Consider the following 72,089-nt stretch of genomic DNA (forward strand, 5'->3'; position numbering starts at 1 on the left):
CCCTTTAGAGCCCCCTAGTGGTTAACCCCTTCACTGCCAGTGTCATTTTCACAGTAAGCAGTGCATTTTTATAGCACGCTGTGAAAATGACAATGGTCCCAAAAATGTGTGAAAAGTGTCCGATGTGTCCGCCATTATGTCGCAGTCACGAAAAAAATATTAATATTAATAAAAATGCCATAAAAATATCCCCTATTTTGTAAACGCTATAAATTTTGGGCAAACCAATCGATAAACGCTTTTTGCGTTTTTTTTTTTTACCAAAAATAGGTAGAAGAATACGTATCGGCCTAAACTGAGGAAAAAAATTATATATATTTTTTGGAGATATTTATTATAGCAAAAAAGTAAAAAATATTGCATTTTTTTTTTTTTTTTAATTGTTGCTCTATTTTTGTTTATAGCGCAAAAAAAAAAAAACCGCAGAGGTGATCAAATACCACCAAAAGGAAGCTCTATTTGTGGGAAAAAAAGGACGCCAATTTTGTTTGGGAGCCACGTCGCACGACCGCGCAATTGTCAGTTAAAGCGACGCAGTGCCGAATCGGGCCAGGTCCTTTACCTGCATAATGGTCCGGGGGATTAAGCGGCTAAACAAATCCTCCTACATAAGATGTACCTGTTTATAGTGCCTTGAAAAAGTATTCATACCCCCGGTCCCACGTGCATTAGTTTCCCCAGCCACGCCCTCTTGCGGCTTTTAAAGGGGAAGGCACTGGCGTTTTGCTCAGCCGCGCCCGCCATTCTGCCGCAGTATATCTGCGTGAGGCGGCGGGCAAAAGTTGTTAAAGAAAAATACATTTTAGGTTTAGAATCACTTTAGGATTCTTTGACACTCAACATCATTGGGTGTGTCGGATATCAGTGTATTCCGCAGTGCTCTGTGGTTCCTCCATCCCCTATGTCTCTTCTAGTTTTCAAGAAACAATTCATTTCTCAGAAATCAGAGCATATAAATTATAATAAGCAACCTATAGTTCTGTCTTGGAAAATGTATTGCAATGTCATCCCCACTTCTCCTTTCTCGGTATACATAGTGAAACGATAAAATTTCAGGAAATCCCACATCAGTAAACCTAGACCCAAAGGAAGCTTAGAAACTATCACGGCAAATAATAAAAATACAAGTACTAAAAAAAAATAACGTTACCGATTGTTGTACCGGGGTGATGCCAGTTACTCGTTAGACTGAGCAGCCCGGGGGGAAGGGAGGGGCAGTGTCAGTTAATGATGGGATGTGGGGGTTCCAGCACCATGTACCTCTGGACCCTTTTACATTACACAGCACCCTGCACCTCTGGGCCCCTCTACATTACACAGCACCCTGCACCTCTGGACCCTTTTACATTACACAGCCCCCTGCACCTCTGGACCCATTTACATTACACAGCACCCTGCATCTCTGGGCCCCTCTACATTACACAGCACCCTGCACCTCTGGACCCTTTTACATTACACAGCACCCTGCACCTCTGGGCCCCTCTACATTACACAGCACCCTGCACCTCTGGACCCTTTTACATTACACAGCACCCTGCACCTCTGGGCCCCTCTACATTACACAGCACCCTGCACCTCTGGACCCCTTTACATTACACAGCACCCTGCACCTCTGGACCCATTTACATTACACAGCACCCTGCATCTCTGGGCCCCTCTACATTACACAGCACCCGGCACCTCTGGACCCATTTTACATTACACAGCATCCTGCACCTCTGGACCCCTTTACATTACACAGCACCCTGGACCTCTGGACCCCTTTTACATTACACAGCACCCGGCACCTCTGGGCCCCTTTTACATTACACAGCACCCTGCACCTCTGTACCCCTTTAAATTACACAGCACCCTGCACCTCTGGACCCCTTTACATTACACAGCACCCTGGACCTCTGGACCCCTTTACATTACACAGCACCCTGCACCCCTCTACATTACATAGCACCGCACCTCTGGGCCCCTTTTACATTACACAGCACCCTGGACCTCTGGACCCCTCTACATTACACAGCACCCTGCACCTCTGGGCCCCTTTACATTACACAGCACCCTGCACCTCTGGACCCCTTAACATTACACAGCACCCTGCACCTCTGTACCCCTTTAAATTACACAGCACCCTGCACCTCTGGACCCCTTTACATTACACAGCACCCTGGACCCCTCTACATTACATAGCACCGCACCTCTGGGCCCCTCTACATTACACAGCACCCTCATCACTGGACCGGAGAGGAGATCATCCGTCGCTGGATACAGACAACGTTGGAGCAGGAAGCCTGGACGAGTGGATTACCACCGCTGGATTTTTTTAATTTATTTTTTATTAATAAAGGACTTTTTTCTATGGGGTGTGTGTTTGTTTTTTCAAACTATTTACACTTCCTTCGTGAAATGGTAGGGGTACAATGTACCCCATTACCAATTCACATGGGGGGGCAGGATCTGGGGGTCCCCTTTGTTAAAGGGGTCTTCCAGATTCTGATAAGCCCCCCACCCGCAGACCCCCACAACCACCGGGGTAAGGGTTGTGGGGATGAGGCCCTTGTCCCCATCAACATGGGGACATCCTCCCCATGTTGAGGGCATGTGGCCTGGTGCGGTTCAGGAGAGGGGGGGCCGCACTCTGTCCCCCCTCTTTTCTGCAGACGGCCAGGTTAACGTGCTCGGATAAGGGGTCTGGTGTGGATTTTTGGGGGAACTCCACGCCATTTTTTTTTAAATTTGGGGTGGAGTTCCCCTTAAAATCCACACCAGACCTGAAGGGTCTGGAATGGATATTTGGGGGGAACCCCACTTCATTTTTTTTTTAAATTGACGGCGGGGGTTCCCCCTTAATATCCATTCCAGACCTGAAGGGCCTGGTAATTGAATTTGGGGGGACCCCCACGCTATTTTTTTTTTTTTTTTATGAATGGATTCGCTCTGAATTGCCAAAGCCGACAATTCATTATAGCCGCGAGTCCGGTTTTAAAATACTTTTTTTACCAGAAATGACACTTAGTGCAGGGACAGTTCTATGTACGGGAAACATGCGATATTTCCCGTTTACATGCGAATTTTCACTTTTAGCATTAATAAATTCACTGCTCCCGAAAAAACGGCCGTTTTTAAAACTTTTTTTTGCATTGATACATGTTTCCTGGGGCAGGACCCAAACACTTTTTAGGACAATAACTTGCATATTAGCCTTTAAAATTAGCACTTTAGATTTCTCCCATAGACTGTTGGGGTGTTCGAATTTGCCGCGAACACCCCAAATTGTTCGTTGTTCGCCGAACAGTCGAACAGGCAATGTTCGAGTCGAACATGAGTTCGACTCGAACTCGAAGCTCATCCCTAGTGTCATCCAGTGACCTATGCTTAATCTACTGGGAGGATTCGCTCAATCTCAATCCGTCCATTTAGCTCATTCAAGTAATTGGTCTGTGGCAGAGGCCTGTTCCTCCCAGAAATCTAAAGTAAGGTGACCAGATTTTTTAAATGAAATCCGGGGACATATTTGTTCTTTACTAGTAATGGCAACAATCAGCGCCTCTCCCGGCCGTCGCCGCCCACATCACAGCCTCTCAAGTCTTACTCTTCAGGCCCCGGCTACTACTGGATGGGGAGCGGAGGAAGATCACTCCGCCAGGAAAGGCAAGGAGATAGGCTGGCCAGGATTTGAGCCAAAGCAGAAGAACATGCCAGTGGAGCTGAATGGGCATGCACCCGAAACTGAATAAATATTCCCTCCGCTCCGACCAGCACATGATCCTCAGAAAGGGGCACAGATAATGGGAAAAATACAACCCCCTATGCTAGTAGGCACGGCGGAGCGGGGGGTGTGTAATTTAATTTTTTTTATTTTAATTCTGCACTGACTGTCTTTGAAATTGCCCCTGCCCCCTTTTAAATCCAATCTGGGGACAAAACCAGGGACAGACTTGGTCCAGGGACAGTGTCCTCAATCAGGGGACTGTCCCCTGAAACTGGGGATGTCTGGTCACCAGGGCTCAAGTCCTGCGGGAACGCGTGGGAACGGAGTCCCTGCACTTTTTTCACAGCAGGAACGCAGTTCCCTTTGCAGGACTAGAGCAGCCGAGCCAATCCTTCACTAAGCGGCGATGCCCAGCTCGAGTCACTGTCAGGGGCAGGCGAACCTTAGTAATCCTTTATGTTACTGGCCGCTTCCTGTATACGGATTCATCGGGTAGTGTGCGGGTATTCCGTCACTTCCTCGATGCCGCAATGTCTCCTGGGAGCTTATGTCATTGTTCCCAGGAGACATTGCGGAGGTCTGCCACGAGTTATCGCGGGATTTAGAAAGAACTTACTAAGGTACAGTGGATCGAAAAAAATAAAACATGCGGTTTAGTAATACTACATATGAGCGTATCATTTATTTTTTTGGGTGGGGGAGTGGATCTTGAGTGGGAGTTCCCACACTTTTTTCCCCAGGACTTGACCCCTGGGAGGAGCTGAATTCGCTCTCTAGGGATCGGCGCTCTTCCCTCTGCGGAACGAGGGAGAGCACTACAGCCAAGCAGCTAGGCCTGAAGCCTGAAGCGGGATCCAACGGAAGACCAGCCATCCGGATAGATACAAGATCGAGTGCCTCCAGTTCGTGTTTGCAAGATACCGGAGAAACTCACCAGCTGACGATTGTAACAGTGGAGAGCAGGATACCGGAGACTGTGTGCTGCAGAGTGGCCACTGATCAGCGTATCTTTCGTGAGGAACTCAGGCGGACTGGGCCTGTTTGGGTGAGAGGGCACTTGCCCAAGTTTTCAATCCTACCTCAGCCTTGTGACTTGTAGTGCTTCACATACCAGAGAAGCGTACTGTCCACTGATCTAACCCAGAGACCTAACATCTGAAAGTCATGCTAGCCAAGTTGACCGATGCTGACTTGAAGATCGGTCCACAAGCACCTGTATTGATCATACCCTTAACCGAGCCTGAATGCCCTTTGGATTACAAACAAGTTAACGTGCACCAACGAAATTTACAATACACTTCACCACTGAGGAACATTCTGGAGTCATTTATAGAGGGGATTCACCCTATAAATTTTTTTTGTTCTAGCATTAAATTAAGCATAGTAGCGCGAGCTACAGTATGCCTTTATTTATTTTTTTAGTCCCGTACTCACTGTTTAATCCTATAGTGAAGATTCCGACTCCCCGCGGGGAATGGGCATTCTTATCCAGAGGGAAGATGATTGACGGCCGGCTCTGGCGCGTCACCCTTCTCCGGAAATAGCCGAAATAGGACTTGGCTCTTCACGGCGCCTGCGCATAGTCTGTGCACAGGCGCCGTATAGCGCCGTGAAGAGCCGAGACCTGTTCCGGCTATCTTCGGGGAGCGTGACGTGCCATAGCCGGCCGTCAATCATCCTCCCTCTGGATAGGAACGCCCATTCCCCGCGGGGAGTCGGAATCTTCACTATAGGATTAAACAGTGAGTACGGGGCTAAAAAAATAAATAAAGGCATACTGTAGCTCGCGCTACTATGCTTAATTTAATGCTAGAATGTTGGTAATGAGGGTGAACCACCGCTTTAAGCCAGGCCTAACCAAATTTGCTAGCGATTGCACTTAAAGGGATTGCCCACTAGGGGGAGCTCACGAGCACAGACTAGTTATAGTCACTTGCAAATTTTATAGCGTTTACATTTTTAGTTTTGCTTTTATTGACTCTTGCATAGTCAGCCATATATATGTTTATGCGTGTTTAATCTGTTGTTTGATCCTTTATATCTTTATTACATGCCAAGTAAAGTTACCCTTGGTTTACTACATTGATTGTGTGAGGTGTGTTTGCTCCTGAGGACTGCATTCAGAAGAAGGTAACAACATTACTGCATGTCATTGTATATTTCACATGCGTTATTGTGGTCTCAGCCAAGCAGGGACTCGCAATACATTTGCATTTGTCTGGTGTGCCAAGGGAGGGTTTCGAGCCTATTAGAGGGGTGGATAGGTCAGAGAGTAGACCCAAAACTAATCAGCAGCTCCTTCGGGGGTACCGCTACAACTCTATCATACAACACGACGACGATGCCTTGTTAGCCTTAAACTGGGCCCTGAGCCAATGGGAGGATTTGCCCTATGGCCAGAAGCAGGCCCGGACTGGGACAAAAAATAGGCCCGGGCATTTTGGAATGAGCAGCCCATGACACCTTAACTGACCCATCCCCACTCTCCATTCTAAAGGATCCCTCGGGAGAGGGGAGGGGGAAACCCTGCAAAGGTGCAGGGGGCAAGGGGACAGGGAAAGAGCAGGGGGGGCAGAGAGCACAGGGAAGAACCTTGAGAACATTGGGTGGGGTGAGAGCACGGGGGGAGGTGGAGAGAATGAGGGGGCAGAGAGCACAGGGGAGAGGCAGAGGTCACAGGGAGGAAGAGGAGAGCACAAGGGGGCCAGAGAGCATGGGGGTCTGGAGAGCACAGGGAGTGGGGGGTTGAAGAGCACAGGGGGAAGCAAAAACACAGGGTGGGGCAGGGAGGGCAGGAGAGCACGGGGGTGAAGAGCACATGGGGGAGGCGGAGATCACTGGGGGGAGGCGAAGGGCACAGGGGGGCAGCAGAGAGCATGGGAGGAGGTGGAGAGCACAGGGGGTAGGTGAAGATCAATGGGGGGCTGGAGAGTACTGGGGAAGAGGCAGAGGGTACAGGGGGCAGCGTAGAGCATGGGGGAGGGGGAGAGCAAAGGGGGGCTAGAGAACACTGGGGGGGCTAGAAAGCACTGGGGGAGAGGCAGAGGGCACAGGGGGCAGCGTAGAGTATGGGGGGGAGGTGGAGAGCACAGGGGGAGGCGTAGAGCATTGGGAAGGTGGAGAGCATAGGGGGAGAGACGGAGGGCACAGGGGGGCAGCGTAGAGCATGGGGTGAGGTGGAGAGAACTGGGCTGGTGTGTTAAAGAGCACGGGGGGTTGGAGAGCACAGGGTGAGGTAGAGAGCACTGGGGAGGCTATAGAGCACTGGGGGGCTAGAGAGCACTGGGGGAGAGGCAGAGGGCACAGGGGGGCAGCATGGGGGAAGTGGAGAGCACAGGGGGAGAGATGGAGGGCATAGGGGGCAGCGTAGAGCATGGGGGGAGGCGTAGAGCATTGGGAAGGTGGAGGGCACAGGGGGGCAGCGTAGAGCATGGGGGAGGTGGAGAGCACTGGGCTGGGGTGTTAAAGAGCACTGGGGGTGTTAAAGAGCACTGGGGGGCTGGAGAGCACAGGGTGAGGTAGAGAGCACTGGGGAGGCTAGAGAGCACTGGGGGGCTAGAGAGCACTGGGGGAGAGGCAGAGGACACAGGGGGCAGCATAGAACATGGGGGTGGTGGAGAGCACAGGGGAAGAGATGGAGGGCATAGGGGGCAGCGTAGAGCATGGGGGGAGGTGGAGAGCACAGGAGGGAGGTGGAGAGAAGAGGGGGGCTGGAAAGCACTGGGGGGGATAGAGAGCACTGGGGGGGGGGCTGGAGAGAATTAGGGGGAATTGAAAAGAGCACAGGGGGAGGTGGAGAGCACAGGGGGAGAGGCGGAGGGCACAGGGGGCATCGTAGAGCATGGGGGGAGGTAGAGAGCACAGGGGGAGAGACGGAGGACACAGGGGGGCAGCGTAGAGCATGGGGGAGGTGGAGAGCACAGGAGGGAGGTGGAGAGAAGAGGGGGGCTGGAGAGCACTGGGGGGGGCTGGAGAGAATTAGGGGGAATTGAAAAGAGCACAGGGGGAGGTGGAGAGCACAGGGGGAGAGGCGGAGGGCACAGGGGGCAGCGTTGAGCATGGGGGGAGGTGTAGAGCACAGGGGGAGAGACGGAGGGCACAGGGGGGCAGCGTAGAGCATGGGGGGAGGTGTAGAGCACAGGGGGAGAGACGGAGGGCACAGGGGGGCAGCGTTGAGCATGGGGGGAGGTGTAGAGCACAGGGGGAGAGACGGAGGGCACAGGGGGGCAGCGTAGAGCATGGGGGGAGGTGGAGAGCACTGGGGGGGCTGGAGAGCACTGGGGGAGGTGAAGAGCACAGCGGGAGAGGCGGAGGGCACAGGGGGCAGCGTTGAGCATGGGGGGAGGTGTAGAGCACAGGGGGAGAGACGGAGGGCACAGGGGGGCAGCGTAGAGCATGGGGGGAGGTGGAGAGCACTGGGGGGGCTGGAGAGCACTGGGGGAGGTGAAGAGCACAGCGGGAGAGGCGGAGGGCACAGGGGGCAGCCTAGAGCATGGGGGGAGGTGGAGAGTACAGGAGGGAGGAGGAGAGCACAGGGGGGGTGGGCTGGATAGCACTGAGGGAGAAGTGGAGGGCACAGGGAGAGGTGGATATCACAGGGGGGAGGTGCAGAGCACAGGAAGAGAGGCAGGGGGCAGCAGAGAGCATGGGTGAGGTGGAGAGCACTGGGGGGGGGGCTTGAGAGTCCTGTGGGGGGGGGGGGCTAGAGAGCACTGTGGGGGGGGGGGAGAGCACTGTGGGGGCAGCAGAGATGAGCAGGATAGGTGGAGCGGTGGGTTGGCTGCAAAGAATCATTCTCTCCATCTCCTTCCCGCAGTACCTGAATGCCTGCGAGAGGGAGAGGAGCAGGCATTCAGAGACCGCGGAAAGAAGATGGAGAGAATGATTCTTTTAGATGCAGCCACCCCACCGCTCCTCCTATTCAGGTTACAGGGGCCGGCACTTACGTTTTCTCGGAGAGATCCCATCTGCAGAACATGCTGTAGCAGGCTCCTCTCCCTTCCTGGTCACGTCCCCCGGCACCAACGGCTGCAGTTCATTGGCGGCCGTGGAGCGGTGTCTCCTCTAGTCCCTCCCCCTTCTTGTTTAAGTCCTCCTGCTGGATATGCCGATGCCGAAGGCTGAACTGGCAGCCGGGCGGCCGCGGAAAGGTCGGAGGACCGGCGCGGGCTTACAGAGCAGCCTGCCTTGGCCCCGGAAGCAAGAACAGCGGCCCGGCGGCCGCGGCCCACCGGGCATATGCCCGGTTTGCCCTATGGCCAATCCGGGCCTGGCCAGAAGGTTTTTTATTGGCCATGCCTTAGACTTCTGTCTCTCACATAACTATTTCTGGTATGGTAACCAATTTTTACGCACAACGAAGAGGGGTTGCAATGGGAGCAAAGTTTGCTCCCAGTATTGCAAACCTCTTTATGGCCGAGTGGGAGGACAAAACGATTTTTAAAGAAAGAAAGTCTGAACTAATTTTTTATAAACGGTTCATTGACGATCTATTCTTCATCTGGGCAGGCTCAAAGGAGTCATTACAGGAATTTTTTAAGGATTTAAATAGGAACACCAATAACATTAGGCTAACATCAGAACAGTGGCGGCTGGTGCTCAAAATTTGTGGGGGGAAAAAAGAAAAAATCCCCCCCCCCCCCAACTTTAGGTAGGAGAGAGAAGAAATTACACTTTCGTTGTAACCCACCCCCCCTCCCCCGCCCCGGTTATCATCTCGCGGCAGGAGAGAAGAGAAAAGATGACACTTTCGTTACCACACCCCCCCCCACCTTTAGAAACTCGCAGCAGGGGCCCCCCATTTTTTTTATGATTTATTATTATTTTTTTATTGTTAAAAAAAATTTCATCAGACCCCCCCCCCACCTTTAGAAGACACTTTCGTTACCACCCCCCCGCCCCGGTTATCATTTCGCGGAAGGAGAGAGAAGAGAAGAGATGACACTTTGGTTACCACACCGTCCCCCCCCCCCACCTTTAGAAACTTGCGGCAGGGCCCCCCCATTTGTTTTTATTATTTATTATAATTTTTTTATTGTTTTTACTTTTTTCATCTGACCCCCCACCTTTAGAAACTTGCGGCAGGGCCCCCCCCCCATTTTTTCTATTATTTGTTATTATTTTTTTTATTGTTATAATTTTTTTCATCTGACCCCCCCACCTTTAGAAACTCGCGGCAGGGCCCCACCATTTTTTTTTTATTTATTATTATTTTTTATTGTTCTAATTTTTTCCATCTGACCCCCCCACCTTTAGAAACTCGCGGCAGGCCCCCCCCCCCCCATTTTTTCTATTATTTGTTATTATTTTTTTTATTGTTATAATTTTTTTCATCTGACCCCCCCACCTTTAGAAACTCGCGGCAGGGCCCCACCATTTTTTTTTATTTATTATTATTTTTTATTGTTATAATTTTTTCCATCTGACCCCCCCACCTTTAGAAACTCGCATCAGGCCCCCCCCATTTTTTCTATTATTATTTATTATTATTTTTTTTATTGTTATAATTTTTTTCATCTGACCCCCCCTCACCTTTAGAAACTCGCGGCAGGCCCCCCCCCTCCATTTTTTTTTATTATTTAGTATTATTTTTTTATTGTTATAACTTTTTTCATCTGACCCCCCCCCCCACCTTTAGAAACTTGCGGCAGGCCCCCCCCCCCATTTTTTTTAAATATTTATTATTATTTTTTTTATTGTTATAACTTTTTTCATCTGACCGCCCCCCCCCCCACCTTTAGAAACTCACGGCAGGCCCCCCATTTTTTTTTAATTATTATCTTTTTATATTTATTATTATTTTTTTATTGTTATCTTTTTTTTCATCTGACCCCCCCCCCACCTTTAGCAACTCGCGGTAGGAGAGAGAAGAAATGACACTTTCGTTACCACAACCCCCCCCCCCCCCCCCGCCCCGGTTATCATCTCACGGCAGGAGAGAGAAGAGAAGAAATTACACTTTCGTTAACAAACCCCCCCCCCCCCCCCCCCCGCCCCAGTTATCATCTCGCGGCAGGAGAGAGAAGAGATGACACTTTCATTACCACACCCCCCCCCCCCCACCTTCAGAAACTCGCAGCAGGGCGCCTTCCATTTTTTTTATTATTTATTATTATTTTTTTATTGTTATAATTTTTTTCATCTGACCCCCCACCTTTAGAAACTCGCGGCAGGGCCCCCCCCCCCATTTTTTTATGATTTATTATTATTTTTTTATTGTTATAATTTTTTTCATCTGACCCCCCCACCTTTAGTAACTCGCAGCAGGAGAGAGAAGGGTTCTCTGCTCCAGGGGGGGCCCTGCCTAAAGTTGTGTAAGGGGCCCCAAAATTTGCGATGGCCGCCCTGCCAATGTGTCACTGCTGCCCGCTGCTGTTTCCTCTCTTTCCACATATAAGAATGTCGATGTGACACCAAACTCTTCCACAATCTAACCTCCAGAAAGCAGAACTAAAGTATCTTATATTTAAATGCATAAAAAAAAAAAACGTGGGACAAAAATTGTGCATGTTTGCAAACCTGTGTTTAACCACTTCAGCTCTGGAAGATTTACCCCCCCCCACACCCCCCCCCATTATCACCAGGCCATTTTCTTGCGATACGGCACTGCATCATTTTAACTGACAATTGCGCTGTTGTGCGACGCTGTAACCAAATAAAATTATTGGATTATTTTTTTCCCCACAAATAGAACTTTCTTTTGGTGGTATTTGATCACCTCTGCAGTTTTTATTTCTTGCGCTTCAAAAAAAGAGCGACAATTTATATATATTTTTTTTTTTTACTTCCTGCTATAAAATACATCCAATACAAAAAACTGTATAAAAATCAACATTCTTCATCAATTTAGGCCAATATGTATTCTGCTACATATATTTGGTAAAAAAAAAATCCTAATATGTGTATATTGTTTGGTTTGCGCAAAAGTTATTGCGTCTACAAACTATGGTATTCTTTTATTTATTTATTACTAAGCAATGGCGGCGATTAGAGACTTATAGCCAGATTCTCAGAGACTTACGTCGGCGTATCAGTAGATACGCCATCGTAAGTCCGAATCTGCGCCGTCGTAAATTTAAGCGTATTCTGGAAACCAGATACGCTTAAATTAGGCTAAGATACGAGCGGCGTAAGTCTCCTACGCCGTCGTATCTTAGGGTGCATATTTACGCTGGCCGCTAGGTGGCGCTTCCGTTGAGTTCGGCGTAGAATATGTAAATGACTAGATACGCCGATTCACGAACGTACGTGCGCCCGTCGCAATTAGTTACGCCGTTTACGTTAGAGATACGCCGGCGTAAAGATAAAGCTGGTCTCTAGGTGGCGCATCCCATGCAAAGTATGGACGTCGGAACAGGCCTATCTTTTTACGTTGTTTGCGTAAATCGTACCCGAATAGGGCACGTCACAGGCATTGAGCCAACGTATCTTTGGGCGTAAATACGACGTGATACTGAGCATGCGCGCGCATGCGCCGTTCGTTCTGCCATGCATCTACATGGGGTCAAGCCTCATTTAAATACAACACGCCCCCTACAGCCTACTTTGAATTACGCGCGCTTACGCCGGCCCATTTACGCTACGCCGCCGTAACTTAGGAGGCAAGTGCTTTGTGAATACAGCATTTGCCTCTCTGAGTTGCGGCGGCGTAGCGTAAATCTAGATCGGCCGTACCTGAATCTAGGCCACATACCGGGACTGGCCCCCCCCCAGCCTTACCACCGGCATACCCCAGGGACCGCACAGTGGCCATCCCACCAAATCCGCCCACTAGCCATCCCACCAAGTCCTTCACACGAGCCGCTGCGTCTCTATATTCTTCTCCTTAGTTCCTGTATCGCTCGTAACACCACTGTCTCGATAGGTCTGGCGTGATGACGTCACCGCCGCCCTACGCGTTTCGTCGCAAATGGACTTCAACTGGGGATTGGCCCTTCTCACATTCCTGCCAGTGAGCCGCGCCCCTCCAGACACTTTGGCCCCTTACAAATATATGTGCTGTACCCCCCCCCCCCCTGATGGCGGCCCTGATAACTGTAGTCCACTGTTGGCTACACAAAATTTTGTAACAGAAAAAAATATTTTTTTTACAATTTTCAGGCTTTTTTGATTTGTTTAGAAACAAAATAAAAACTCAGTAGTGATTAAATACCACCAAAAGAAAGCTCTATCTGTCTCGAAAAAAGTATAAAAATGTCATCTGGGTACAGCATTGCACGACCGTGCAATTGTCATTCAAAGTGTGACCGCGCTGAAAATTGGCCTGGGCAGAATAAGAGTGACCGGTATTGAGGTGGTTAACGACTTGAGACCCGGGCCATTGTAATTTGACGGCTACAGGTCCGGGAGGCCGTCTATTGACGTCCTCGGCTTCTCCCAGCCACTGGGGGGCGCTCGCACGCTGCGTCACTCAGGTGCCGATGCGCGTGCCGCGATGTCCGCCAGGTACCCGCGATCTGCAGTGACAGAGCCAGGGACGTGAATCGTGTGTGTAAACACAGAGCTCCACGTCCTGGTAGGGAGAGGAGACCGATGGTGTGTCCCTTGTACATAGGGACACCGATCGGTCACCTCCCCCAGTCAGTCCCCTCCCCCCACAGTTAGAATCACCTTGCAGGGGCCATTTAACCCCTTCAGCGGCCCCTGGTGTTAACCCCTTCCCCGCCAGTCACATTTACACAGTAATCAGTGCAGTTTTGTAGCACTGTTCGCTGTATAAATGTGAATGGTCCCAAAATAGTGTCAAAAGTGTCCGATGTGTCTGCCGTAATATCGCAGTCCTGACAAAAATCGCTGATCGCCGCTATTACTAGTAAAAAAAATTAAAATTAAAAAAAAGTCATAATTCTATCCCCTATTTTGTAGATGCTATGGCCCAGATCCACAAAGAAATTACGCCGGCATATCTATTGATACGCCACGTAATTTCTACGATGCCCCATCGTATCTTTGTTTTGTATCCACAAAACAAGATACGCCTGAATCTGGGCTCGATCCGACAGGTGTACGTCTTAGTATGCCGTTGGATCGTAGGTGCATATTTACGCTGGCCGCTAGGTGGCGTTTCCGTCGAATTCCACTTCGAGTATGCAAATTAGTTGGATACGGCGATCCACGAATGTACGTCCGGCCGGCGCATTTTTTTACGTCGTTTGCGTTCGGCTTTTTCCGGCGTATAGTTACCCCTGCTATATGAGGCGTATCCTATGTTAAGTATGGCATGCGCACTGGGATACCCCCATTGACGGCGCATGCGCCGTTAAAAAAAAACTTCATTTACGTCGGGTCACGACGTATTAACATAAAACACGCCACCCATCACATACATTTGAATTGCGCGCCCTTACGCCGCCTAAGTTACACTACGCCAGGCGGAGAGAAGCGCCGCGCTTCGTGGATCTGGCCCTATAACTTTTGCACAAACCAATCACTATACCCTTTTTGCGATTTTTTACCAAAAATATGTTGAAGAATACGTAAACTGAGGGAAAAAATGGTTGTTTTTAAAAAAAAAAAAAATGGATATTTATTATAGCAAAAAGTAAACACTATTGGCCCAGATTCTCGTAGATGGGCGTAAAACTGCGGCGGCGTAACGTATGTCATTTACGTTACCCTGCCGCAAGTTTTACAGGCAAGTGCTTTATTCACAAAGCACTTGCCTGTAAAGTTGCGGCGGCGTAGCGTAAATCACCCGGCGCAGGGGGCGTATAGCATTTAAATTAAGCGCGTTCCCGCGCTGAACGTAATGCGCATGCGCCGTCCCTAAAATTTCCTGACGTGCATTGCGCTAAATGACGTCGCAAGGACATCATTGGTTTCGACGTGAACGTAAATGGCGTCCAGCCCCATTCACTGATGACTTACGCAAACGGCGTAAATTTTTAAATTTCGACGCGGGAACGACGGCCATACTTAACATTGGTTGCCCCCCATTCAACAGAACTTTCACGCAATGCACATTGTGGGTTTACTTCCAAGGGATTTCTGACTTTTCACCCACTTGGATCACTTGATGCCAAGACAGGTGTTGGTATTTTAACCACTTGCTTACTGGGCACATATACCCCCTTCCTGCCCAGGCGAAATTTCAGCTTTCGGTGCTGTCACGCTTTGAATGACAATTATGCGGTCGTGCGAAGTGGCTCCAAAAACAAAATTGACGTCCTTCCCCCCCCCCCCCCCACCACAAATAGAGCTTTCTTTTGGTGGTATTTGATCACCTCTGCGGTTTTTATTTTTTGCGCTATAAACAAAAAAAGAGCGACAATTTTGAAAAAAAAAACACAATGCCCCAGATTCTCAAAGGGCTTACGACGGATTAGGACTTACGACGGCGTACATTGCGTTGCGCGGCCGTAAGCCCTTTGAGAATCTGGGGCATTGTGTTTTTTTTTTCAAAATTGTCGCTCTTTTTTTGTTTATAGCGCAAAAAATAAAAACCGCAGAGGTGATCAAATACCACCAAAAGACATCTCTATTTGTGGGGGGGGGGGGAGGACGTCAATTTTGTTTTTGGAGCCACTTCGCACGACCGCATAATTGTCATTCAAAGCGTGACAGCGCCGAAAGCTGAAATTTCGCCTGGGCAGGAAGGGGGTATATGTGCCCAGTAAGCAAGTGGTTAAAATACCAACATCTGTCTTGGCATCAAGTGATCCAAGTGGGTGAAAAGTCAGAAATCCCTTGGAAGTAAACCCACAATGTGCATTGCGTGAAAGTTCTGTTGAATGGGGGGAAGGGCGCCCTCTATCACAGGCAGGATACCTTGAAATAGAACCCGTCATGCAAACTAGTCGCTGACTAATGTTTTCCCCTCCCCCCCATACAGATGTACTGTGATTGTTGGGTCTTGGGAAAATACATAATGCCTGTTGGAGAGGAAAAGGACTTTTTAGATTGACAATAATTACAGTAATGGCCGACGCAGACACAACAATGGTTATTCTCTGATATGAAAGCAAATAACAAAACCAGCCGAGGAAAAGATTACGACAACGCGTGACCACCTGCCGAGAACACACTCGGTAAACCACTTACAGACCGGAAGATTTATCCCCCTTAATCACTTAAAGACCCCTTCATGCCGTTATACGTCTGCAGAATGGCACGTCTGGGCACAGGCACGTACCTGTACAGAGATTACTGGCTATTGGGACCATACCTCCCAACCGTCCCGGATATCGCGGGAAAATCCTGTGATTCGTGGTAAATCCCGCGTTCCCGCGAGCATTGTTAGTTTCCCTCGATTTCTCGACACCCCCCCGCGATTTGCGTGATCCCGCGATTCTCGGAAAATAGCGCAGACCCGCGATTCGCGCCAAACCCCCCCCGCTCAACAACTCTGATCCCCCCCGCTCAACAACTATGACCGTGGCCCCCCCCCAGCTCAACAACTTTGATCTGCGGCCCACCCCACTCAACAACTTTGATCTGCGGCCCCCCCGCTCAATAACTTTGATCTGTGGCCCCCCCCCGCTCAACAACTTTGATCTGCGGCCCCCCCCCCGCTCAACAACTTTGATCTGTGGCCCCCCCCCCGCTCAATAACTTTGACCCGTGGCCCCCCCCGCTCAACAACTTTGCTTGGGGGGGTATGCTCATTTGTCCCTCATTCTGAAGTTGAAAAGTTGGGACTACAGGGAGTTTCCCGGTGGGCCGATGGCTCAGTGGGCCAGCTTCAGTGACAGCAGACCGCTGCCCCCGTCCGCTCCTCTGTCTCTCCCTTCCCGCAGCGCTCACCTCCTCTCCCTCCCACAGCGCTCACCTAGGGGGGGGACAAAGAATCAGGGGGAGGACCAGAGGAGCAGAGGCGTCCCTAGGGGGGGGCCAGAGGGGGCCCTGACCCCCCCAACATAATGCTGTGCCCCACCATGTGCCCCCCCAAAAAAAAAAATTTTTTTTTTTTTTTTTTTTTTGCAATTTTTGTATTTTGCTCCCCGAGAGGGAGAGCGTCCCCAGTCAGCTCTGCAGGGGATTCCTCCCCCTCCCTGTGCTCGCCGACACTGCATAATGCGAGCGCTCACACAACCAGATATTCTAGCCTGGGCCGTGTTTAAGTGTGTGCACTGCAGACTGCAGTACACTGTAATCACTGAACTACATTATCTCCATCCCTTCTCTCCCCCCATTTGTCTCCCTCCCCCTCTCCTGTTCCTGTTCTTTCAAAACATTCACAATTTACTTTCACTTTCAGTCAGGCAGATAATATATGGTGCCAATTTCTTTCCTGCATCCACAGATTGCAGGAAAGAAACTTGCATGATTCCCCCATCAACAGACAGTGGTGACAGGGGAATATCCCTCCTGCCCAGCAATTATATTCTCCCGACAAACAGTGATTATCACCAGTGACTATACAGCAACCACTAGTGATAATTATAAGAGAATCTGCTCATTAATGGTTCAAATCTCAGCCAGTTTCTGCTGAACCAGCTGAGATTTAAACTGTCTATGGCTGGTCTTAGCTCATAGGCAGCCCATACATTGATTAGCACTGTGGAGTGTCGGCTTCCTGGCGTGATCGGGCATGTGGGATTTCAAACACACCCGAGCCCATCTCTATTGGTTGTAGACAGTTGAGCTCCCTGCAGGTTGCTTAGCAGCAGTGGATCTTCTCTGACATGCTGATCGGGATGCAATCCAGGTGATGCTCTTAGTCAAATCCTAGTCATAAATATCAGTGATTTTTAGGGCTGTTACTGATCAAAATGTTTCTGTTCGATTAATCGTTTTTTTTTTAATCGATTAATCGACTAATTTCGATTAATAACGCACATACAGATCCAACTACTTTTAGCTGATCTCCTTGCAGGCTGATTCCCAGTGCAGCTACCAACCACTAGAAAAATGGATAGCAGGATACAAAAAACACACAAAGGCAGCGCTCGATGGGAATAGCATTAAAACTTTTACAGTCATCAAGTAGGTAACCAAATAAATATTGCACTGGAGATAAAATCGATGTAGCTACATAAACTGTAAAAATGGTGTGAGTAATACCAAACGGTACCAAAAGCAGTCATAAAAACATGTAGCTAGGTATGATACTGGTATAAAAATGTGTACAACGATACCACTGCTGAATCCAGATGAGGAGAGGTTAACATCAGTCCGTCGGTATGTAAATGTCCCATGAAGGGAACTATCACAACTCCCAGTGGATGGCTGTAGAATCCCAGGTTGATAGAGGGAAGTGATAGAGGGAAGTGTAACGGCCCTTGCGTGTGGCAGATAGTAAGGTCCCGCTGGCATGTAGATATGAAGGCACAGCAAAGGAGCCCCTCAGATGGACACGGCAAGCCCCGCCGGTGTCCGTGACGTTACTGGATCTCCGACGGAACTCCCTGAAGGCCCAGAAGCCGGCGGAGAGGTGAGTACCAATCAAAAGAATTTTAATCGATCAAAAAGATTCAAGATTAATCGATTAATTAAAAGTTAATTTGCACAGCCCTAGTGATTTTATTGATCAAAGCCCACACTTTACAGGCATAGAGCCCACATGGCTGCTGATCATACGGTTGATTATATTTATGTGGTTGTACTCTTGATGCTAATAAATACTGTGTTTATTAGATCTGACTGGGAGCATTACCTGGATCACAACCCGATCAGCATGTCAACAGAGAAGGTTATACAGCATTACTGCTGCTAGGTGACCAGCTGGGGGCTCAGCTCTCTATAACCAATAGTGCCAGCCTTCCCCTGCATGCACCCATAATGTCACCAGCACTAGGTCCTAATAGACTGCCACCGCTGCCAAGGAGACAGATGCCAGACCAGCGCTGTAAATAGCAGGGACAGGACAGCTGGGGATCCCCACTGTGGCAGAACACCAGGGCCCGGTGGCAAGACATCCTTTGCAACCCTGATAGTTCTCCCACTGCTTTGGACCCTTATATTTTCTTGGTGTGCTGGTGACATATATGTCTTGTTTTCTGCCACCCTGGGGCCCCAGTATAGTAGGAAGGGAGCTCACTGCAGAACATGTGAAAGGGCCCATAGTGGGATCGTAGTAAAGGGCCCCAGGATATATATATATATATATATATATATAATTGCATTTTATAGTTGGCCCCCCTACTTTTGTCCCTGTCCCCCCATGTGCCCCCCCTAAATATGAAAGCTGGAGACGCCACTGCAGAGGAGCAGGGGGGGACAGAGGAGCATGGGGGAGGGGACTGATAGCTGACTCGACAGCTATGGCCTGGAAGTTTCTCACTTCTGCCTAATCTTGTCCCATAAGGGGGGGGGGGCACCGAACTGATTCTTTGCCCCGGGTGAAATAATGTCTAGCTTCCCCACTGGTACTGCCTATAAGAGTACCAGTACCAGCCGTTCTACTCTAATAAAGTAGAACAGCTAGTGGCTAGTGAAGGGGGAGAGGGGGCTTGGGTGGCCGGGGGGGGGGGGGGGGTGCGGAAGTTGTCCGGCCACTGTGGGAGAGACCTGTCAAAGTGGGCCAGTCTGGATGAAGTCCAGGGCCAAATTTTTGTCCCAGTCCAGCCCTGTACCTGTACATCGCCTTTAAGAGCCCAGCCGTGGGTCCTGTTCCTGTTCTCCGTGACCGCGCCCGCGGGACCCGCGCGCCGCCGGTGTCCCCCGTGATCAAGTCACAGAGAGGAAGAACGGGGAGAGGTAAGTGTCCCTTTCTAACCAATGACACCACAAAACTTTTAATTCACTCCCTAGTAGGGATGAGCTTCAAGTTCGAGTCGAAATCATGTTCGACTCGACTGATCGTGTGTTCCCTGATATAGGGAAAGACGATCATTGATGTCGCACGTCCAGCCCCGCCCCCTACAGTTAGAAATACATATGAGGTCACACTTAACCCCTACAGCGCCCCCTTGTGGTTAACTCCTAAACTGCAATTGTCATTTTCACAGGAATCAGTGCATTTTTATAGCACTTTTTGCTGTGAAAATGACAATGGTCAAATGTGTCAAAATTGTCCGATGTGTCCGCCATAATGTCGCAGTCACGAAAAAAAACGCTGATCGCCGCCATTAGTAGTAAAAAAAACAATTATTAATAAAAATGCCAAAAACTATCCCCTCTTTTGTAAACGCTATAAATTTTGCGCAAACCAATCGATAAACGCTTATTGCGATTTTTTTTACCAAAAATATGTAGAAGAATACGTATCGGTCTAAACTGAGGGGAAAAAACGTTTTTTTATATCTTTTTGGGGGATATTTATTATAGCAAAAAGTAAAACATTTTTTTTTTTCAAAATTGTCGCTCTATTTTTGTTTATAGCGCAAAAAATAAAAACCGCAGAGGTGATCAAATACCGCCAAAAGAAAGCTCTATTTGTGGGGAAAAAAGGACGCCAATTTTGTTTGGGAGCCACGTCGCACGACCGTGCAATTGTCAGTTAAAGCGACGCAGTGCCGAATCGCAAAAAAGTGCTCTGGTCTTTGGCCAGCCAAATGGTCCGGGGCATGGTTAAGGTTGATGAGTTTAGTATACGGGTAACGTAAAGAAAAGTTAACTTGTTGGCAGGGGCGGACTGACCATTGAGGCCCTCGGGCACTGCCCGAGGGCCCCGTGCCACTAGGGGGCCCCATCAGGGTTGCCAGGCTCAGTAAAACCAGGGGCAGTATGTAAAAATCTATGGGGTGGATTCAAGAAGCAATTGCGCCTGTGTAACCATAGGTTACACAGCGCAATTGCTTACTTGCCCCGGCGTAACGAGTGCTCCTGATTCAGGAACCTCGTTACGCCGACTGCAGCCTAAGATCTGCGCGGCATAAGGCTCTTATGCCCGCATATCTTAGGCTGCATTCTTGCGATGGCCGCTAGGTGGCGTTCCCGTTGTGCTCAGCGTATAGTATGCAAATTGCATACTAACACCGATTCACAACGTTGCGCGAGCCCTGCGTACGCAATTTACGTTGTTTCCATACGGCGGTTTTGCGTAAGGCTGCCCCTTCTATTAGCAGGGGCAGCCAATGTTACGTATACCCGTCGTTCCCGAGTCGCAAAATTTAAAATTTACGTAGTTTGCGTAAGTGAATCGTGAATGGCGCTGGACGCCATTCACGTTCACTTTGAAGCAAATGACGTCCTTGCAACGTCATTTGCCGCAATGCACGTCGGGAAAGTTTCCCGACGGAGCATGCGCTCTACGCTCGGCGCGGGAACGCGCTTATGTTAAATGATTCCCGCCCCCTACGGGATCATTTAAATTGCGCGCGCTTGCGCCGGGCATTTTGCCGGCGCGCCCACGCAATTTACGGAGCTTCTGCTCCGTGAATCGAGGGCAGCGCAAAAAAATTGCGGGGGCGCAGGGCAAAATCGTTGCCCTGCGCCTCCATAATAAATGCGCAAATCTACTTGAATCTGGCCCTGTGTTTTTTTTTTACATCTGTCCCTGATATGTCCGAAACCGACATGCTTTTGATGTGAAAATCCCGAGATTTTAGCTGCCCCGCCTCTGCACTGCCTCCTGGCATGGTGGCCAGCTTTAAGCCCGGGGGCCCCATAATCTTCTATTGCCCGGGGGCCCCATGAGTTGTCAGTCCGCCCCTGCTTGTTGGTAATTAACCATCATGTACAGTAGATAGTGTAAGTGCTCGGTCAGTACCGGTAATTTCCTGGTCTAACCGAAATGCGGCCGCTTGGAATTCCCGATGTAGAGTAATTTCGATAATATCCGCTATTACCATAACAGGCTGTGTGAGGTGGTCGGAGGGCCGCGCGCGCCTGCCGGTCACGTAGTATTTTGCGATAAGAAAAATTCCATTGTGTATAACAGAACAAGACACTAAATATATCTCCATTGCTGATTACAGACCGCATTCCCACCAAGTTCCCACCTAATCCACATTCTATTTAGGAAATGTCCTATACAGAGAGCTCAGGCTATTGAAAGGCCTCGTGTCCAACATTGCTGGAATTCACAAAGAAGAGAGTAACCTGTAATAACATTTGTTGGGAGGATAATCAGAGAACTCCGTCCTAGTGGTGACCATAAGAAATGCTGCTCCAGCTCAGTCCATTCTTGTCCGCAGATACTTCTAGGTGCCCATTCACCTGATCAGGGCCGATCCTAGGCAGGGTGCAGGGGGTGCTCCGCACCCAGGCGCCGCAGAGGTGGGGGCGCCGAAGCTCCAAAGTGCTCCCCTCCGTCCTTCTTGTCTGTGTCCAGAGGCGGAGCGCATGTAGCGGGTGCTGCGGTTCCCCATCCCGCTTGCTCTCTCTGCTGGCAACTGATAAGAGAGCATACCTCCCGATGTCCCCGGAATCTGGGCTGGGTACCACAGCGGAGTCTAGTACTGGAACACGTTGCGGCACTAGGCTCCACTAATTAATTCTGTCCGGTGTGCATGGAGCAGTCTCCTGTCTGTCCCGCCCCCTCTGCGTGTGTCGGCTCTTCTCCCATAGGCGGTGTGATGAGAGGCTTCTGGGTTGGCCGGAGCTGCTGCCAATCATCCCGTGCACTCCCAGAAATGCTCTCCGAGTTCCACCCGTATGTATGCCCTGCCCCCTGTAATATGCTTCTGCTCCCAGCACACCTGAGCTACAGGGATCTAATGGACAAGTACTGATCTATGGGGACACCTGATGTGGGGGGCTCTGATGGGGAACACCTGATGTGGAGGGGCTCTGATGGGGGACACCTGCTGTGGGGGGGCTCTGATGGGGGACACTTGCTGTGGGGGGCTCTGATAGGGGACACCTGCTGGGAGGCTCTGATGACGGACACCTGCTGTGGGGGGCACTGATGGGGGACACTAATGAAGACTTTCATAGGGGAGCATCTCTGTGTTTGAGTCGTAGCCATAGAAACGTGTGTAAAGAGGAGGTGTTGGTAAGATGACTACGCCCATGTGAGGGCGCCAGAAATATTTCTGCACCCAGGCGTCTGTGACCCTAGGATCGGCCCTGACCACCTGATGACTGAGCATATGTATATCCCATGTATGGTACTGGAGGGTGGTCATCCATTCAGGGCCGGATTCCTGACAAGGCCACCAGGGCCAGGTCTCGGGGGGCGGCAGTGGGTGCAGGGGTGGCCCTCGTAACACACAGCGGGAGACTGCCGTGTCACGGAGCTCTCTATGAAAAGTTCAGGCGCGCTGTGATAAAAGTCCCGCCCTCCTCCTAGACCAGCTTGTGTGATAGAGGCAGTGTTCTGTCTATCACATGAGCTGGTCTAGGAGGAGGGCGGGACTTTTATCACAGCGCGTCACAAACTTTTCACAGTGAGCTCCGTGACACGGCAGGAGCAGGAGATGCCCGATGTGCGTAATGCACACAATGACTGGTGAGGCTACATTGTTTGGCACAGTAGGGCTGTAATGATGGTGAGGGGGGCTGTAATGATGGTGAGGGGGGCTGTAATGATGTAGAGGAGGCTGTAATGATGGTGAGGGGGGCTGCAATGATGGTGAGGGGGGCTGTAATGATGGTGAGGGGGGCTGTAATGATGGTGAGGAGGCTGTAATGATGGCGAGAGGGCTGTAATCATGGTCAGGGGGGCTGCAATGATGGTGAGGGGGGCTGCAATGATGGTGAGAGAGGCTGTAATGATGTAGAGGAGGCTGTAATGATGGTGAGGGGGGCTGTAATGATGGTGAGGGGGCTGTAATGATGGCGAGAGGGCTGTAATGATGGTGAGGGGGGCTGCAATGATGGCGAGAGGGCTGTAATGATGGTGAGGGGGGCTTTAATGATGTAGAGGACCCTGCAATGATGATGAGGGGGGCTGCAATGATGGTGAGGGGGCTGCAATGATGGTGAGGGGGGCTGTAATGATGGTGAGGGGGCTGTAATGATGGTGAGGGGGGCTGTAATGATTGTGAGGGGGGCTGCAATGATGGTGAGGGGGGCTGTAATGATGGTGAGGGGGGCTGTAATGATGTAGAGGAGGCTGTAATGATGGTGAGGGGGCTGCAATGATGCTGAGGGGGGCTGTAATGATGGTGAGGGGGCTGTAATGATGGTGAGGGGGGCTGCAATGATGGTGAGGGGGCTGTAATGATGGTGAGGGGGGCTGTAATGATGTAGAGGAGGCTGTAATGATGGTGAGGGGGGCTGTAATGATGGTGTGGGGGGCTGTAATAATGGGAAGGGGGACTGTAATGATGGTGAGGGGGGCTGCAATGATGGTGAGGGGGGCTGTAATGATGGTGAGGGGGCTGTAATGATGGTGAGGGGGGCTGCAAATACGCAGTCCAAGATACGACAGTGTAGGAGACTTACGCCGCTCGTATCTAGGCAACAGTGAGGCGTATCTGATTCTACGAATCAGCCGCAGAGATGCGACGCCTCACACTCAGAGTTACGACGGCGTATCTGGAGATACGCCGACGTAACTCCTTTCTGAATCCGGACCCAAATGTCATAAATAGGCTTAGGCATGAAAGGGATAATATATGAATTTTTCTACTGTGTAAATCTGGATTGAAGGGCCCGGATTCAGATACATTTGCGTATCTTTCGGCGGGCGTAGCGTATCTCAGATGCACTACGCCGCCGTAACTTACAGCGGCAGGTCCCGTATTCAGAAAGAACTTGTGCTGTAAGTTACGGCGGCGTAGTGTAACTGGGCCGGCTTAAGCCTGCCTAATTCAAATGTGGATGATGTGGGCGTGTTTTATTTAAATGACTTGTGACCCCGCGTAACTGACGTTTCTTACGAACGGCGCATGCGCCGTCCGTGAACGTTTCCAAGTGCGCATGCTCCAAATTACGCCGCAAACTGTCAATGCTTTCGACGTGAACGTAACTTACGTACAGCCCTATTCGCGAACGACTTACGCAAACGACGTAAAATACGACGTCGTACGTTTCCGACGTCCATACCTAACATGACTTACCCCTGCTTTATGAGGAGTAACTTTACGCCGGAAAAAGCCTTACGTAAACAACGTAAAAAAATGCGCCGGGCGGACGTACGTTTCTGAATCGGCGTATCTACCTAATTTGCATATTCGACACGTAAATATACGGAAGCCCCACCTAGCGGCCAGCGTAAATATGCAACTACGATATGACGGCGTTAAGAGGCTTACGCCGGTCGGATCTTAGCAAAATTCCGGCGTATCTTGTTTTCTGAATACAGAAAAAAGATACGCCGGAGCATCCTAGAAGTTACGCGGCGTATCAATAGATACGCCAGCGTAACTTCTTTCTGAATCTCGGCCAAGGACTCTAGTTACGATATGTTCAAAATATAAATTATTTTCATTTATTGATGAAGGACGCGTTGGTCTATATCTTTCTCCCGTGCACCCGGCACGCTATCAACAGATAAAAGTGCTGTAATAGGACGAGTCGCGGCGGACGGGCGGTGACATTAGTCGGCCGCCTTTCTTACTGTAAACTGTCAGCATTGCAGCAGCTGGAAGATTGAAAGGCAACATCTGCACACACTTTCACTTTTGCTTTGGCACTCTAATGTCTAAAGTACATCTAAATAGACACATCAGTGATCACACCTTCATTGTATTAATAATTCCGCCGCCAAGATTTGGGAATTTCCCGGCTGGTGGGTTTTTTTATGAGGGGGTGAGGCAATGATAGAGAAGCAGCCAGAGGAAGGAGGAGGAGGAGGAGGGGGAGGGGAGGGAGGATCTACGGTACATAAAGGCAGCAGAAGAAGAAACGTGCTCATCTACAGATTGTGCTGAGAGTGACAGTTTCATTGCGGAGGACATTACAACGCACAGCGCCAACGCACAGCGCAGCAGATCCTTCGCCGTCACAGGTGAGCACACATTTGGGGGATCTCCTACTTTTTTTTTTTTTTTTTATATCATTTTCCCACTTTAATAATTAAGTGAATTTTGTCACCAAGAAAAGAGCCCATCATCGACTTTGAGATTATTATTATTATCACACAGGATTTATAGAGCGCCAACAGTTTGCGCAGTTTGTACAGTTACAATGCAATTAGACAGGTAGAAAATTTAAAATGAAAATTCTTAAAAAATTAAATAAAAAAATGTTGTTAAGCTGGCCATAGATGGGTAAAAAAAAATAAAGAAAAATAAAAAATATATCATTTTCTCGAATTGCAAAAAATGATGTAAGCAAAAATGTAACAATTGCATTGGATTTTTTTTCTTAAAAACAAAAAAAAAAATAAAGAATGTTCTTAAGCTGGCCATAGATGTGTAAAAAAAAAATCCAAACACTACATCGTTAGAATATTTCTAAGTGTTAATGGGCTCTTATTGATTCTTGAATTGCAAAAATTATAGTAAAAAAAAAAGTCACATTGGAATTTCTTTCTTAAAAAAACAAATAAAAAGAAAGAATGTTCCATAGATGGGTAAAAAAAATCTCAAATTTGTTCGAAACAATCCATCGTTAGAATTTTTCCAAGTGTTAATGGTCTCTTATTGATTCTCAAATTGCAAAAATGTATGTAAAAATAAATAAAAAACTAAAAGTCACGTTGGAATTTTTTTCCTAAAAAAAAAAAAAAAAAAGAATGTTCTTAAGCTGGCCATAGATGGGTAAACAATAAATTGTTACAATGCAATTAGATGCGTAGAATTTTAAAATGAAAATTTAAAAAAAGAAATAATAAAGATGTTCTTAAGCTGGCCATAGATGGGTAAAAAAAATCCCAAATTTGTTCAAAACACTCCATCGTTAGAATTTTTCCAAGTGTTATTGGGCTCTTATTGTTTCTCGAATTGCAAAAATGTATGTAAAAATAATTTAAAAAGTAACAGTCACGTTGGAATTTTTTTCTTAATAAAAAAAAAGAGAATGTTCTTAAGCTGGCCATAGATGGGTAAAAAAATAAATATTTACAATGCAATTAGATGGGTAGAATTTTGAAATGAAAATTCTTAAAAAAAAAAATAATAACATTTTTCTTAAGCTGCCCATAGATGGGTAAAAAAAATCAAAAATGTGTTTGAAACACTAAATCGTCTCCTTTCTTCCTCTCTTGTTTTTTTTTTTCTTTCTCTTCTACTTTCTTTTTTTTTTCTCTTTCTTTTGTCTTTATCCGGTATAGAGATGACATGTATTGAAGATATGTAAGAATAATTAATGTATGCTGTTAATATATGTTGATGGTCTTCATAGTTATATAATATCTTTATACCTGTTGTGTATAGGTAAACCCCTGTAATATCTATATATATAAAATAATAAAATAATATTGTAAAAGAAACACTCAATCGTTATATCGATTCACGAATTGAAAAAATGTATGTAAAAAAAATAAGTAACAGTCATGTTGGAATTTTTTTCTTAAAAAAAAAAAGAATGTTCTTAAGCTGGCCATAGATGGGTAAACAAAAAAATCCCTGGAAAATTTGTTTGAAAGACTCGATCGATCAACATTTTTTTAAGGGTTAATGGTCTCTTATTGATTCTCGAATTGCAAAAATGTATGTAAAAAAAAAAAACAGTCACGTTGGAATTTAAAAAAAAAAGAATGTTCTTAAGCTGGCCAGAAATGGGTAAAAAAAATCCCAAATGTGTTCGAAACACTCCATCGTTAGAAAATTTCTAAGTGTTAATGGGCTTATATCAATTCACGAATAGCAAAAATGTATGGGAAAAAATGTAACAATTGCATTGGAACTTTTTTCTTAAAAACAAAAAAAAAAGAATGTTTTAGATGGGTAAAAAAAAAAATTGGAAAATTTGTTTGAAAGACTTGATCGATCAAAATTTTTTAAGGGTTAATGGTCTCTTTTTGATTCACAAATTGCAAAAATGGATGGAAAAAAATGTAACAATTGCATTGGAATTTTTTTCTTAAAAACAAAAAAATGATGTTCTAAAAATAAATAAATAAAATGGGCCGGGTGGGCCTCCGCTTTAACCTAGAAGCGCTATTTTTCTCCAATATTTCTCCCCGTGGTTTTCAATATAACATTTTTTTTTTTCAATATAAAAAAATATATAAAAAAATGTCAATATAAAAAATATAAAAAATGTTTTTCAATATAAAAATGTAAAAAAATGTTTTAATATAGAAAAATATAAAAATGTTTTTCAATATAAAAATGTTTTTCAATATAAAAAAATTGAAAAAATGTTTCAATATAAAAAAATGTAAAATGTTTTTCAATATATAAAATGTTTTTTAATATAATTTTTTTTATATAAAAAAATATATAAATAAGTTGCGTAAAAGACTTTTACCACTTCCAGACCACCCACTGCACATATACTGCGGCAGGGCGGCCCGGCTGCACGATGTGCTTATAAGTAGTTTTGTGCACGAGATACTGTGGGGGTGCGCACGCGCGAGCGCCGGGGGGGGGTGCGTGCGTGCCCGCAATATCTTGTGCAGTATCTCGTGCACGAATTGCTGTACAGGTACGTTGTTTCGTGCAGCCGGGCCACGCTTCTGCAGTATATGTGCGGTGGAGATCTATTGTTCCCAGTGGTCGGGAAAAGTGGTCTCTGTGTTGTGTGAATCACAAAATGCACATTTGAGATGGCATTCATTTGATTGCGATTGTCGCGTGGTAAATCGCGGCAACCCACATCGCCTGAGGTTTGTCGCCCCTACTTTTGGGCAACATGCTTACGGGCATAATCTGTTCCAGTAGAATGCACTTGCATATCAAAGCGAGTTTACCCATAGAAGTCAATGGAAACGAAGATAATTCGTTCTGCATTGACTTCTATGGCATGCAATACCACATGTGACCAGAGGTGGGGGGTGTCGAAGAGCCTTGGAAATACTCGAAAAAACTCGGGGACAGCTTGGTTAAACTTGGAAAACCTTGCACGGAACACGGTGGAGAAGGCAGCACGGAACACGGGGGAGAAGGCAGCACGGAACACGGGGGAGAAGGCAGCACGGAACACAGGGGAGAAGGCAGCACGGAACACGGGGAGAAGGCAGCACGGAACACAGGGGAGAAGGCAGCACGGAACACAGGGGAGAAGGCAGCACGGAACACGGGGAGAAGGCAGCACGGAAAACGGGGGAGAAAGCAGCACGGTACACGGGGGAGAAGGCAGCACGGTACACGGGGGAGAAGGCAGCACGGAACACGGGGAGAAGGCAGCACGGAACACGGGGGAGAAGGCAGCACGGAACACAGGGGAGAAGGCAGCACGGAACACGGGGAGAAGGCAGCACGGAACACAGGGGAGAAGGCAGCACGGAACACGGGGAGAAGGCAGCACGGAACACAGGGGAGAAGGCAGCACGGAACACAGGGAGAAGGCAGCACGGAACACAGGGGAGAAGGCAGCACGGAACACGGGGAGAAGGCAGCACGGAACACGGGGAGAAGGCAGCACGGAACACAGGGGAGAAGGCAGCACGGAACACGGGGAGAAGGCAGCACGGAACACAGGGGAGAAGGCAGCACGGAACACGGGGAGAAGGCAGCACGGAACACAGGGGAGAAGGCAGCACGGAACACAGGGGAGAAGGCAGCACGGAACACGGGGAGAAGGCAGCACGGAAAACGGGGGAGAAAGCAGCACGGTACACGGGGGAGAAGGCAGCACGGTACACGGGGGAGAAGGCAGCACGGTACACGGGGAGAAGGCAGCACGGAACGCGGGGGAGAAGGCAGCACGGAACACGGGGGAGAAGGCAGCACGGAACACGGTGGAGAAGGCAGCACGGAACACGGGGGAGAAGGCAGCACGGAACACGGGGGAGAAGGCAGCACGGTACACGGGGGAGAAGGCAGCACGGAACACGGGGGAGAAGGCAGCACGGAACACGGGGGAGAAGGCAGCACGGTACACGGGGGAGAAGGCAGCACGGTACACGGGGAGAAGGCAGCACGGAACGCGGGGGAGAAGGCAGCACGGTACACGGGGAGAAGGCAGCACGGAACACGGGGGAGAAGGCAGCACGGTACACGGGGAGAAGGCAGCATGGAAAACGGGGGAGAAAGCAGCACAGTACACGGGGAGAAGGCAGCACGGTACACGGGGGAGAATGCAGCACGGTACACGGGGGAGAAGGCAGCACGGTACACGGGGGAGAAGGCAGCACGGTACACGGGGGAGAAGGCAGCACGGTACACGGGGGAGAAGGCAGCACGGTACACGGGGGAGAAGGCAGCACGGAACACGGGGGAGAAGGCAGCACGGAACACGGGGGAGAAGGCAGCACGGTACACGGGGGAGAATGCAGCACGGTAAAGACTTGCAACTCCCCTGCCGCACCGATCACCTTGACAGCCCAGGTATCGGGTGAAGCATCGGAGCAAGTACTCGGGGAAATGCTCGGTATCGATACCGATACTAGTACACTAGGACATCCTTTTGACCGACCGCAAATTGCAGTAAAAGCGCAGCAGCAAACGCCTGAGCCCTAAAGATGGCTAAAAAAGAAATCCTATCTCCCTTCTGATTTATTTATTCCCTGGCTGGTGTCATTATCTAGAAGTGGATATAAGGAAATCTATGGTGATAGATGATGTAACCTACTTTTTCCTCTGCCCATCCTTAATGGAAAATATTCGGCTCCCAAAATATCTCTGTGTGTAATTATCAGATATTGTGCAACTGGGGAAACCTGTTATCCTTGTTTGTAGTATAAATCTAAAACGCGGATTAGCTACACACTGGTTTTGAATTTTAATTAACGTTTACCGATGCCACATATATTTTGAGTTAAATATTAACACAAAGTAGTGCAGCCGGGGCCGCCATCAGGAATTATGGGGCCCCTTACACAGCTTGAGAAGCGGGGGGGGGGGGGGGGGTCGCCGCTAATTGAGAAGGGGGGGGCATGAATTGAGAAGCGGGGGGGTGCCACGAATTGGGGGGTTGCCCTGGCGACCTCTGGGCCCCTTACAAAAGAAAAAGGAGTAAAAAATGTCAGTAATGATCCGCCCCGTTAACCTCCGCTTGCTCAGCCGGGATCGCTCCGTTGATCCCCGCTGAGCCGGCGGATGCAGGGACCGCCCTGTCTTTTCTCCGCTCTCCCCTATGGGGGTGCGCGATATACGCCGATACCCGAGTGCAGTACCCTCGGCTACATTCGGCCAGGCTCGGCTTCGCTCGTGCTCACGCTCTGTGACGTTTATGCGTGAGCACGAGCGAAGCCGAGCCTGTCCGAATGTAGCAGAGTGTACTGCACGCGGGTATCGGCGTATATCGCGCACCCACGATTTTCCCCTTATTTTAAGGGGGAAAAAGTGCACAGTATACGCCGATAAATACGGTATGTAATATTTCTTATTTACCCCCCCAAAAAAGAGTATTTGGTTAATTTTAACATCCAACAGCAGAACTTCCCCTCAGATGAGAACGTTTCTATATTTATAGCATACAATATTTTTTATTTTTTGTGCTTTCAGTGTCGCTCTGCTATATATGAAGAAAATAAGAATTAAAATGGCCACAGTGGCTCCAGTCCAAGCCGAGAACATCCCGGGGGAAAACAAGGGGAAAAAGAAAAAGTGGTATAAAAAAGTCATTGGGAAATTAATCCCGCCAATATGGCCAGCGCAAAGCCCTGACGATCCAGCAGAGGAGGAGAGAGAGATAACAAGTAAGATGTCTACTATGATGGTAACCTACACAGCAAGATACACTATTAGCCAGATTCAGGTACCCTGTCCTAACTTTGCGGCGGCGTAGCTTAGCGTGTTTAGGCTACGCCGCCGTAAGTTAGCGAGGCAAGTACATGATTCTCAAAGTACTTGCCTGCTAAGTCACGGCGGCGTAGCCTAAAGCGGACGGGCGTAAGGGCGCCTAATTCAAATTCGTCTGAGGGGGCGTGTTTTATGGTAATGAGGCTTGACCCGACGTGATTGACGTTTTTTTTTTTAACTGCGCATGCACCGGGCGCCTTCATTTCCCAGTGTGCATTGCGGCTAAGTCCGCCGCACGGGCCTATTGATTTCGACGTGGACGTAAACGACGTACATCCCGATTCACGGACGACTTACGCAAACGACGTAAAATTTTCGAAATTTCGAAACGGGAACGGCGGCCATACTTTAACATTGGCTACGCCACCTAGGGGGCAGCTTGAACTTTAGGCGGCCTATCTCTTACGTAAACGGCGTAAATGTACTGCGTCGGCCGGGCGTACGTTCGTGAATAGGCGTATCTACTGATTTACATATTCTACGCCGACCGCAATGGAAGCGCTACCTAGCGGCCAGCCTCAATATTGCAACCTAAGATAGGACGGCGCAAGCCGTCGTATCTTAGATATGTTTAAGCGTATTTCTGTTTGAGAATACACTTAAACATAGGTCGGCGTAGATTCTGAGTTAGGTCGGCGTATCTACTGATACGCCGACCTAACTCTACCTGAATCTAGCTATATATTACCAAAAGTATAGGGACGCCTGCTTTTACACGCACATTAACTTTAACGGCATTAAATTGGGGTGTTCACTACCTGTATCTTTACATACACTATATTACCAAAAGTATTGGGACACCTGCTTTTACACGCACATGAATTTTAAGTACATCCCAGTCTTAAAGGGGTTGTAAAGGAAAAAAAAAATTTTCCCTAAATATCTTTCTTTCCCTTAGTGCCGTCCTCCTTCACTTACCTCATCCTTCCATTTTGCTTTTAAATGTCCATATTTCTTCTGAGAAATCCTCACTTCCTGTTCTTCTGTCTGTAACTCCACACAGTAATGCGAGGCTTTCTCCCTGGTGTGGAGAAAGCCTATTGAGGGGGAAGGGGGCGAGCAGGAGTGTCAGGACACTCTCTACTTTGCAGATAGAGAAAGGAGCTGTGTGTAGAGAGTGTCCTGACTCTCCTGCTCGCCCCCTCCCCCCTCAAGAGGCTTTCTCCTCACCAGGGAGAAAGCCTCGCATTACTGTGTGGAGTTACAGACAGAAGAACAGGAAGTGAGGATTTCTCAGAAGAAATAAGGACATTTAAAAGCAAAATGGAAGGATGAGGTAAGTGAAGGAGGACGGCACTAAGGGAAAGGAAGATATTTAGGAAAATAAATGGTACCTTTACAACCCATTTAAAGCGGAGCTCCACCCTAAAGTGGAACTCCCGCTGATCGGACCCCTCCCCCCCTTCGGTGTCACATTTGACACTTTTCAGGGGGAGGGGGGGTGCAGGTATTTGCACCCACTTCCGGCCACAACAGTCTCAGGCAGACTGCGGGCATGACGTCACCTCTCGCCGCCCCCCCCCCCCCCCCCCGTTGTGTGCTGGGAAAACTCGGCTCCCAGTACACAGCGGGAGCCAATCGGCAGGCGCAGCGTGACTCACGCATGCGCCGTAGGGAACCGGGTAGTGAACCGTGGCTGGCAGGGGGGCAGCAGAGAGACGAGCGATCGCTCGTCCTCTGCTCCGGACGGCGCTGGACTCCAGGACAGGTAAGTGTCCTAATATTAAAAAAGTCAGCAGCTGCAGTATTTGTAGCTGCTGGCTTTTAATATTTTTTTTCATGGCACATCCGCTTTAAGGCATTTCCCAGCCAAAAACCAGTGACAAATGATAAGAGGTGTGAGATGTGAGGTCTTTAATAACAGATTTTAATACTTTTGGTACCGTTGTTGTTGTTGTTGTTTTAGTTGAAGACGTACAGAAGCTGATAGAGGAGCAGCGGTACGAATATGCCAGCAAAGGCTTGATTGAGTTGGAACACAAGATTGTCGCTGGATCCGAGGAGCCAACGTTGCACATGAAGGATCTCGAACCCCTTTATGGGAAACTCAAGGCCGAAGTATTTCGAGTGATCAAAAAGTCCATCACCAGTACAGACAGGGAGCTTCTGCAGGAGGCTATACAGGCCATAGTAGTACAAGAATCAGAAGATTCAAAGTGCATCTCAGACTTGGAAAACGCAGACGGCTCCCGGCCGAAGGGATGGCTGCAGACCTGGAAGGAGTGCGTCAGGCAGAGCGTGGAGGAGCGCATCCAGGACCTACCTCTGGAGGAGAAACTCAACGGGCCCCCCACCATCATCTTCCCAATCATTAGTATAGGAAAGCTGTTCAAGAACGACCTCATCCACCTGGTGACGCATCTCAAAGCTTGCTACCCAGAGGACTTTGATGTGTGTGACACGTATGCCCAGCATTATCACCGGCATATCAAGACAAGGACGGAAGAGATCACACAGTTTGAACTCTGTGAGAAGGACAACTTCGCAGTTCTGTGCTGGGTGCACAACTTGTATCCAAAGTAAGCTGAACCAGGGGCTCGACAAAATCCGGGCGCCCAGTCGCAATTGCGACAAGAAATTGTGACGAGGCGCCCAGGGAAACTTAGGCTTGCAGAAGCGGGCCGGCCGGTAATTGAGGGCGCGGCTTTGCGGCCTTCTGCAGGCCTAAGCTACCTTCTGTGATCTGGCACCATCTTGTGGTGGCCGTTGACATTACAAGTAGTTACATTACAAGTAGCAAAACAGCGCCCGCTGGTAATTGAGGCCGCGGCTTTGCGGCCTCCACAGAAGGAAGCTTAGGCCTGCAGAAGGCCGCAAAGCCGCGGCCTCAATTACCGGGCGGCCTGCGCCGCCCGGTAATTGAGGCCGCGGCTTTGCGGCCTTCTGCAGGCCTAAGCTTCCTTCTGTGATCTGGCGCCATCTTGTGGTGGCCGTCGGCATTACAAGTAGTTACATTACAAGTAGCAAAACAGCAGTTCTAATGTGTTTTTCACTGTTTTCACTGCCATCTAATTAGAACCCCCAAACATTTTATATATTTTTTATTCTAACACCCTAGAAAATAATAATTCTAGCCCTAGATCTCCTCTGTAACTCAAAACATGCAACCTGTAGAATTTTTTAAACGTCGCCTATGGAGATTTTTAAGGTGTAAAAGTTTGTCGCCATTCCACGACCGGGCGCAATTTTGAAGAGTGACATGTTGGGTATCAATTTACTCGGCTTAACATTCTCTTTCACAATATCCAAAAAAAAATTGGGCTAACTTTACTGTTGTCTTATTTTTTAATTAAAAAAAAAGTATTTTTTCCAAAAGTAAGACCGCTGCGCAAATACGGTGTGACAGAATGTATTGCAATGACCGCCATTTTATTCTCTACGGTGTTAGAAAAAAAAATGTAGATTGTTTGGGGGGTTCTAAGTAATTTTCTAGCAAAAAATATGGGCTAGATTCAGTAACACTTACGACGGGCGTATGAGTAGATACGCCGTCGTAAGTCCAAATCCGCGCCGTCGAAACTTTAAGCGTATGCTCAAACTGAGATACGCTTAAATGTTGCTAAGATACGACCGGCGTAAGTCTCCTACGCTGTCGTACCCTAACTGCATATTTACGCTGGCCGCTAGGGGCGTGTACGCTGATTTACGCCTAGAATATGTATATCAGCTAAATACGCCTATTCACAAACGTACGCCCGGCCGTCGCAGTACAGATACGCTGTTTACGTATCGCTTTTTCCGGCGTAAAGTTACCCCTGCTATATGAGGTGCAGCCAATGTTAAGTATGGATGCCGGGACCGCGTCAAATTTTCCGTCGTTTGCGTAAGTCGTTCGCGAATAGGGCTGGGCGTCATTTACGTTCACGTCAAAAGCATTGGCTTTTGCGGGTTAATTTGGAGCATGCGCACTGGGATACTTTCAAGGACGGCGCATGCACCGTTCGTAAAAAGCGTCATTTATGTGGGGTTACAATAAATTTACATAACACACGCCCACATCTTCCACATTTGAATAAGGCGGGCTTACGCCGGCCTATTTACGCTACGCCGCCGCAACTTTGCTTTGTGAATACTGCACTTGCCTGTCAAAGTTGCGGAGGCGTAACTTAAATAGGATACGCTACGCCCGCACAAAGATGCGCGATTCTACGTGAATCTACCCCTATGTTTTTAACTTCTAAACAACAAATCTCAGAAAAAGACTCGGTCCTTAAGTGGTTAAAGCGTCAAGCAAATATCTTACACTATTGACTTGCATACAATGCTTTGTAGATTATTTGTTATCCTCATAATGTAAGGAAAGGTTAGCGACAGATTCGATAATTTTATATGACATACATGCCCCTCATACAATCAATATTGCTTGTATTTCAACATTTTGGGGGATGCTGGGCAAGTGTAACATTTCACAATTGTGGTTATACAAAGTAACGAGTCATTCTTTGTTTTTAGTGAAATCTTGAAAAACCCCAAGCTGGCCGAACACATCGATGACTCGCGGCTAGAATGTCTTCTGTCGCAAGAAGTTGTCCGATTGCTGGAGAATAATTTTCTGCGGAATGAAAGGGTAAGTGACTCCCGAAATAGATTCCCAAAGCCAATTTGTGCAGAAATTTGGATTGTCTGTACTCGGTGCTGGGCCAACGCCATCCAGCGCCCAGAGCAAAGATCCCAAACTGGGCCCCTCCCTTCCCTTAGGGTTAAAGTCAGGGAGCCCACATCCCTGCAATAAACCATTGCACCCATGGCAGCCAGGCCCGGATTTCCCACAAGGCTACAGAGGCCAGGCCTCGGGGGGCGGCAGGGCGCCTCGGGGGCGGCAGCGGCATGGAGTCCCCCGATGCCAGGAACATACAGTTAAGGGCGGTAAGTTGCTTTCTAGCAGGACTAAATGTAGTGCAGGGGAATACGCTCACTCAATAACAAGTGATTGCGGCGATGTCACCGAAATCACTTGCAAAATGTGTGCTGCCGTCCGTCCTCCCCCCCCCCCCCCCACATACCTTTCTCTGCTGGCTCTGTCTTCGGGACTCCATCCCCCCCCCCCCCAGCCGCTGAGTCTGTCTCCTGTCCCCGCCGCCACCGATGTACACAATGCTCAGGGGCGGACTGACCATTGAGGCACTATGGCACTGCTCCGAGGGCCCCATGCCACTAGGGGGCCCCATCAGGGTTGCCAGGCTCATTAAAACCAGGGACAGTATGTAAAAATCTGTGTTTTTTTACATCTGTCCCTGATATGTCCAAAACCGACATGCTTTTGATGTGAAAATCCTGAGATTTTAGCTGTCCCACCTCTGTAATGCCTCCTGACTTGGTGGCCATCTGAAAGCCTGGGGGGCCCCATAATCTTCTATTGCTCGGGGGCCCCATTAGTTGTCAGTCCGCCCCTGATAGTGCTCTTCCCATCTCAGCTGTGACAGAAGTTCTAGCACAGTTCTAGGACTCCTGTTTTTATAGGTGACAGGGTCATTAAAGAGAACCTGTTGCCTCCAATTGCTATCACACAGGGAATTGTTTTCTCCTGTGCGATAGCAATAAAGTTAAGTGAAAAGAAATTGATAAAAAAAAAATCATAAAATAACAATTCAATTAATAAAATAAAAAAGTTATTAAAAAGTAAAGAATAAGAAAAATAATATTAAAAATAATAAGAAAATTATAAAAAAAAAAAAAAAAAAATTAAAAATAAAAAAAGTGATAAAAAAGTAAAACAAAAAATATTTGAACTAACCATGCCGCCCCTTCCACCCGGTTGCCATTCTCCATTGATTGGGGGGGGTTTGGTTGGCGGAGAGAGGGTGCATTGCGGAACCTGGCCTTGGGGCGGCAGGGGGAGCAATCCGGCCTTGATGGCAGCCCTCCCTCCTGCCCACCCCGGTCACACAAATGTTGTCGGAAATTCTGAACGTCAAGAACGCGGTGACAAACAACACATATGGCGACCCGAGAAAAATTAAGTTCAATGATTCCGAGCATGCGTAGGATTTTTGTGCGTACAGACGATCTGAAAACCCGACAAGAACTTTTCCCGTCGGAAAATTCGAGAACCAGCTATCAAATTTTTTCTGTCGGAAATTCCGAGGTTCCACTGTATATTTACAATGTTTTTCTTTCCTTAAGGATTCCTTTGATGAACACATGAATAAAGCATTAAATTATGAAGCGGAACTTTGGAAAGATGAGACGGAACCAAAGATGTTGGGATCCCATTATCATTCTGAGCTACAAATCGACATCATTCAGGTGAATGTTATAACTGGTGTTATTCGTGTTACCAGGGCTTTTTTTCTCAGAGAATAGGTGCAGGAACTCCCTCCATCTGAGTCACCTCTTGTGTCCACCCCCTACCCACCTCCGAGCACCATTCATTAGTTTCACCCCATACCCACCTCTGAGCACCATTTCTTGGTTCCACCTCCGAGGCACCATTCTTTGGTTCCACCCCCTCCCCACTTCCGAGCACCATTCCTTTTCTCCACCCCCTACCCACCTCCGAGCACCATTCTTTGGTTCCACTCCCTACCCACCTCCGAGCACTATTCCTTGGTTCCAACCCCTACCCACCTCTGAGCACTATTCATTGGTTTCACCCCTACCCACCTCTGAGCACCATTCATTGGTTCCACTCCTTACCCACCTCCGAGCACCGTTTCTTGGTTCCACCCCCTACCTACCTCCAAGCACCATTCATTGGTTTCACCCCCTACCCACCTCCGAGCACCATTCCTTGGTTCCACTCCCTACCCACCTCCGAGCACTATTCCTTGGTTCCAACCCCTACCCACCTCCAAGCACCATTTATTGGTTTCATCCCCTACCCACCTCTGAAGCACCATTCATTGGTTCCACTCCTTACCCACCTCCGAGCATCATTCATTGGTTTCACCCCCTACCCACCTCCGAGCACCATTCCTTGGTTCCACTCCCTACCCACCTCCAAGCACCATTTATTGGTTTCATCCCCTACCCACCTCTGAGCACCATTCATTGGTTCCACTTCTTACCCACCTCCAAGCACCATTCATTGGTTTCACCCCTACCCACCTCCGAGCACCATTCTTTGGTTCCACTCCTTACCCACCTCCGAGCACTGTTTCTTGGTTCCACCCCCTACCCACCTCCAAGCACCATTCATTGGTTTCACCCCCTACCCACTTCCGAGCACCATTCATTGGTTCCACTCCCTACCCACCTCCGAGCACCATTCCTTGGTTCCACTCCCTACCCACCTCCGAGCACTATACCTTGGTTCCAACCCCTACCCACCTCCAAGCACTATTCATTGGTTTCAGCCCATACCCACCTCTGAGCACCATTCCTTAGTTCCACTCCTCACCCACCTCTGAGCACCGTTTTTTGGTTCCACCCCCTATCCACCTCCGAGCACCGTTTCTTGGTTCCACCCCCTACCCACCTCCGAGCACCGTTTCTTGGTTCCACCCCCTACCCACCTCCGAGCACCATTACATACATTCAGAGCTGGAGGTGCCGGAACTGCGTTCCCCCCTGCGTTCCTGCTGAAAAAAAGCCCTGCATGTTACTAATTAAAGCCCAATTCCACCCAATAGTAATGTACGGACATGTGCACTGCCAAAAAATGTGTTTGTTTTCGTTTCATTTGCTTTATTTTATTTTGTTTTTTGGGGGTCATTCGTTATGATCAAAATTAGTTATTTGGAATAAATTAGTAAATTCGGAAATTCGAAATACGAAAATTCGGAAGTCCATAAATTCAAAAGTTTGTAAATCTGAAAATAAAAATGTAAATTGAATTTTGGATTTTTGAATTTCTAAATTTTCAAAACTTCCAAATTTTCGATTTTCGAATTTCCGAACCTTTTGAATTTTTTAGATTTTTGGATTTTCGAATTTCCACAAAAAAATACATTTCAACCAGTTTTAGTTCATTTGAATATTTCCAAATAATCGATTTCGGATCAAAAACGAATTGCACATGTCTAGTAATGTATCATGGGTGCTGGGTCATTTAATGCCCCCTCCCCCAAAACGACCTCCCTTCCCCATCTTCTTATATATAAGGGTTTGTCAAAAAGTTTCCACACTTTTTTTTTAACTCTGTTAAATATAAAAAAGTGCAGAGACTTGTTGGAAAACCCTGTGTATAAGGCTTCTAATAGAGCTATAATCCTTGGTTCCAACCCCTACCCACCTCTGAGCACTATTTATTGGTTTCACCCCCTACCCACCTCTGAGCACCATTCATTGGTTCCACTCCTTACCCACCTCCGAGCACCGTTTCTTGGTTCCACCCCCTACCTACCTCCAAGCACCATTCATTGGTTTCACCCCCTACCCACCTCCGAGCACCATTCCTTGGTTCCACTCCCTACCCACCTCTGAGCACTATTCCTTGGTTCCAACCCCTACCCACCTCCAAGCACCATTTATTGGTTTCATCCCCTACCCACCTCTGAGCACCATTCATTGGTTCCACTCCTTACCCACCTCCGAGCACTGTTTCTTGGTTCCACCCCCTACCCACCTCCAAGCACCATTCATTGGTTTCACCCCCTACCCACTTCCGAGCACCATTCCTTGGTTCCACTCCCTACCCACCTCCGAGCACCATTCCTTGGTTCCACTCCCTACCCACCTCCGAGCACTATACCTTGGTTCCAACCCCTACCCACCTCCAAGCACCATTCATTGGTTTCAGCCCCTACCCACCTCTGAGCACCATTCATTGGTTCCACTCCTCACCCACCTCTGAGCACCGTTTCTTGGTTCCACCCCCTACCCACCTCCGAGCACCGTTTCTTGGTTCCACCCCCTACCCATTTCCGAGCACCATTCCTTGGTTCCAACCCCTACCCACCTCCAAGCACCATTTATTGGTTTCATCCCCTACCCACCTCTGAGCACCAAAACGACCTCCCTTCCCCATCTTCTTATATATAAGGGTTTGTCAAAAAGTTTCCACACTTTTTTTTTAACTCTGTTAAATATAAAAAAGCGCAGAGACTTGTTGGAAAACCCTTTGTATAAGGCTTCTAATAGAGCTATAATCATTCACGTAACCCTTTTTTTTTTTTACTTCCAGTGTCATGAGAGTAGTTTAAAGAAGGCGGCTGAAATCAGACCAGAATTGGTAGACAAGTTATCGATAAGCTTGCAGAATAATCTGTATGAAATTCTACAAAGGTAAATCATTTTAGATGTATTTCATCATTTATTGGATCTCAGTTAGGCTTCATGTACACGGGACGTTTTTACAACCTCTCCTGAACGATTTAACTTGACAGATAGTAACCCACGTTTTGAAACGCCCGTTTTGCCGCGTTTACATACTGCGTTTAGCTGCGTTTGCGTTTAGAAGCGTTTGCACTTGCTTCAAAACAAGGCTTCGGAAAGGCTTTGTTAAAGCTCTCTGTAAGCTAACCATTTTATTTAGTGACAGGAGCTTTGACTTTTGCTTTGCTTCAGCTTTGCTTCAAAACTTATACCCCATGTAGCTTTAGTGTTGCTTCAAAGCATCTTCAAAGCCTCCATAGTAGTCTATGGCAAAGCTCACTTGAAGCCTCACAAAGCCTCACAAAAGCCTCATCAAAGCCCCACCAAAGCTTCATTGAAGCCACACCAAGGGCTCATCGAAGCCCCACCAAAAGCTAATCGAAGCCCCACCAAAAGCTCATCGAAACCACACCAAAGGCTCATCGAAGCCACACCAAAGGCTTATCGAAGCCCCACCAAATACTCATCGAAGCCCCACCAAATCCTCATCGAAGCCCCACCAAAAGCTCATCGAAGCCCCACCAAAAGCTCATCGAAGCCACACCAAAGGCTCATTGAAGCCCCACCAAAGGCTCATCGAAGCCACACCAAAGGCTCATCGAAGCCCCACCAAATCCTCATCGAATCCCCACCAAAAGCTCATCGAAGTCCCACCAAAAGCTCATCGTAACACCACCAAAGGCTCATGGAAGCCACACCAAAGGCTCATCGAAGCCCCACCAAATCCTCATCGAAGCCCCACCAAATCCTCACCGAAGCCCCACCAAAAGCTCATCGTAGCTCCACCAAAGGCTCATCGAAGCTCCACCAAAGGCTCATCGAAGCTCCACCAAAGCCTCATCGAAGCACCAAGCAAAAGCAAGGTGTAAACAGGACTGAGCTAACCTTTTTTTTTAGTGTTCAGAGAGCTTTAACAAAGCCTTTCCGAAGCCTTGTTTTGAAGCAAGTGTAAGCTAGCCGTTACTCCATAGAAACCTCAGTTTCCAATGAACTGCACTGATGATGGCCAACAAAGTCTAAACGCAGTTTGGAATAAAGGGCTCGTAATATCTGTGCTATATAATCCACTGGATTTATCGAATAGACAGTTGACCAAGGGGGCAGAAAGAAATAATTGGCATGGCACGCCCGCTGTCCTATAATGAGGGATAAACCTCTTGTTTTTGGAATTTGTGAGACATGTGGATACTGTATGTTCTGTTGAATAAAAGACTTCACTGTGCCTTGCTATATAATCATAGGAATTCTCTCGCTTTTCAGATACAAAAAAGTTTTTGAAGAATATATATCTTCTATGGAGAAAAGCAAGACCCAGAACTTCTACAGAGAAACGTGTATCACTCATTTAAACTGCTGCCTGGGCTTAAGGTACAAACATTTGGAAGACATCTACAGTCTGCCTATCTATCTATCTATCTATCTATCTATCCATCTACTATCCATCTATCCATCTACTATCCATCTATCCATCTACTATCCATCTATCCATCTACTATCCATCTAACCATCTATCTATCCATCTATCCATCTACTCTCCATCTAACCATCTATCTATCCATCTATCCATCTACTATCCATCTACTATCTATCTATCCATCTACTATCCATCTATCCATCTATCTATCTATCCATCTATCCATCTACTATCTATCTATCCATCTACTATCCATCTATCCATCTACTCTCCATCTATCCATCTACTATCCATCTACTATCTATCTATCCCTCTACTATCCATCTACTATCCATCTATCCATCTACTATCCATCTATCCATCTACTATCTATCAATCCATCTACTATCCATCTATCCATCTATTGATCTACTATCCATCTATCCATCTACTATCCATCTATCCATCTACTACTATCTATCCATCTACTATCCATCTATCCATCTACTATCCATCTATCCATCTACTATCAATCTATCCATCTACTATCTATCTATCCATCTACTATCTATCTATCCATCTATCTACTATCCATCTATCCATCTACTATCCATCTATCCATCTACTATCCATCTATCCATCTACTATCCATCTACCCATCTACTATCCATCGATCCATCTACTATCCATCTATCCATCTACTATCCATCTATCCATCTACTATCCATCTACTATCCATCTATCCATCTACTATCCATCTATCCATCTACTATCTATCTATCTATCTATCTATCTATCTATCTATCTATCTATCTATCTATCTATCTACTATCCATCTATCCATCTACTATCCATCTATCCATCTATCCATCTACTATCTATCCATCTACTATTCATCTAGCCATCTACTATCCATCTATCCATCTACTATCTATCTATCCATCTACTATCCATCTATCCATCTACTATCTATCCATCTACTATCCATCTACCCATCTACTATCCATCTATCCATCTACTATCCATCTATCCATCTACTATCTATCTATCCATCTACTATCCATCTATCCATCTATCTATCTATCCATCTACTATCCATCTATCCATCTACTATCCATCTATCCATCTATTATCTATCCATCTACTATCTATCTATCCATCTATCCATCTACTATCTATCTATCCATCTACTATCCATCTATCCATCTACTATCTATCTATCCATCTACTATCCATCTATCCATCTACTATCCATCTATCCATCTACTATCCATCTACTATCCATCTATCCATCTACTATCTATCTATCCATCTACTATCCATCTATCCATCTATCTATCTATCCATCTACTATCCATCTACCCATCTACTATCCATCTATTCATCTACTATCCATCTATCCATCTACTATCCATCTACGATCCATCTATCCATCTACTATCCATCTATCCATCTACTATCTATCTATCTATCTATCTATCTATCTATCTATCTATCTATCTATCTATCTATCTATCTATCTATCCATCTACTATCCATCTATCCATCTACTATCCATCTATCCATCTACTATCCATCTATCCATCTACTATCTATCTATCTACTATCCATCTATCCATCTACTATCTATCTATCCATCTACTATCTATCTATCCATCTACTATCTATCTATCCATCTACTATCTATCTATCCATCTACTATCCATCTATCCATCTATCCATATACTATCCATCTATCCATCTACTATCTATCTATTTATTAGACATCTGCAATTCGTTCCGAATTATTATTTTTTTAACACATTTTTCCAAATCTGTTCATTCGGAAACATTTGAATGAGCGAAAACGCGTTTAACAAACATTTGAAAATTCTTAAATTTGAAAACTCGTAAACTCCGAAATTCGTAAATTTGAAAATGTGAAAACCCCGAAAAATTCGAAAATCTGAAACAATAACTAACTATTAAAAAAATAGGTATTGGAATTTCCTTTCAAACTTGGCTGTTAGTGAACATTACAAATCCGAATTAATTAGAAGTTACGAATTATCCGAAATAATGAATACCGTATCTAAACAAATGGAACATAACAAATTAATAGTAATAAATAGCAATAATAATAATAATAATAAAACCTTTTTATTATTATTATTTATTATGTGTGCCGTTCCATTTGTTTAGATGAGGCATTTATTATTTCAGATAATATATATAATTTGTAATTATAATACTATAATTTAATAGTTAGTTGTTATTATTACCGTATATACTCAAGTATAAGCCGACCAGAATATAGGCCGAGGCACCTAATTTTACCCCCAAAAATTGGAAAAACTTATTGATTTGAGTATAAGCCTAGGGTGAGAATGCAGCAGCTACTGTAAGCGGAAAAGAGGGTCAACAATGCCCATTTGCACGCCTCACTGTGCCCATTTGCACGCCTCACTGTGCCCATTGCAACCTCACTGTGCCCATTGCAACCTCACTGTGCCCATCCTCACTGTGCCCATTGCCACCTCACTGTGCCCAACCTCACTGTGCCCATTGCAGCCTCCCTGTGCCCGAGTCAGTGTACCTGAAATTCTTGACAGGCTTCGGGCGTCTATTCATTGTTTAAAAGTCGCGGTCTCCTCCTGGTCCCGTTCCGTGATAGGCGTTTCCCAGCAACCTATCACGGACGTCTTCTCATCCTCGGACTCAGTTTCCCAGCAGACACTGTGTTCAGTGTTGCGCCTATCACAGACGTCTTCTCATCCTCGGACTCAGTTTCCCAGCAGACACTGTGTTCAGTGTTGCGCCTATCACGGACGTCTTCTCATCCTCGGACTCATTTTCCCAGCAGACACTGCGTTCAGTGTTCCGCCTATCACGGACGTCTTTTCATCTTTGGACAACATCTGTAATAGGCCGAACACTAAACACAGTGGCCCAGATTCTCAAAGGACTTACGACAGCGTAGCGCCATGTACGTCGTCGTAAGTCCGAATGAGAGCCGTCGTATCTATGCGGCTGATTCTTAGAATCAGTTACGCATAAATTCGGCTAAGATTTGAGCGGCGTAAGTCTCTTACGCCATCGAATCTTAGTTGCATATTTACGCTGGCTGCTAGGTGGCGCTTCCGTAGATTTCCGTGTTGAATATGCTAATGAGCTAGATACGCCGATTCACAAACGTACGTGCGCCCGGCGTAGCAAGATACGTCGTTTACGCAAGACATACGCCGGCGTAAAGTTACCCCTCATAAAGCAGGGGTAAGTCATGTTAGGTATGGACGTCGAAAACGTACGAACAGCGTCGTGTTTTACGTTGTTTGCGTAAGTCGTCCGTGAATGGGGCTGGATGTAATTTACGTTCACGTCGAAAGCATTGACTATTTGCGGCATAATTTTGGGCATGCGCACTGGGATACGTTCACGGACGGCGCATGCGCCGTTCATTAAAAACATCAATCACGTCGGGTCACGATACATTAACATAAAACACGCCCACACTAGCCTACTTTGAATTACGCGGGCTTACGCCGGCACAGTTACACTACGCCGCCGTAACTTTGGCCGCAAGTTCTTTGAGTATACGGGACCTGCCTCACTAAGTTACGGCGGCGTAGTGTATCTGAGATACGCTACGCCAGCCTATAGATAGGCGATTTTTTGAGAATCTGGCCCAGTGTCTGCTTGGAAACGCCTATCACAGAAGGGACCGGGGGGAAGCCGCGACTTTTAAACAATGGACGTTCGCAGCCCCGCCAGGTACACTGACTCGAGTATAAGCCGAGGGGGGTATTTTCAGCCCTAAAAAAAGGGCTGAAAAACTTGGCGTATCCTCGAGTATATACGGTAGTTAGTTATAATTTAGAATTTTCGGATTTTCTTTCTTATTTTTGGATTTTCGAATTCACGAATGTACAAATTTTCGAATTTATGAAATTAATTTTTTTCAATTTACGACTTTTCAATTTTACAAATTTACCAATTGCATTAATAACGAATCACCCGGAAAAAAAAATTAATAGAACGAAAATAAACATATTTTTTCGGCAGTGCACATGTCTACTATCTATCTATCTATCTATCTGTCTGTCTGTCTGTCTGTCTGTCTGTCTGTCTGTCTATCTATCTATCTATCTATCTATCTATCTATCTATCTATCTATCTATCTATCTATCTTATCTATCATTTTATAACAATTTGTAATGCAGACATTTGACTGTTGCCTTTAATGTATTGTAGAACGTCTCTGTTTCGCAAAGAGGCAAAGTTAAGACATGGTTTGCGCATTAAGTCAACGCTTCTCCAGTTGGAAGACAACATATACGATGCTCTTCTTCAGGACTTGTTTATGGACATAAAGGTCTGTTGATCACAATGTTATCTGAATATCATCTCTTGATGACGTCTCTCTGTTGGGCTTTATGTCTTTCCTGACTTGTATGCTTAGCGCCTTTCATTGATTGTCTCCCACAGAATAACTTCAAAAAGATGTCTCAGGGATCCTCTCCATTCAGTTACCAAACTATGCAAAATATCATTAGAATTGCTGAGACCTTCATGGAACCCTTCCACACCCTTAAGGATGAAAGCTACAAGGTAAGAGGTGCCTCCTCTAGCTTCTGAAATACTGGCTGAACCCATGTCCACATTTAAGGGAATGTTTAGCATTTTGTACAAAATATTTGATTATTGTTGTGACAGACTCACCCAGGACAGAGGCTTTTGGAGGGGACTGAATGCTAGCCTCTCGCCTTGCGATCATGGGCCCTGGCATTTGGGGGAACGGTGCTCTTTGTGAGCTGTATGCCTGGGAACCCTGAATATGCCATTAGAGTGACTGATTCATACTGTTGGGACATACAGTGTAAGGAGATGCTAATGTCCTCACCTCCAGCCATCTGTCTGTTCTCTGTGACTGGCTCTCTATGGAGCCGGTTCACATATCTCTGCAGCGGGTCCAGTGCCAGTGTCCAGTGCCTTTTTTGTGCGTTTCAGATTTGATTTCAGCCCAAAATTCAGGCTGAAATCGGACCTGAACCGTTGAACCAACACGCACCGGACCCCTGCTGAGCGCCGCATGCGGCGACAGTGTGAACTCGGCCTAATAAAGAAAAATTACCTTTTAGAAATCAACACTTCCAGGAGTATCAGAAAACTGGTTCCCCGTTGTCCTCAGTGGTTCATCCTGCTGACCCCTACCTCATTAGTGTGCTCTGTAATAACGAGGGGTCTCTGGGAAGAACCATTGCAAGCATCAGGGGGGAACCAGATCAACACTCTCGAAGGTTCATTGGTTTTTGAAGAGTTTTTGGGCTGCCATTCCTCTTCATCTGCAATTAGAAGCATGGGCAGCAGTAGAGATAAGTCTGATATTGTCTTTGCAATAGGGTGCCCACGTGTCCCGGATTGCCCGGGACATTCCCGCAATTAGCAGGTATGTCCCGGGTCCCGGAACTCTTTTATTGATACTTTGATTTTGGTGATGGAGTCAGTTGACGAAGCCAATGTATAGTTAGTAAACCATTGTTCTGAAAAACCCCCACATACTATAGGTTTATTAAGTCTATGATGTTTTCCTTTTAGGTTTTGTCTGGGAAAATCCATCTGTTCCTGGTCAAAGAGCACCTGGCGCGGATCCTGAAGAGAAAAGTCAGCTATAAAAGCGTGCAGCAGATGCAAACTTTGGCTAACCAGATCGCCGAGAATGCAGAGCTCATCGATTCGTTCTCAGCTTTTTATGTAAGCCTCTTTTTTTATATCATAACCAATACGGCGACTTTAAAGACAGACTTGTTTTTGCAGCATTTTGAGGGGTCAACTTGTAGCAGATTTGTTGGAAAGTGGAAAGACTAGCCAGAGATCGTAATGGATTGATAAGTCCAAGGTGCAAGAATGTTAAAGAAACCTATACAGTAAAACCTTGGTTTGCAAGCATAATTCGTTCCAGAAACATGCCAACGTAGTCCAACGCATTTTTTTTACAGGGTATAAAAGAGAAGAGAGGCTTACCTCTAAGGCCTCGTACACACGACCGAGAAACTCGACGGGCAAAACACATCGTTTTGCTCGTCGAGTTCCTTTTGAAGCCGTCGAGAAACTCGACAAGCCAATTTTCTCCATTCCCATCAAGGAAATAGAGAACTTGCTCTCTTTTTGGCTCGTCGAGTTTCTCGACAGTTTCCTCGACGAAAGTGTACACACGACCGGTTTCCTCGGCAAAAAAATATCTCCCAGCAAGTTTCTTGCTGTTTTTTGCAGAGGAACTCGGTCGTGTGTACGAGGCCTCAGAGTCCATTCACACAGGGGGGCGTCTTGGGATCTGGCTTGAAGTCGCCCCAAGTCGTGCTGAAAATCAATTGAAGTGAATGGAGCCGTCTTAATGTACACTACTGAAGTCGCTCCGACTTCAGAAAAGGTTCCTGTACTACTTCAATCCGACTTCTAGGCGACTTCAATGGAAGTCGCCTCAGAAGTCGGATCACTGTCTTTGGCCCCATGCACACGAAAAGCAAATGCAAACACATGTAAACTCAAGTTTTCAAAGGCAAAAACCGGCATTTAAAACACTGTTTTTTGCAGCGAATTTTGCGGCGTTTTGCTGCGTTTAGTGGCGTTTTACCGCGTTTGCGGCTATCAGTGTTCATAATAAAGACATTGTAGACCCTCCCAAAGCTTTGAAACGCAAAAACGTTTGCATCTGAACCCAAAATTTTGCATCTGAAAAAACGAGCCTAAACCCAACTGCTTTAAAACGCAAAAAAAACGTGAATGTGTGCGTGGACACATAGCATAAATGTGTTCAGGGGCAGTTGAAATAAATGCCCAAATGCCTCTGAACTCGAGTTTACCAGCGTCTCGTGTGCATGGGGCCTTTACTGCAGCGACTTTTCCGGAAGTGAAAAGAGTTTTTAGGGCAAACCCCTCCCTCCCCCCTTCCCTCCCACAGAGCCACTGGATTGGCCACTGGAAAGTCGCCTGTCCTGGAGGCGACTCGAAGTCGCCTCCTAAGTCGCCCCAAGTCGCGCTGTGGTGCGCGCTCGGGTCGCGTCCAGGTTGCCTCGCAAAGAGTCGCGTCGCCCCTGTGAACCGGCATCTTAGTGTAGCAACAAGTTGCTAAATGTTGTACCTTCATTAAATGTAACCATATTGCTACACCTAGAGGCTCCTCTCCTTTTTTTATACTCAGTGGTGACATGACGCTACTCTTATATCAAGACATCGCTTGTATATCAAGGCAAAATTTATTAAAACATTTTGCTTGTCTTGCAAAATGCTTTTAAACCAAGTTACTCTTAAAACAAGGTTTTACTGTACAAAGAAATGAAAATTCTAGAAGCCTGGCTGCCATGTTGATCTAATGTTGATCTCCATTGGGACTACAGGGAGTTTCCCGGTGGGCTGATGGCTCAGTGGGCCAGCTTCAGTGACAGCGGACCACCGCCCCCCCCTCCGCTTCTCTGTCTCTCCCTTCCCGCAGCGCTCACCTCCTCTCCCTCCCCGCAGCGCTCACCTCCTCTCCCCCCCCCCATGCAGCGCTCCCCTGGGGGGAACAGAGAAACAGGGGGAGGACCAGAGAAGCAGGGGGGACAACAGAGGAGCATGAGTGAGGGGACAGACAGCCGACTCAACAGCTATGGCCTGGGAGTTTCTCACTTCTGCCTAATCTTGTCCCATAAGGAGGGGCACCAAACTGATCCTTTCCCCTGGGTGAAATAATGTCTAGCTTCCCCACTGGTACTGCCTAAAAAAGTACCAGTACCAGACGTTCTACTCTAATAAAGTAGTGGCTAGTGAAGGGGGAGAGGGGGCTTGGGTGGCCGGGGGGTGGGGGGTGCGGGAGTTGTCCGGCCGCCATGGGAGAGACCTGTCAAAGTGGGCCAGTCTGGATGAAGTCCAGGGCCAAATATTTGTCCCAGTCCAGCCCTGGTCACAAGCATGCTTCTGGAACGAATTATGTTCGCAATTCAAGGTTTTACTGTATTAATAATAATAATAAAGAAACTTCATTAAAATAGAGATATTATTCGGGGACAGAAGGAGGTGTTTCTAAACAAGAGTGGCAAAATAAAATCAAACGTCGAATGTGTAAATGGTGTTCCTTCCGCGTCTCGGCTTCTGTAATAGGATAAAACTGCTGCCCGGCCCTTTTCCCCCCACGCAGGAATTTCCAAAATAAACGGTGAAGAGGCCTCTTAGGTTGGCGGTGTCAGGAATTCTTTGAAAGTATGAAAACGTGGGCTGCAATTTCCAAAGCACAACATCAACTCCCGATCTCTATAGGTATCCAGACAAAAGGTGCCTTGACTCCGCTAATTAATCTCTTGTGCTGCTGAGGTCTGGAACTACCAAAGAAATAGTTTAAACGAGAACCGAGACAAAAAATATTGCGCAGTCTAGTAACAAAGGATTCCAGTCTCACTAAAGGATTTTAGATTTGCACATGAAAGAGGCGAGCTTTGTGCAAATAATTGTAATATCGTGAAAACTTGGTTTTCGAGTATAATTTGTTCCAGAAATGCGCTTGTAATCCAAAGCACTTGTATTTCAAAGCAAATCCCCATTTCCAAATGGCGTAGATCGGCGACTTTTGGCTCTGTTTGGCTCCGGCGCCCCCCCCCCACCTCAGGCCAAACGTACTACTGCACACCGCTTTGGCCTGAATCCTGCTCGTTTTGCAAGACAACACTCGCAAACCGTGTTACGATTTTTAAAAATCAGCGCTTGTATTGCGAAAACACTCGGTAACTAGTGTTGAGCGGAATACGCCATATTCGATTTCGCGATATATCACGAATATATAGCCGAATATTCGAGAAATATTCGCTAAAATCAAATATTCGTGATATTTTATCCAAATTAAATTTTTGCGAAATTTCGCTATTGCGAATGCGAAAATAATTGCGAAATTTCGACAAGTGCGGTAGGAGAACTCTGATTGGCTCATGCTGAAATCGAATATTCGTGATATATTATCGAAATTTCGCGAAAGTGAATGCGAAATTGATTGCGGAATTTCGACAACTGTGGTAGGAGAACTCTGATTGGCTCTGATGCAAAAGAAGGGCGGAGAAAATAATCGCGCAATATTCCTATTGCCGAATATTCGCATTGCGAATATTCGGCAATATAAAATGATCGCTCAGCTACCCGGCCCAGTGTCTCTAATCATACCAGCAATGCTTTTAGACGTCGATGGAGATCACTAGGATGTGATCTGTTTTAAAAATAAAATTGAAAAAATGCGAATATTCGGAATAGCGAATATTGGCCGCGAAATTCGATATATTCGCGAATACTCGAATATGCCATATTCGAGCCGAATATTCGCAATACGAATATTCGTGAGCAACACTATCGGTAACCGCGTTACTCGCAATCCGAGGTTCCACTGTACAGAGACAGGCAGAGTGCCGTCTCTGTACGTTGTGAAGAAGAGGAGCATGTGTGCCGCTGCTACCTTCTCTTTCCCCACCTGTTATTGGTTAAGGAGGCTGTCGGATTTAAAGGCGACAGCCTCCTAACAACCAATGACATTCAGTAGGTGGAGCCTGATCGGGAAGCTAAAACACTAGTTTCCCATCAGGTCTGTTCTCTTCCTATAATTGGCAGTGGGCAAATTCTATAACCAATAGCAAGCTGTCTAGTGCGTAAAGCACTAGACAGCGCTAGAACACTCCGATCAGCGCTCTCAGCCATTGGCTGAGAGCGCAGAGCACTGATCAGGAGTCCGTGGGCTGCTGGTCTTCCAGCATGCACAAAGCAAGTGGACCTTATAGGGAACTAATGTCTGAATCCCCATCAGGCTCTGTCCACCCATCTTCAAAGCTTTACTGCCACTGTGGCAGCCGCGGTGGCAAGAGGAAGCACAGTTCTATTGAGGCCGAAGTGTTCATATGGACACTCTGGCTTCATTGCACCTCCACATTCGGTGCATGATCCTGATTCATGATCCTGCCTACAACAGAATACAATTTTTTTTGTCCAGTTTCCTTTAGATTTACCTTCAATCATGTAGTGCAAGGGCCTGCCTGATTGCATGCAAATTGAAAGTGTTTAGGTCTGACCTGATATTATATGGTTTTGGTGAGTCTAAAGTAAAATTGTACAAGAAAATTGTATAATGTATGGCCAGCTTAAGACACTCTCTATGAATTCTCCTGATAGTCTTATACTAAAGCCTAAGAGCAATGTTGGGCACACTTAGAGGCTGGGCGATAGCGTTTATTATAAGCATAAGGTCAGGTGGATCACATAACTGTTAGACCTCAGGGGACGTCTTAGCACTGTGTCTTCTTAGCTCACCTGTGGCTTTTGCTCTTGATTACTAAATATAATAATATATCATTATTTTAACAGCGCTCAGGTGAAGATTGGCTGAAACCTGCTTTACCAAAGGTGGCAGAAATTATTCGACTTCAGGATCTGAATGCAATTCAGCTGGAAGTAGCCACACTGGTTGAAGACTATCCAGATATTCGGTAAGGATATTATGGAGCCGTCCCCTCAAAGGAGAAAATAAGTATAAGGGTTGATTTATTAAAAGGTAGACAGACCGGGGAGGAGGTGCTGATATCACTTGGTGGGTGGGCGAAGAGGCACTGATATAACTGGTTAGATGGGGGAAGAGGGCTGATATTACTGGGTGAGTGGATAAGGAGGTGCTGATATCACTGGATGCATCGGGGAAGAGACCTGATATCACTGGATAAGTGGTTGAGGTTTTGGTGTCCATGGATGGGTGGGGGGAGAGCACTGATATCACTGTATGGATCGGGAAGAGGGCTGATATCACTGGATGAGTGGTTGAGGAGGTGCTGATAACACTGGATGGCTGGAGAAGAGGGCTGATATCACTGGATGGGTGACTAAGGAGGTGCCGATGTCAGTGGATTGTTGGGGGAAGAGACACTTATAATACTGGGTGGGTTGGGGTGGAGGTACTGATATTACGGGAAGTGTGGGGGACGAGGCACTGATATCACTGGGTGGATGGGTGAAGAGGGCTGATATCACTGGATGGGTTAGGGTGGAGGTGCCAATGTCAGTGGGTAGTTGGGATAAGAAGCACTGGTATTACTTGATGAGTTGGGGAGGAGGTGCTGATATCACTTGGCTGATGGGGGAAGAGGCACAGATATCACTGGATAAGTGGTTGAGGTGTTGTTGTCCATGGATGGGTGGGTGGGAGAGCACTGATATCACTGTTTGGATGGGGGAATAGGACTGATATCACTGGGAGAGTGGTTGAGGAGGTGCTGTTATCAGTGGATGGGTGGAGGAAGAGGCAACAATATTTCTGGCTGGGCTGGGGTGAAGGTGCTGATGTTACTGGAAGGGTGGGGGAAGAGGCACTGATATCACTGGATGGATGGGGGAAGAGGGCTGATATCACTGGATGGGTTAGGGTGGATGTGCCAATGTTAGTGAGTAGTTGGGGTAAGAAGCACTGGTATTACTTGATGAGTTGGGGAGGAGGTGCTGATATCACTTGGCTGGTGGGGGAAGAGATACTGATATCACTGGATGAGTGGTTGAGGTGTTGGTGTCCATGGATGGGTGGGGAGAGAGCACTGATATCACTGGTTGGATGGGGGAAGAGGGCTGATATCACTGGATGAGTGGTTGAGGAGGTGCTGTTATCAGTGGATGGGTGGAGGAAGAGGCACCAATATTACTCGATGGGCTGGGGTGAAGGTGCTGATGTTACTGGAAGGGTGGGTAAAGAGGCACTGATATCACTGGATGGATGTGTGAAGAGGGCTGATATCACTGGATGGGTTGGGGTGGAGGTGCCAATGTCAGTGGGTAGTTGGGATAAGAAGCACTGGTATTACTTGATGAGTTGGGGAGGAGGTGCTGATATCACTTGGCTGGTGGGGGAAGAGATACTGATATCACTGGATGAGTGGTTGAGGTGTTGGTGTACATGGATGGGTGGGTGGGAGAGCACTGATATCACTGTTTGGATGGGGGAAGAGGGCTGATATCACTGGATGAGTGGTTGAGGTGTTGGTGTCCATGGATGGGTGGGGAGAGAGCACTGATATCACTGGTTGGATGGGGGAGGAGGACTGATATCACTGGATGAGTGGTTGAGGAGGTGCGGTTATCAGAGGATGGGTGGAGGAAGAGGCAACAATATTACTGGATGGGCTGGGGTGAAGGTGCTGATGTTACTGGAAGGGTGGGGGAAGAGGCACTGATATCACTGAATGGATGGGGGAAGAGGGCTGATATCACTAGATGTGTGGGGAAACAGGCACTGATATCACTGGATGGGTTGGGGTGGAGGTGTTTGATATTACTGGAAGAGTGGGGGAAGAGGCACCGATATCACTGGATGGGTGGGAGAAGTGGCGCTGACATGGGTGGGGGAGGAGATGCCAACATCATTGAATTTGGGTGTGAAGAGGGGCACTGATATCAATAGATTGGTCAGGAAAGAGGTGCTGACATCACTGAATGGGCTGACATCACTGAATGGGTGGAGCAAGAGGCGCTGATATCACTGAATGGATTGGGGAAGAGACACTGATATCATTGGATGGGTGGGGGAAGAGACACTGATATCATTGGATGGGTGGGGGAAGAGACACTGATATCATTGGATGGGTGGGGGATGAGACACTGATATCCTTGGATGGGTGGGGGGAGAGTTGTAACATGTGATATTATGGGCTCCCCCTCCAATGCATGCTCTGAGCCATTGTGGAAGGTTTACAATCTCCACAACTTTATTGTGTTGCCACCAATACGGCCCATAGAAAGTCTTAACTACATTTGGATCTTTACTGCTCTATATATCAAGGGTGGTGGCTGCAGAGCAATAATGGTAAATTCATGATTGGAGGTAATGATTGATCCAGTTGAACAAAAAAACATTTGCTTTCACTTTCAACTTCTTTTAACATTCAAGAAATGTTTAACACAACACTCCACTGAATGTCTCCAGATGGCTTCGCGGTTTTACGAAGCAGCCAGCTGACTTCCCGGAAAGAAGGGCTTTTCTTGGAAGTCAAACTGGAGATCTAATTTCCAACGAAGTGCAATTCCCTCGGCTGGCCAGATGAATAATTCGTATGGTGTGCATTTGCTGGTCTTGGCACGTTTCTCCGTGATACACTCAAATTCCTTAGAAAAAATAAAACCCAATGTAGCAAATAAAATCAGCCAGAGGATAATGATCTCATGAACATGAGGGGCGCCCTGGGAATCGTTGTCTTTATACAGAAGTCCAGGGGACCTAATTTTTTAAAACAGTTGGAAGGAAACTGATTCAGCCAACTCAGAGCAGCCGGTAAGATAAAGGTCCAAACCCCAAATATTGTGGTGAGCCGAGGGAATTAAAATTGGAAGCTAAACAGTAAATAAAAAACAAGATACGCTAACCAGAAGAATGCTGTGTATATACCCAACCGTTTAAAGGGGAATTCCAGGAATTCTATTTTTTTTTTTGCATACTTACATTTGGTCAGCTTGGCAAGAAAGCAAGTATGCATATCTGATATTCCGAGGGAGATGCTGTAGATGAGTGTAGTAGCTCATGCTACATAAAGGGATAGATGAGATCTTCTGGGTTCAGTACAAATGGCCTCTCCTCTGCACATTGAACACGGGGGGTTGTGTCAGGTCACCTGTGGCCAGGTGACAAATGCACTCCGATGGAGACCTGGGTGCACCACAAGGTAGTGAACCCAATAGCAGACTGCTGCGGATGGACAGGAAACTAAGGTCCAGCAGGTGTTCACCAGAGCCTCTAGTGGTGAGGATGGCCTTCGCTGCAACCGAACCCAGGTCGCGGCCCCTGGGGTCCCCCAGGTCACGCTCCGTAGGGAGAGAGGGGAAGCAGCCACTGAGGACACAAGGGATGGTGATGGGTAAGCCGAGGTCGGGACAACAGGCAGACAAGGGTAACCAAGGGACAGGCCAAAAGGTCAGGGTCACAGGCAAACAGGAGTAATCAGAGACGAGCCAAAATCGGTACACAGAAAGGTAAACGTAGCACATGGCAGACAGGAACAAGCTAACAAACAAAGTTGAACAGCAAAGCAGACCTGCAGTGCAACAGTTAATATAGACTTCCTGGGATGGCCTGGGGTGGGGCCATACAGGGAGGAGAGATGATAAAAAGGCAGCCAGAAGAGAGTAAGGTCTCGTACACACGACCGGATCTATCCACTGCGATTGATCCGCGGATCAGTTCCAGCGGACAAATCCGGTCGTCTGTACGGCCTAGCGGATATTTATCCGCGGAGATTCGTCCGGCCGATCGATTTCAAGTGGATAGAAATTTCTTAGCATGCTAAGAAATCTATCCGCTTGAATCGTGTCCAGCGGATTGATCCGGTCGTCTGTACAGACTCACCGGATCAATCCGTCCGCTCCCCTCCCTCGCATGCGTCGTAATGATTCGACGCATGCGTGGAAGTACTTACTTTCCAGTGTCGCGCACGTCGCCGCGTCATCGTCGCGGCGACAGCGCAACACGTCACTGCGGATTTTGATCCGATGGTGTGTACAAGCCATCGGATCAAAATCCGGAGGAGGAATCTCCGCTGGAAACGGTCCGGCGGACCGTTTCCAGCGGAGATCCCCTCGTGTGTACGGGGCCTAATGGACACATGAGGAGAAGGTAAGCTGCCAGACATTATTGCATGTCCATCATGATAGGTTGCATGTTTGACACCTCCGACGTTCATTTATAATTTTGTGAATACAAGACATTGAATGATTGAAGGAGATCGTGATTTCATCACCTCTGCTCTCCACCTAAACCAGCCGGACAATGCCTTGTATTCACTGAAAAAAAATACAATACATTGTAAGAAAGGTGTATAGATATACGCCCATTTGCGTAGCCGTGCCATTCTGTCGACGTAAATCCTCGTGCGGTGGTCGGCAAGCGGTTAAGATACATTTTACCATGTTGGGTGTACGCATGTTAAGTGATTACAATTACTAGGGTTGTCCCGATACCACTTTTTTAGGACCGAGTACAAGTACCGATACTTTTTTTCATGTACTCGCCGATACCGAATACCGATACTTTTTTTCAAGTAGTCGCCGATACCGAATACCGATACTTTTTTTAAATGTGTCCCCAAATGCAGCCATGTCCCCCCCATATGCAGCCATGTCCCCCACATATGCAGCCATGTCCCTCTAGCCATGTCCCTCACATATGCAGCCATGTCCCTCTAGCCATGTCCCTCACATATGCAGCCATGTCCCTCTAGCCATGTCCCTCACATATGCAGCCATGTCCCTCTAGCCATGTCCCTCACATATGCAGCCATGTCCCTCACATATGCAGCCATGTCCCTCTAGCCATGTCCCTCACATATGCAGCCATGTCCCTCACATATGCAGCCATGTCCCTCTAGCCATGTCCCTCACATATGCAGCCATGTCCCTCTAGCCATGTCCCTCACATATGCAGCCATGTCCCTCTAGCCATGTCCCTCTAGCCATGTCCCTCACATATGCAGCAATGTCCCTCTAGCCATGTCCCTCACATATGCAGCCATGTCCCTCTAGCCATGTCCCTCACATATGCAGCCATGTCCCTCACATATGCAGCAATGTCCCTCTAGCCATGTCCCTCACATATGCAGCAATGTCCCTCTAGCCATGTCCCTCGATGCGGCGGCGCGATGCGGCGGCAGCGGCGGGGGGGGGAAGTATTCTATTTAGGTATCGGGGGTATTTGCGCGAGTACGAGTACTCCCGCAAATACTCGGTATCGGTCCCGATACCGATACTGGTATCGGTATCTGGACAACCCTAACAATTACATTTATCTTTTGCAGGAACAAGCAAATAGAAGCCATTCTGTACATGAAGGGAAACCTTTCAAGAAACGAAGTAAAGTCCATTTTGAAGACGGCAGACATGGTTGAACGAAGAGTTAACGACACACAAAAACTTTTTGAGTCAATTAAACCTTCTTGATTCTCTCGGGAGAAACTCAAATGGTATCGAAGACTTTTTCGAACGTTACGGAAACAAAATAAGCTGTTTACATTGGACCGGACTCCTACGCCAAATATAGTCCTCGGTCTCCTTTTCTTAATTAGTATGAGAAGATCCAATGTGACCAATCATGTGACCGGACTGTTGCTTCAGTTCTCCGTGGAAGCTATCGGACTGAGTAACAGGCAGAACTCTTTTACGTCACTTTGGAAAATCAACAGGGAAAAAAATAAAAATAAACTTGGGAGATCAGCTATGACTCCATCGTTATGCTCTGTCTCGAGGGTGGAGACACAAACCTTCAAATCATATTTTTCACTTTTGTATTATATTATTTTTATGGTTGTAAATAGAATGTTAGTATCATTTACATGGCTGTGTGATATATTTTCTCCTATCATGGAGAGTCTTTAAGTTGCTTTTGCATTTTATGTTTTTGTATTCTAAGGTTGGATTTGTTTATACATTGAGTCGTCTTTGTAAGATGGCTTCTGTGTTTGTGTTTTTGTTTTTTCATTTTGTATGCTGCTGAATCTTGGAACATGTCTTAGGAGGACGTGCAAAGCTTATTCAGTAAAAGAGCAATGAGAACCTGCAAAAGAAGAGTAATTCATATCCAATCCAGAAACATCTAATCATATGTGTGTGCACAGAGTGGGACGGGTGTGTTCAGGCACGCCCTATTCACCCAGTGCACATTAGCATGATCGCTCTGTGTATCAGTGGGGAGATGGGAAGGATCTCCCTCTTATGCCGCGTACACACGGTCGAAATTTCGGACAAGAAAAGTTCAATGTGAGCCTTTGGTCGGAAATTCCGACCGTGTTTTTAGGCCCCATCGGACTTTTTCCGTCGGAATTTCCCACGGCAAAAATTTGAGAGCTGGTTCTCAAGTTTTCAGACGGGAAAAGTTCTTGGCGGAAATTCCGACCGACTGTATATAATTCCGACGCTCAAAAAAAAACATGCATGCTTGGAATCAATTCGACGCATGCTCAGAATCATTGAACTTCATTTTAAACGGCTCGTCGTAGTGTTGTACGTCACCGCGTTCTTGACGGTCGGAATTTTGTGTGACCATGTGGATGCAACACAAGTTTGAGCCAACATTCCGTTGGGAAAAAAATTCCACGGTTTTCTTGTCGGAAATTTCCGATCGTGTGTACGCGGCATTACAGGCTCTACCATAAGAGAAGATTACGCACTTCTCTTTCACTGTGCTAGCAAGGAGATCAATGTCAAGGGCCATATATATGGACACACACACAGGCACAGAGCTTTGAGGTGCACACCTATGCATCTAATAAAGTATAAATAAAGCCCAAACTTTGTTTTTAATTAAGTAGGACCGGGGTCTCCAAACTTTCTAAAGAAAGGGCCAGTTTACATATGCTCTTTGACCCTTTGCTTCCTGACTTTACTGCGATCTCCCAGGCCTACAGGAATATTTCAGGATGGGGTCCAGAGCCGCCATCAGGGGGGTACAGGCATTACACCTGTAAGGGGCCGATGGTCCCCAGTGGCCCGGACACCCCCTCATTTTTTTTTCCGTTTAACCCCCCCACCTTTAGAAACTCGCGGCAGGAGCGAGAAGAGAAGACTTGACTTTGTTTTGTTCGTCAGCACCAACCCCCGCCCCCCCCATCCCACATCTCATGGCAGGAGAGAGAAGAGATGACACTTTCATTACCACAACCCCCCCCCCCCAGCCTATAATCTCGTGGCAGGAGAGACGAGGCCCCCCCCCGGTTCTCTGCTCCAGGGAGGCCCTGCCTAAAGCTGTGTAAGGGGCTCCAAAATTTGTGATGGCTGCCCTGATGGGGCCTATTGGGACCATGCACTATAGGAGGTTGGGGAGCACTGTAGAATGGTATTGAAGTTTTGGGGGCACTAGGGGGGGACTGGAGGTAAGTTATTGACACTCTGCAGGGGTTTGAAGGCTGTTAGAGGAACTGTGGCAAGTTGAGGGGCAATGTGGGAGGTCAGCTGGTTGGAGGTCCAGGAGAAGAAGGACCACGGCCCAGAAGTGTGCCATGGCCAGGGGGTTGAGAAGCACCGGTCAAGGTCCCAAGCAACAGACCCCCAGTGTAGTCCATCACACACCAGCTTGTTCCCGTCTGTAGTCAGACAAATGGAATGTCCACACGATGGATGCCTTTGGTCTTTTCTTTACTAAACAGAGCACAGGAATATCTATAAGCGGTTCATTCAGCCTTCCAAGTGGAACAAGCACGTCCCTTTACAAAGTCTTCAGAGGGGCTGTCCCAGGGTCCTCTCCTCCCCCTAGGAGGGAAAAGTCAAGACCCCTATCGGCTTTTCTTTCATGTTTTTTAAAAGCCAACCCTACATGTATTACTGATGCTTTTCAAGTACTCCCCCACAACAACCAACCAGATTCCGGCCGATGCCTGCCAATTGGTTTTCTGTTGGGTTTTTCAAAGGCGGTTTCGTACCACAGCACTTTTGTCTGCAGTGTTAATTGCCAAATCACAATTACAGAATGCATTCAGATTTGGTGCTTCTTTTTAGTATGCATGTAGTTTGTTTTATATTTTCTGTGTATGTTTTTTTAAGACTTTTTTTATACATTGTAACCAAATCTCAAATGTCTGTTACTATCAAAGTTGTGAATAAAATTTTCAATCACTTAAAAAAATTCCAATGTTGTAAGACAACGATCACAAAAACCTCCGCACTACCACTCTCAATAGTGTCTAAGTGCATATGCTCACATTCATAAACTATACTAACAAAAGTATTGGGACGCCTACCTTCAGGGCCGGCCCTATGATGGGACCGGGTGGTACCATGGGTACCAGGCAGCACTTTTAGCTACCCAAATAAAATTGATGTCCTTTTTTCCCCACAAATAGAGCTTTCTTTTGGTGATATTTGATCACCTCTGCGGTTTTTATTTTTTGTGCTATAAATATATATATTTTTTTACTTTTTGCTATAAGAAATATCCCCAAAATTTAGAAAAATAAACTATTTTCTTCAGTTTAGGCCAATATGTATTCTTCTACATATTTTTGGTACCAAAAACAAACCCACAATTAGCGTACATTGATTAGTTTGCGCAAAAGACATTGTGGCCGCCGGTAATTCACAGGTCCCTTTATACTCCTGGATACATGTATAGAGCCCATGGCAGGTCCTTTTATACGCCTATATGCATGTATAGAGCCATGACAGGCCCTCTTTATACATCTATAGAGCCATGACAGGCCCTTGTTATACTCCTTTATACATGTATAGAGCCATGACAGGTCCTCGTTATACTCCTTTATACATGTATAGAGCCATGACAGGTCCTCGTTATACTCCTTTATACATGTATAGAGCCATGACAGGTCCTCTTTATACTCCTATATACATGTATAGAGCCATGGCAGGTTCTCTTTATACATGTATAGAGCCATGACAGGTCCTCGTTATACTCCTTTATACATGTATAGAGCCATGTCAAGTACTCTTTATAGTCCTATATACATTTATAGAGCCATGACAGGTCCTCTTGATATTCCTTTACATGTATAGAGCAATGACAGGCCCTCTTTATTCTCCTATACATGTATAGAGCCATGACAGGTCCTCTTTATACTGCTTTATACATGTATAGAGCCATGACGGGTCCCCTTTAGTTATCATGATATAAAATAATGAATGTGGGGGCCTTTTGGTTGGCGTGATTTTTTTTCTGGGGGGGGGGGGGGGCAGCATTTCATTCTTGGTCCCAGGCAGCACAATGTCTTCGGCCGGCACTGCCTACCTTTACACGCACATGAACTTAATGGCATCCCAGTCTTAGTCCTTAGGGTTCAATATTAAATTGGCCCATCCTTTGCAGCTATAACAGCTTCAACTCTTCTAATGCCTCGTACACACGATCGGTTTTCCTGGCGGTTAAAAATCCTGCTTGGTTGCTTTTCCCCGTGTACAACCGGCCGTGTGTGTATGCTCCACTGCAGTGTTTCCCATAGGAAAATTGCTGAGCAAAAAACGCAGAGAATCGCGGCGGGAAAAAAGAGAACAAGTTCTCATTTTTTTGCTTTGTAGTTTTCCTGTCGGGAAACGGCCGGTTTTCCCGAACAAAAGCAAACATGGCAGTTTTCCCGTCGGGAAAACCGATTGTGTGTATGAGGCATGAGAAGACTGTTCACAAGGTTTAGGAGTGTGTCTATGGCAGTGTTTCTCAACTCCAGTCCTCAAGGCAACCCAACAGGTCATGTTTTCAAGCTTTCCGTTGGTTCATCTGAGGCAAATCCTAAAAAACATGACCTGTTGGGGCCGCTTTTGGACTGAAGTTGAGAAACACTGGTCTATGGGAAGGTTTGACCATTCTTCCAGAAGCACATTTGTGAGGTCAGGCACTGATGTTGGATGAGAAGGCCTGGCTTAGAACAAGGCGTTCTATTGGGTTGAGGTCAGGACTTTGTGCAGGCCAGTGATGCTATAGTGAGGGGTGATGTGAAGGCTGGCAGGACACTGCTATGTGGAGGCAGAGAACACTACTGTATGGGGGGCAGAGTCCCTACTGTGAGAGAGAGGGGAGAAAAACTACTGTGGGGGGGGGGGGGGGAGGACACTATTGTGAAGGGGGATGGAGGACACTAATGGGAGTGGGGGAGAATCTCAATGTTATCTAGCCCTGGTCCGAAGTCTATCTTGGAAGTAAGCAAGAGAGTGTGGCTACGTTCCTACATACAGTGGGACCATGGAGAACAAACGTAGCCACCCTCTAACATTATTATTATTATTATTATTATTATTATACAGGATTTATATTGCGCCATCAGTTTGCTCAGCGCTTTACAATAGTAGGGCAGACAGTACAATTACAATACAATTCAATACAGGAGGCAGGTGAGGGCTGGCAGCCTTAGGCCTGGGGGGCGAGTCCAGTCAAGTGGCCCATTGAACTGCCGAATCAGCTCACCATCCATGGCCCACCTGGTTTTTCAATGCAGCCTCACCAGTGCCCATTAATGCAGCCTGATCACTGGGGAAGGTTACATGGGGTGTATTTTGTGTCAGCTAGGGGTGTAAGGGTCTCTCACCTCAGTGATCTCAGCTCAGCAGGTCCTTACACGACATGTCCTTACTCCCTGGCACTGCCTCTGCCTGCTTCCAAGAATCCGATCCCAGGGAGTTGTAGTTTCCTCTGCGCTGCTCGGTTTTCCAACCACTTGGAGCTTGAGCACAGACTACAACTCCCGAAATGCAAAAGCTAGTGGTCGGTCGCCATGGCCGTGCCCCCGACCCAAATTCCTAGACCAGAATAAAAAAGAAAATGGTAGCGGGCTGCGGCTGCCGGCCATTTTGAACATAATTTGGGGGCAATTGCCACCCTGCCCCTTGGCCCAGCCCTCCCCTGAGAGGAGGAATCAGAGAGCCCTGCTCTCTATAACATAGCAAAACCCCAACATTTAGCCCTGTGGTTAGCACTTATGACCCCGACACACGTACTAACACACACTAAATCAAATACATGAAGAAAAATGGACAAAGCAGATGTTTTAAATACAAAGTTTCCATGAAATCGTGCGTTCACATCATGATGCGAGTGATTTGTCCCCAGGGAGGAAGATGACGGGCGAAGTCAATAAGGCCGGGATTTTTCGGGATTTTCTTTTCTCTGGAAAGATGATGCATTAATTCTCCAACATCATCTCCTACTGTAAACTCACCTCTCTCGGGAGCGCCGAGGAATCTTTTGGCCTTTCTCCAGCACTCCGCTCACGATGAGATTTCTGGAAAGTGCTTCAAGTCAAGTGGAAGCGCTGAGATGAACGCTGCTTATTTATATTATAGCGAGGAGGAAACAATAGAGCATCGCATGGCCGCCTATGAACATTTCCTGACCCTTAATTGTTTATTAAGAGACCAGGAGACTCTTATTGTATCCAACTCACCAGAAAAGGATGACTGCGTGCAAAGCTTAGAACAACCAATTAGTTCCGCAGTATCAAACACAAAAGCAAACATTTATTATATTGCAACTTAACAATTCTTAGATGTGATGGCTGCATTCGTTTTCTTTTTTTGTTCTTTTTGTTTTGTGAAGGCTGTGATTAGACACGGATTGATTCAAAGTTACATCTCACCAGCGGCGCTTAGACGCTCACTTCACAGTGGGCATTTGGCGCTTAATTAAGCTCAAAAATCAATCAATCAATCAATCAGCCATCATGTGATTGGGAGGGCCAATTACAGCGACCGATCTGTGATGGGCTATGTCCAAAGATCGCAGCCATCACAGGATCGCCTCGCCCCCGTGTCTGAATGGTCACACTCCGTGTCTGAATGGTCACACTCTGTGTCTGAATGGTCGCACTCCGTGTCTGAATGGTCATATAAGTCCATACGTTAATTTAGCATCATGAGTCCATTCTCTATGGAACCCCGAATTGGATCCCACAAAGGGTGGTAAGGTGGCAAAGTGGCGATTACAGCTTCCTGAAGACGTAATTTCTGACGAAACGCGTTGCAGCAGAGCCCCTGGTTGTCACATTCGGTCTCCATTGCTTCACATCCAGTAAGTCTGTTTTTCAAAGATGCAGATGTAGCAGTTAGAGCAGGGGTCCTCAAACTATGGCCCGCGGGCCACATGCGGCCCGCGGAGGACTTTTAACCGGCCCACTCCACCCTGACAAGCAACACCGTTACACGGCAGGTTGTAACACAGCGATCCCGCTGTGTCACGGAGATCACAGTGTTAACAGTTCTGGCGCTATGATAAATGTCCCGCCCTCCTCCTCCTAGACTAGTTAGTGTGATAGAGCCAGTGTTCTGTCTATCACACGAGCTGGTCTAGGAGGAGGAGGGCGGGACATTTATCACAGCGCGCCAGAACTGTTACCAACACTGTGAGCTTCGTGACACAGCGGGACCGTGACACAGCAGGACCGTGACAGCAGTTTGGCACAGTTAGGAGAAAGGCTGTGAGGGGCTTACGATGGTGAGGTGAGGGAGGGAGGGGGGGCTTGCGATGGTGAGGGGGGCTGATGATGATGAAATGATGATGTAATGATGATGATGATGATGGTGGGGGGCTGATGATGATGGTGGGGGGGGCTAATGATGATGGTGAGGGGGGCTGATGATGATGAAATGATGATGATGATGGGGGGGCTGATGATGATGTAATGATGATGATGATGGTGGGGGGGCTTTCAATTAGGGGCTGGTGATGTAATGATAAAGGTGGGGGGGCTTACAATGAGGGGCTTACAATGGTGAGGGGGGGGGTTGCAATGAGGGGCTGATGATGGTGGGGGGGGGGTCTGATGATGATGTAATGATGATTGGGGGGGCTTGCAATGATCTTGATTGGCTTGCAATTAATGATTGTGAGGGGGGGCTTGCAATGAGGGGCTTACAATGATGATGGCGAGGGGGGCTTGCAATTAGGGGATGATGATGGTGAGGTGGGGGGGGCTTGCAATGATCATGATTGGTTTGCAATTAATGATTGTGAGGGGGGGCTTGCAATGAGGGGCTTATAATGATGAAGGGGGAGGATTGCAATGATCGTGAGGTGCTTGCAATGGTGAGGGGGGGGGGGGGGCTTGAAATGATGGCTTGAATTTGAAATGGTGGTGAGGGGGGGCTTGCAATGATGGTCTGAAATGACGGTGAGGGGGGGGGGGGCTCAAAATAACATATGTGCAGTGTGCATAGGAAATTGTTCATAGTTTTTTTTATAGTCCGGCCCTCTAACGGTCTGAGGGACAGTGAACCGGCCCCCTGTTTAAAAAGTTTGAGGACCCCTGAGTTAGAGGGTTGAGACAAAACAATTAACACTGACAGGGATGCTTGCAATGATCAGCTTTTATTTATTTACGTAAAAACCTTTATCCCAAAAGGAAAAAAAACTGTTAGGCCACGTACACACCACCGGATCCAAATCCGTGAGGAATTCATCTGTGGTGACGTGTCGCGCCGTCGCCGAGACGATGACGCGGCGATGTGCGCGACGCTGGAAGGTAAGTACTTCCACGCATGCGTCGAATCATTACAACGCATGCGAGGGAGGGGATCGGACGGATTGATCCGGTGAGTCTGTACAGACGACCGGATCAATCCGCTGGAGCCGATTCAACCGGATAGATTTCTTAGTATGCTAAGAAATTTATATCCTCTTGAAATCGATCGGGCCGAGGAATCTCCGCAGATAAATATTCGCTAGGCCGTACAGACGACCGGATTTGTCCGCTGGAACTGCCAGCGGATAGATCCGGTCGTGTGTACGGGGCCTTACTGTGACTATAGACGACGTAAGAGAATGCGACGGCCGCGCGTACGTTCGTGGATCGTCGGAAATAGCTAATTAGCATACCCGAGGCGGAAAGCGACGCAAACTCCACCCAGCGGACGCCGAAGTATTGCATCAAACTAAAGATACAACGCAGGAAATCTGAAAGTACGCCGGCGTATCAGTAGATACGCCGGCGTACTCTCACTGTGGATCTGCCCCGGCGTGTTTAATAAAAACATGGTAACATTTAATTCTTTGTGTGTTATTAGTTTAAAGGGGTTGTAAAGGTACAATTCTTTTTCCCTAAATATCTTCCTTTCCCTTAGTGCCGTCCTCCTTCACTTACCTCATCCTTCCATTTTGCTTTTAAATGTCCTTATTTCTTCTGAGAAATCCTCACTTCCTGTTCTTCTGTCTGTAACTCCACACAGTAATGCGAGGCTTTCTCCCTGGTGTGGAGTGTCGTGCTCGCCCCCTACCTTGGACTCCAGGAGAGTCAGGACGCTCTCTACGTTGCAGATAGAGAAAGGAGCTGTGTGTTAGTGGGCGTCTTGACTCTACAAGGGAGGGGGAGGGGGGCGAGCACGACACTCTACACCAGGGAGAAAGCCTTGCATCAAATGGGGATGTTGGGGGCGTGTTTTATTCAAATTTGGCTTGACCCCGCGTATTTTACGTGGTTTTTTTGAACGGCGCATGCGCCGTTCGTGAAAACATCCCAGTACGCATGCTCGAAAATCCGCCGCAAAACGTCATTGCTTTCGGCGTGAAAGTAAATTACATCCAGCCGTATTCGCAAACGACTTACGCAAACGACGTAAAATATTTCCAAACTCGCCGCGGGAACGACGGCCATACTTAACATTAGCTACGCCTCATATAGCAGGGGTAACTATACGCCGGGAAAAAGCCGAACGCAAACGACGTAAAAAAAAATAGCGCCGAGCGGTCGTTCGTTTCTGAATCGGCGTAAATACAAATTTGCATATTCCTCGCGCCACCTAGCGGCCAGCCTGAAATTGCAGCTTAAGATACGACGGTGTAAGACACTTACACCTGTCGGATCTTAGGGAGATCTATGCGTAACCTGATTCTATGAATCAGGCGCATAGATACGACCAAGTGCACTCAGAGATACGACGGCGTATCTCTTTCTGAATCTGGCACTGTGTGTATATTGAGTGTCTGTGTGTGTATACTGTCTATGTATACGGTATGTGTGTGTATACTGTGTGGCCCCATATTCTCCTATTGCCCGGGGGCCCCATGAGTTGTCAGTCCGCCCCTGGATTGCTGTTGGTTGCTGCACCTATATATTTTCAATTTTTTTATTTTCAGTGCAAAGATCCCTTTTTTCGCAAATTTACATCGATTGTCGGCCATGCATTTTTTTCCCATCATCAGTAGGAAAACTAATTGCATACAAGGTTATCTTTTTTTTTCCCCACAATACACAAAGCCAGGTTGGGATCAGGAAAACATGGAAATGTCCTATGTAAAAGAGGTGATCCTAGCGGGGGGGGGGGGGGGCGCCAAGACTTGTTTGCTTACAGGCTGCACTATTGAAAATCCAGGCTTGGGTCCAGCATATAAAGCGGTCAGTTCCAATGCAGAATGTGTGTAGTGCTAAGTGGTGCTGGAACCTTATGGGAAAGTTGAGCGCACCCACATGGTACTCTGCTGCCAGCTAGTGTGCACTTTATATAAGACAAGAGAACTTTCAGAATAGAGATTGTACTTGGCAGTTACATGCGGTTTGCATTGAGTTGTGACAGGTGAAAGGGCACAACGCTGGGGTTTAACGCATCCTAAAAATACCAGAATTATGCAGGTTATAAGCAGAAACATTAAGTCCTGGTTTAACCACTTACGACCCGGACCAAAATGCAGGTAAAGGACCCAGGCCAGTTTTTGCGATTCGGCACTGCGTCGCTTTAACTGACAATTGCGCGGTCGTGCGACGTGACTCCCAAACAAAATTGGCGTCCTTTTTTTCCCACAAATAGAGCTTTCTTTTGGTGGTATTTGATTACCTCTGCGGTTTTTATTTTTTGCGCTGTAAACAAAAATAGAGCGACAATTTTGAAAAAAAAATGCAATATTTTTTCCTTTTTGCTATAATAAATATCCCCCAAAAAATATATAAAAAAACGTTTTTTTTCCCTCAGTTTAGGCCGATACGTATTCTTCTACATATTTTTGGTAAAAAAAAAAATCACAATAAGCGTTTATCGATTGGTTTGCGCAAAATTTATAGCCTTAACAAAATAGGGGATAGTTTTATTGCATTTTTATTTAAAAAAAATGTTTTACTACTAATGGCGGCGATCAGCGATTTTTTTCGTGACTGCGACATTGTGGCGGACACATCGGAAAATTTTGACACATTTTTGGGACAATTGTCATTTTCACAGCAAAAAATGCTATAAAAATGCATTGTTTACTGTGAAAATGACAATTGCAGTTTGGGAGTTAACCACAAGGGGGCGCTGAAGGGGTTAAGTGTGACCTCATATGTGTTTCGAACTTTAGGGGGGCGGGGCTGGACGTGTAACATCATTGATCGTGTTTCCCTATATCAGGGAACAGACGATCAATGATGGCGCCACAGTGAAGAACGGGGAAGCCGTGTTTACATTCACCTCTCCCCGTTCTTCAGCTCCGGGGACCGATCGCAGGAATCCAGCGGCGATGGGGTACCGCGGCCGTGGTCACGGAGCTTGGCACTTAAAGAGGACGTACAGGTACGTGCTTGTGCCCAGCCGTGCCATTCTGCCGACGTATATGTGCAGGAGGCGGTCCTTAAGTGGTTAAATTGCTGTTAAACGCAAAGCGCACAAAAGCATTTTCATCACCCAAAGACAGCATTAAATTTTCAGGGCCCATTTACACTTCTACATTCCCATGCATTGTGGTGTTACCGCCGCTAACATTAACCACTTATACAGACCAGAATTTTTTATTCACCCTTAACCCCTTCCATACCGGGCTTTTACACCACCTCCATACCGGGCCTATTCTGGCACTTCTCTCCTACATGTACAAATCATCATTATTTTGCTAGAAAATTACTCAGAACCCCCAAACATTATATATATATTTTTTAGCAGACACCCTAGGGAATAAAATGGCGGTCATTGCAACTTTTTATCTTGCACGGTATTTGCGCAATCATTTTTCAAACGCCTTTTTTTGGGGGAAAAAATGGTTTCATCAATTAAAAAATAACAAAACAGTAAAGTTAGCCCAATTTCTTGGTAAAATATGAAAGATGATGTTACGCCGAGTAAATAGATACCTAACAAGTCATGCTTTAAAATTGCGCACACTCATGGAATGGCGCCAAACTTCGGTACTTAAAAATCTCCATAGGCGACACTTTGAAAAAATGTACAGGTTACCAGTTTAGAGTTACAGAGGAGGTCTAGTGCTAGAATTGTTGCACACACTCTAACGCACGCGGCGATACCTCACATATGTGGTTTGAACGACGTTTACATACGTGGGCGGGACTTACATGTGCGTTCGCTTCTGAGCGCGAGCTACCCGGGGACAGGGGCATTTTAATTTTTTTTTTTTTTACACTTTTTTTTTATCACTTTCATTTCTATTACAAGGAATGTAAACATCCCTTGTAATAGGAAAGGTGTGTGACAGGTCCTCTTCATGGAGAGATGCGGGGGGGGGGGGGGGGTCAATAAGACCCCACATATCTCCTCCAGGCTGGAAAGCATGAGATCGTGAAAAAATGGGCAATTCTTTCTCCGAGCCCCCAATGGCACGGGAGAGCCCGGAGAAAGCACCGGATGCTTTCAAGCGGCGCTATGATCATTCTTATGGTGCGCAGGATCGCCGCCGGAACACAATGATATCTGAATGCTGCACCCATCATTCAGATATCACCGCACAAAGTACAGGACGTCATATGACGTCCACCCAGGATAGGAGAGCCCCTTTGTGGACGTCATATGTCTATGTGCGGTACTGAAGTGGTTAAAGACCAGGCCATTTTTTACGATATGGCACTGCATCGCTTTAACTGACAATTGCGCGGTCATGCAAAGTTGTACCCAAACAAAATTGACGTCCTTTTTTCCCCACAAATAGAGCTTTCTTTTGGTGGTATTTGATCACCTCTGCGTTTTTTATTTTTTGCGCTCTAAACAAAAAAAGAGCGACAATGTTAAAAAAAAAAATAATAATAATTTTTGCTATAATAAATATCCCCCAAAAAATGTAAGAAAACGAATTTCTTCATCAGTTTAGGCCGATACGTATTCTTCTACCTATTTTTGGTAAAAATACAGTGCACCCTAGTTAACTCCCAAACTGCAATTGTCATTTTCACAGTAAACAGTGCATTTTTATAGCACTTTTTGCTGTGAAAATGGTCCCAAAAATGTGTCAAAATTGTCCGAAGTGTCCGCCATAATATTCGCAGTCACGAAAAAAAATCGCTGATCGCCGCCATTAGTAGTAAAAAAAAAAAATGATTAATAAAAATGCCATAAAACTATCCCCTATTTTGTAAACGCTATAACTTGTGCGCAAACCAATCGATAAACGCTTATTGTGATTTTTTTTTACGAAAAATATGTAGAAGAATACGTATCGGCCTAAACTGAGGGAAAAAAAAGTTTTATATATTTTTGGGGATATTTATTATAGCAAAAAGTAAAAAATATAGAATTTTTTTCAAAATTGTCACTCTATTTTTATTTATAGCGCAAAAAATAAAAACCGCAGAGGTGATCAAATACCACCAAAAGAAAGCTCTATTTGTGGGGAAAAAAGGACGCCAATTTTGTTTAGGAGCCACGTCGCACGAAGGGGCAAGGTCCTTAACCTGCATAATGGTCCGGGTCTTAAGTGGTTAAAGTAATGTAAAATGGCCTGGTCATGAATGGGGGTAATTCTCCCAGAGGACAAGTTGTTACAGATAAGTACCAAACTCAAAATATGTACATCCTTTTTTAGCTGAGAATAATAGTACTCTGCTGCCACCTAGTGTTCTCTTTTAAATGTGCAGCTTCTATTAAATGAATAGCTGATCCCGCCATGAAGGCGCTGTTTAGGCACTTTTTTCTTTTGGGGTGAGAAGGCTCTGTCCCAGTCTTCCAATTGTGCTCCTGTGCTATCACCCCGTCACACTACAAGCAGCTGTTCCGAGAAACATTGAGCCGGTGTCACTATCTGGAAGCAGGTCAGAGCAATGCTGTACAGACAAAGCCGGAACATTCAGTCCTGAAGTCCATGTCCATGAAGTCAGAGGCGTTGCTAGGGGGGTGACACCATCCCGTTTTTTTTTTTTTTTTTAGCTGACATTCCCAGCCTGCTCTGTACCACCCCAGCCTGCTCTGTGCCACCCCAGCCTGCTCTGTGCCACCCCAGCCTGCCCTGTATAACCCAGCCTGCCCTGTACCACCCCAGCCAGCCCTATACTACCCCAGCCTGCCCTGTACCACCCCAGCCTGCCCTGTACCACCCCAGCCTGCCCTGTACCACCCATCCTGCCCTGTGCCACCCCAGCCTGCCCTGTACCACCCCAAAATTTCCCATGCCACCCCAACTTGCCCTGTGCCACCCTAACTTGCCCTGTACCACCCCAATCTGCCCTATGCCACCATAACTTGCCCTATACCACCCCAACCTGCCCAATGCCACCCTAACTTGCCCTGTACCACCCCAAACTACCCTATACCACCCCAACATGCCCTATACCACCTTAACCTGTCCTATACCACCCCACTACACCAACCTGCCACTATACAACTCTATACTACCCTAACCTGCCACTATACTGCCCTATACTATCATTTACAGGGGCTGGTTTTGGGTGTGCCTCGTGCCCGTGCGCTGCCTGCTTGGTGCTGGGCAGCCTAGACAGAGGGGGGGTGACACCATGTTTTACTGCACCGGGTGACACCAACCCTAGTGACGCCACTGCATGAA

General features: G+C 47.0%; 1 protein-coding gene across 1 annotated transcript; it reads left to right on the forward strand.

Annotated features, from left to right (window-relative positions):
* The first annotated feature begins 25,296 nt into the window (after window positions 1–25,296).
* On the forward strand, window positions 25,297–58,477 carry TNFAIP2 (TNF alpha induced protein 2). The gene is made up of 12 exons (XM_040332118.1): window positions 25,297–25,421; window positions 30,970–31,163; window positions 33,173–33,785; window positions 35,719–35,833; window positions 37,390–37,512; window positions 40,331–40,431; window positions 41,782–41,889; window positions 46,145–46,265; window positions 46,379–46,501; window positions 47,489–47,644; window positions 52,262–52,383; window positions 57,715–58,477. The coding sequence occupies exons 2-12, from the start codon at window positions 30,986–30,988 to the stop codon at window positions 57,854–57,856; spliced, it is 1,902 nt and encodes a 633-aa protein (XP_040188052.1). The 5' UTR covers window positions 25,297–25,421; window positions 30,970–30,985; the 3' UTR covers window positions 57,857–58,477.
* The last annotated feature ends 13,612 nt before the right edge of the window (window positions 58,478–72,089 follow it).

The sequence above is a fragment of the Rana temporaria genome, chromosome 13 (genome assembly GCF_905171775.1).
Source record: "Rana temporaria chromosome 13, aRanTem1.1, whole genome shotgun sequence".
Classification (NCBI taxonomy): domain Eukaryota; kingdom Metazoa; phylum Chordata; class Amphibia; order Anura; family Ranidae; genus Rana; species Rana temporaria.

Coding starts and splice junctions, on each gene's coding strand:
- TNFAIP2 (XM_040332118.1), top strand. CDS start 30,986: ATGAAGAAAATAAGAATTAAAATGGCCACAGTGGCTCCAGTCCAAGCC. Junction 46,266..46,378: donor ACTTGTTTATGGACATAAAG/GTCTGTTGATCA, acceptor TGTCTCCCACAG/AATAACTTCAAAAAGATGTC. Junction 46,502..47,488: donor TTAAGGATGAAAGCTACAAG/GTAAGAGGTGCC, acceptor TTTTCCTTTTAG/GTTTTGTCTGGGAAAATCCA.